This window comes from Nymphaea colorata, chromosome 11, assembly GCF_008831285.2.
Source record: "Nymphaea colorata isolate Beijing-Zhang1983 chromosome 11, ASM883128v2, whole genome shotgun sequence".
NCBI lineage: Eukaryota > Viridiplantae > Streptophyta > Magnoliopsida > Nymphaeales > Nymphaeaceae > Nymphaea > Nymphaea colorata.
The window spans coordinates 5,046,558-5,107,505 of NC_045148.1; the positions used below are offsets into that span (position 1 = coordinate 5,046,558).

A 60,948-nucleotide genomic window follows, 5' to 3' on the forward strand; every position below is an offset into this window, starting at 1 on the left:
AATTCATTGTTTTAATTTCACTGCTGCATTAAGCATGCAGATTTCCCTTTCAATATATTATCTTATCATTAGTTATGCATTGTACAATTTTTAAATATGCACTATAATTCACGTGTCACCTAGCACAGCTTGTATAGAAACTGAGTTGGGTAGGCCCAGTATCATGCCTTGAGGCAGTAGCCTTATCATGTGAAAATTCCAACCAAGCTCAGTCGCTACACAAACTCACTTTATGAATCACAGTTTTATTTATGAATTTTGAAAAATAAATATTTTCTAAGATCAACTTACCAAAACCCTAGACACATGCAGAGTGAGGATTTAAACCTAGGCTCAATCTGCATACGCCTTCCAAGACCTAACTCAGACCAGCCATGGAACGCTCAACTTAGCCCCTAAAACCCATATAACTAGGTCCTTTTGATAACTCCTTATTCAATGTCAAATAAGACTAGACATTAAGCCTACTATAGTGAATCCAGCCAGGAATACCCTTGAAGAGTTTATTCTAGGTCGGATTTGGGTAATGGAATTGATGGCTTTGAATATTGGATCTGAGATTCAATAGGGTTGAATATTGACGACAGATAATGGACCTCAGATATAAGCAGGAACTTCAAAGCTAGGCATAATGAACTATGTTTGGATCGTATGAATTGGATCTTAAATCAAAGAATTCGAACTTGGATTGCCCTCAACCTCAACTACTGATCTCGAATTTGGTCATTGCACTCAGATCTCAAATTTGGTCATTGCACTCAGTTCTCAAATATAGAGCCTAACAATGTTGGATTTTGATGTTGGATTTCAAATTTTTTAATTTGGATCTAAACCCCAGGTGACTCCAAGACCCTAGGCTCTAGCCTTTGATTTGGATCATGATCTTTGAAATTGGATTTTAATTTGAACTAGAATTGGATCAATGGATCTTTGCATTGGGGGTGAGACTGGAATCAGATCTGAACTTGAATTGCATTAGATATTAATTGTATAGGTCAACGAATTTAAACAAAGATCATGGACTTGGATCTGAATTTTGACTCTTAGTATCACGTCCCAATGCTAAACTTTCGTAACCAAATCCTGACTATGTAGAGTCTAGTTGCATGCATCATTATAGATTAGGCTCATTTCTGCATGGACATGTGATGAATCAGGGTATGAATTGCACCTCTATTTGAGCTCTCTAGTTCATGAACCCTCTTTGTAATGGTCCACTTAGACTTTAAACTTGCATCTTTTCTAAAATTACAACATGTTTTCTTCTATTAGGATCAGGATGACATCTATTCTTATATCTATGACCATAAAGTCTTGTTCTTTGTTTGATTACTCCTAGCAAAAGCACTAGGAATAGTGAGACCTTGTACCCATAGGTTGGGTCTCATTACTCATGGATTCTTGTTTGATCTAACGGAGGAAGGTTCAGGTAAAGTACGTCCCATTAACGGTGTACATAACTAGATTGAAAATACGTAAACTTATGTTAATGAAGGAATTTGAAGCCTAAATCATAGGACATTGAGTTTGGTCCTGAATGGATCCTATCTTAAGCTTGAAGTTGTGGAAGATTAGCATTATTTGGGAAGGAGTCCAAGAGGGCAACACTAACCTACAAAATTATAAATCAAGGGTTGTGAATTTAAATATAATTTTGGTAGGAATGTTGGAAGCAATTCAGAAATAAAAAAAAATCTAATGTAGTCCTTAGAGGAAATTAAACCAACTAGAGTTTTAGGGTTAAAGAAGCACGAAATATAGATGGTTTACATCTCATAATAAAATAGGAAGAACGATCAAAAGGTTTAAGAGTTAAATAGATGTAATAAATAATAAGCCATGGCATGACCTAAAGTTTGGATGTTTGTAAGTCGTTTCAGAAAATCCTAAGTCAAGTCCTTAAGCTTTGGAAAACCATGTGTATTTCTTGAAGCCAACAGCTTGATTCATGAAAGTTTCTACTAAAATAGCACCAGTCTGTAATTAGCAGAAGGTGCAAAATTGGTTTCCTTTTGGATAATTTTTCTACTTTCGAACGGTTTAGTTTCTAATTTTGTGGACAACCAATTTCCTTGACTTGAGCCTTCCCAAGATTATTGGTCACCATGCTCTTATCCTTCAAATGTAGGATTCGAGAGGATCTTTCTAGATCATGTGTATCTCTTTTATCAACACACAACCACAAGCCAAACCTCATGGTATTGAACATGTCATGAAGGCTCAGTGAATATGTGCTTTCATGAAAAATTTGGGTTCCTTATTGTTGTGGAGGAAACATGACATGAGTTAAAATACCATTCAACCAAGCTGCGAATGTGGACAATAATGTCATAGTAAAAGAAAATGTGACAAGAAGTGGCATCATATTTAACTATCAGGAAATACAGATAGCCATTTTAGCAAGAGGTAATCCAAGAGGTGCTTTTGTTTCAGGTGGCATTCATGCCACAACAAATCCAATAGACATGGGCAGTTATTTTGTTCCTTTTAAGTTGAATATGAAAGTGCATAATATTGGGGCAATAATGCATAATACAAACAACATAGACATTCAAGGCAATGGTAGTCAAAGTGTTGCTGGTACATCAATGCAGAGGCTGCTAGTTGATCATATCACAGCCGATATAGAAGAGATGAAGTGCGAGATGCAGGCCTTACCAAACAAAACCAATAAGAAAAATACTTGTGTTAGGGCAAATATCTTGGAATGTATCAAAGAATATGACAACATAGAAGAACTTCCAAAGAAATTCAATAAGTTTGATGGTAAGACTGATTCAAAGGTGCACTAATTGGCTTACTTCTTCAATAAGTGTTAGAGATTTATAAACAATGTCAAAACATTCTTCCATTGCTTTCCAAGGGTATTGTTGCTCACTGGTATATAGAAAATAGCAAACCCTTTGAAATAAAGGACTTAGATTGAGTAGTCAACCTCTTTGTTGAGAGATTTGAGAATGTGAAAAGGTACGTACAATCAATTGCTTGACTAGTCTACATTAGAAGCAAGGAGAAAATGGGTGAAACCACATTCAGTGCTGGAGGATTGCATATAGTAAACTAAAGGCCCCACGTTAGAGGACAATGCTCTAGCTATGATCTTGTCAACCTTCAATCAGATGGTTAATAACCTAGTCACCCACCTACTACTTTGCTGATTGTTAGAAAAGTTTGAGTACATTGAAGCTGAGTAAGAAAAGGACACTTATGATAATGTATTCACTCAAAATGTAGAGGAAGAACCCAAAAAATCTGGCCAGTTATAGGTTAGCACTTTATTTATAGCCAAATTATCTGGTTGGCAGGGTGATGGTAGCCAAGGTAACCGTGTCTTTTAAGCCAGTGCAGGCAGCAGTAAGAATCAGGAAGCCTAATATAATGTTGGGGCTTCTTAAGGCATGTCTGATAATGATAAGCATCTAAGTGTTCTTATCATAAGAAGTTCAATCAATTTGAGCAGATCCATGAAAGTCAAAGCTGCCCAAGTCAGGCCAGCTAGAGACCTCAAAAGTGGCAAAAGAGAGAGGAAGTGTCAAGCCCCATGTAGTTGCTTTAATCACATCAATCATTGATTTGGTGAACTCATCTCCAAAGAAAAAAAGTCAATGCCAATCCAAATGCTCAACTAGAAGCCACATTACAAATTGTGAATTCTATAATGGTTATTGTGCTCCTCATGTTCTTTGGTGATAATTTGTCATGCCCCACAATATCTATTATAAAGTTTACACATTGTGGCTAAAGCCAAGGTAATGATCATTCCCCATGAACTAACAGACAGTAGAAGCAATTTGATCATGCAGAAACAAACAATGAAGGTGCTCAGGATCAATGCAAAAAGTATCTTCTTGACAAATGATCTAAGAGTTTGATAATCATATCCAAACTGCTAAAGAGGGAGTCATGCTTGCTTGTTTTATCAACTACTGAGCTCATTCAACTCTGTTCTATGTCATTAATGTAACCCATTATGTAATCTCTTGTTGAGGTGTCATTTGATTCATGCTGAGAACATCATGCAGTCATCCCCACATCAATGTGTGAAATGGAAAAAAGGAGGAGTAATCACAACCGTGTTCACTAAGGATCCAAAAGAATAGCTCCTGCATCCTATTATATCAAAGCCATCATATATAGTCAAAATTCCTAGGATCAAGCACCATAGTGAAGTTTATCATAGTGGAAGCCTTTAGAACTTCAAGTTTCAGGAAGCAATGAAACCAAAAGAGGTAAATCTTATTGATAGCCTGCAGATATTAAACCTATCAAATTCAAAGGCATTCGTAAACTTCATTGTTGACTACAAAGGTTCAATAGTCTTCAAGTTTAGTAGTCGTGTCAATGACATGGCCTTTAGTGGCCACCCTTATAAGTTTAATTAATGGAGATCTAGAAAGTGTACTACCCTCTCTTGAAGCAAATATACCAACCCTTTAAAGGTCTTATCATTAAAGAGGATGGATTTGTTGAGCTACTAGCATTGTCAAGACAGTTTGATAAAGCTTCCTCGGTCTTTAGGAAGCACATGAAGAACAAATGTATGAGAAAAATACTATACTCATGTTGGTGACAATAGCTTCCTTGGGATATCTTATCAAAACTTAGGAATAATTACGCCGAGTTCCTATCAAGAGTTTAGGTTCTAGTTGAGAAAATTTTGTTCAGTTGTTTTCCTAGTAAGATAAGCATGATGTGGTCCACTTCCCTTTTCAATGATTGATAAAATGTCATTTTCCGATGTCCAATTTGTGCCCATCTTCCATACCAATTCTTTGTGCATGTTATATTACTTGTATTTCTTTTTGTTTGTATTTATTGAGGAAAATGAATTTACTATCACTCAAAAGTTTCACAATGACATCCCATAAAGCTCCTGGAAAGCTAGTGGTGAATCATAAGAAGATGAGATTGTACAAATAAACCATTCATGTTAAGCTAGAAGCAAAGGCTGCCAATCGATGGTCAAGATATACCATAGACAAAATCGATCACCTAGTAAGGTAAGGCAACTCTCGAAGATCTTAAGTTGTCATCACAGGAGTTCAGGCTGCCAATCGATGGTCAAGACATACCATAGACAAAATTGATCACCTAGCAAGGTAAGGCAACTCTTGAAGATCTTAAGTTGCCATCATGGGAGTTCCTTGAATTGACACGAGTCCAAAAAGAAGATCTGCTATTTGCATTAGTCAATGATCCTATAGAGTATGTAAACATTAGAATTGAAGAAGATCCTAAAATCCTCCAAATTTGTACCAATTTGAGTGCTCCTAAGAATTAACAATATTTTATACAATTCTTAAGATATCATAAAAAAACCTTCTGCATGGATATATGAAGATATGATAGGATTAAATCTTAAATTAGTTGAACATTAGCTTATAATCAATCCTGGTTGCAAACCTATTAACTGGAAGTTGACTATCTAGAGTGGTTTGCTAACATAGTTGTGTTTCAAGGAAAAATGATAAGAGTGTGTATATTCATTGATTTTGGAGATATCAGAAACCATTCCCGAGGATGACTATCCTTTTCCAAATATTGATCTTTTGATAGATAACACTACAAGACATGCCATATTTTCTATAATGAACAGATATTCTTGCTGCAACCAGATTAAGTTGGCAAATAAGTATCACCTAAAACTTCCTTCACTACCTCATGGGGAAGTTTAAGTTATACAGTCATGCTATTTAGTTTAAAGAATTTAGGTGCACCTATCAACATGCAATCGACACTCTCTTCAACAAATTTATGGATGTCTATACTGACGATATCCTGATCAAGTATAGAAGCTGGAGAAGGTCACATCAATGTAGTTTCTAGAGTTTTAAAATGTCTAGTTCTACAAACTTTGTCTTAAACTGTAAAAATGTGTTTTTTGAACAGAATCTTTTAAGTTGCTTGGAATTATGGTTATCAAGAAAGGAATACAAGTGGATCCTACGAAGGCAAATAAAATCATTGACGTGTTTGGTCCTACCAATCGCAAAGGAGTTTGTTGAATCAATATGGATGAATTCAGCCCACCCATAGATCTATCTCCAATATGGCCATGAAATGTCGGTCCTTTAATAAGTCGTGTTGAAAGGATGCCAAACTTAAATGGGGCCAGAATACCATGAATCTTTCAAATGGATAAAGGTGTGTCTACTTAAATCATTTAGTCTTGAAACTACCAGTTTGGTGATAACCTTTGCTTTTGTATATTTCAATCAATGAGTCTGCTTGTAGAGGCACTTTTACTCAATAAGGAAAGAGATATGAAATAGAACATGCAATATCCTATGTAAGCAAGACATTCACGCTATATGAAAAAGAGTATTTCATGATGGGAAAGACATATCACATACACAGATGAATATATGGACTCCAGTGTGAAACTAGTTATGTAGAAAAGAGTTGTTTTACCTAAACATGGAATATATGTACTCAAGTGTATGTGTGTGCCGTGAAAACTTTTTCCATCTTGGCAGTTAAAGTATTGGTAGTCATGTTATAAGTAAAGTTCTACCTAGCCTAAGACTAGATGCAAGTTTAACTGGGCTTAGTTATGTTGGTTTTGTGTGGGTTCAATTTTAGGTCAAGCTTAGAGTAGGCCCTGGCAGGGTTTAAGCTTATTGGATTTAACTTCAGCTCGCACATAATCATAACATAACCATGTAAATCCTAACTTAGGTTTATGAAAGAATAATGCCTATACTGAAAAATGATGATTTTGCCCTTGACATAGAAACAAGGCTTTGTAAGTTGTGTGGGAAGACTGACCACACTCAGTCATTAGCTTGAAAAAGATCTATGGGCATGGAAAATTTCATGTCAAAATTCCCTCATTTACCCCTTCAAATCATATTTTTTTAAGATCAAGGGTATTGAACCCTTTTAGAGTGATTTCCAAGGGTAAAATCAGAAAACATGATCTAGGGATGCCACCCAAATTGAGCTTAGGGATGCCAGACCAGCTCTAAGGAAGAATTTTTTATCACAATTATGTGAAGAAATTTATAATCTAACTCTTGGATTGATAAAAAATGAGCGAAGATGAGTTACTCATTCAATTAAGTATCCGCCACTAGACAAGCCTTAGTAAATTTGTGAAAATGGAAATGAATTTAATCTGGGAAGAATACATGGATCCATGAATGATGAACATCATCCCAACTCTATGTAGGTTGACTTATTCTGGTTATGAAGATTGAACTCAAAGCATACCAAATAAGTGGAAGAGTGACATTGTTAGGACAACTGCAAGGGCTTTGCTGGATTGTAGAACTGAACGTAATTTTGAAATAGTCAAGTTACACTGACCTCTACATACTCAGGTCTCCTCATTTACAATAATTCAATCCCTAGGGCCGACCTCTGGATCTTTCAAATCTTGACCCACTTGTGAGTGTTAGTTCAGATTTCATCAAATTCAAGCCTAGAAGATATTGCATCCATACCAATTCCCAAATTTTCTCAATTCTTATTTTTAAACTATACTATGTTTCAAACTTAGGTAAAATCATCTTTAAAAACCTTATTTCAAACTTCCTTTTTATATCTTCATCTTTCAAAATCATGCATCATGTATATCTAGGTTGCATATATGCATGGACTTTATAATGAATGTTTTTCTAAAGATACTTCATGTATTTCTAGACCTTTTGGGTCCTATTAGAGTTTTCTAAGCTATGCATTTTCCAAAACTTCATCTATACAACTTATTTTCTAAAAAAGCCTATTTTCAAATCAAGTCATGCATTCGCGCAAGCTTGTTAGGTTTACATCAAAATTAATGCCTAGAGAGAAGGAGAGGATGCATCAGCAATGTCTGATATTGTTCCTCAATAGATAGAAAGAGAGGGGGAGAGGGAGAGAGATTTAGAACAAAAAATGGTTTTGAAAAACATGGCCAATACAAAGAAAATGGCATGCATAGGCCACAACTGATGCAATGCCTTCTTTGGAAAGAGAAATGAAGAGGATTGAGAAAAAAAAAGCGCATCTGTGATAGGCACAATCTATGCAAAGAAAAAGGTTGCATTTGATAATGGCCAACAATTCAATTTCATCAAGAGAGGAGGGAGGGAGACATAACCAGATTCATGGCACTACTAGTACGAAACTAGCATTTTACAATGACATTGGAGTGGGGAAACAGGAGATACGGGGCAAGCTATAGTTTTTCGGTTCTATGGATGGAGGGTTTAAGGTTGTTATGGTTTGATTCTACTGTTAAACTTTTATTAGCTAGTGTTACACTGAGCTTCTTCATGCATCATCATTAATCAAGCACCCACTGGTTGTAGTACCCTGCCACCTTCTATGATTAGGCTCTCTGCAAGCCTGATACTAAGCCTGAACCTATTATCTCGAATAGGGCCGTGGTGCTTGACACTGCCCTACCCAATATCTTATGGAGCCATGCCATTTCTGACAAATCTGGCCTATGAGTAAAATTGCATATATGAGCCATTTCATTACAAGGCTCAATGAGACTGAAGCACACCTTCAATTCTAGTTCGTTTGACTCTAAAAAAAAATTTGCCAGACAAAATGAGTTGTAACACCATATTTGTAAGATTAAAAAATTTAACCAACTCACAGTAGAAAAATCAAATTCATTTCATCAATAGGCAACAATGATAAATAGAGAAATGGAAGCATCTCCACCTCTGTGCCACTTATTGACTTTCTTCAAATGCATATTTTTTTACACAAATTATGGAAATAAATTAATTTATAAAAGGTAATTATTCTATCAAAAAGTTAAGTTATACAAAGTTTCAGCTTTTCATACCCATAGTTGCTTCATTTGAACGATTTCACTTGATTGCTTTGAATCTATAATTACCATATGAAGTTAGTCTTTTGGCTATAAAGTACAAGCCTCAAGTTCCTCTTTATTCAGTACAACGATCTCTTCTTTTTTTTAATCTATATATTTTTAAGTTTGATACTTTGTCTAAAGAGTTTTGTAGGTAAAATTTCTTTTGCCTTTTCAATAGAGGCCAAATCCTTTTCCTGCATCAGAAAAATTTTCTAAACTATATTTCATGCATATATTGAAACAATATGTGGTTGATTACAATATATTTTTATTTGAGAAACATCTATTCTATCTAAATGGACCCACTGGCAGATAGGTTAATGACAAAAATAAGCCACTCTACTGATAATGTTTACCAAAAGGCATTTACTAGAATCTATTTTAGTGTGTACCAAAATCATTAATAACAACTGTACTATGTAAAAGACATGATATGTTAGGTTACTTGCTCCCTCACATACCTATGAAATAACATGATATGTCAAGAAACTTGAACTTTCTAAGGTGTATCATTTATTCTAACAATGTGAGAGGTTTTCCGCATATTCCCATTAACCTATCTGCAAGTATTGATCAGCAGGGCAATGCCGTTTAAAGAAAGTTTCAATATTGCTGTAGATATTAATGTCATTTTTTTATTGTTATTGTTTTTAATGTTACTCTTGATACGACATGCTTGTCTAAACCACACTTGAAGTTGAAATCTCATTGTTGTCATTGCCCTAACATGTGGAACACTTCCAACATTGTTGACCTGACCTCAGTGAGGGGAAAAAACTGTAGGTTAGTCTAAGTGGCATGAGGGGTGGAGGAGACCAAGATCTTAATCTTCTTAAGGAAGTTCTAGTCATGGCTGGAGGCAACATTGCACCAGCAATCATTGCAAACATTGATGATGATGGTGGCAGGTCAGACAAATCCATCATCATATCCTTATCTTTCTTTTTCTTGTCAACCTTTTTCTCCTAGGTGCAGCATTCACCTAAAAGGATGCAACAATAATAGGAAGATTGGGCACGAAGGACAGAGGAGTCCAAGATCGTGATGGGAACGAGAAAGCTCTTTCAATGGCTAGGGCCTGGCCGGACATGCGGCCGCTGCAAACACCAATGATGATAGTCCACCCTAGGTGGGTATCGGAGTCAATGATGTTAAACTCAAGGGGCTCATTCCATGTGAAGTTGAGGGACCGATCCTAGGCTGCTTTGTCCTTCTCATTGGGGTCGGTCCCTCAACCCCATGTGGTACGAGTGCCTCGAGTTTAACATCACTGACTCCGACACCCTCCCAAGGTAGACTATCATCATCAATGTTTGTAATGACCACATGTCCAGCCTGGCCTTCGGCCATCAAAAGGACTTCATCAGTCACGTCAAGATCTTTTGACTCTTTCATCCCTATTGCCCAAGCCTCCTACTACAATTGTTTCCTTTCAGTTGTCTGTTGCACTAGAGGAATAAGACCAAAAGGCTGACAAGAAGAAGAAAGATATGGAGATGATGAAGGAGTTATCTGACCTCGCACTGTGAACATCTGAGACCAAGCAGACCTCCAAATTTGTGCATAAAAAGCCTGAGTAGCACTTGTTGATCATATTTTTTAATGGTGCCTCCCCATCCAATGACACTCTGCTAAGTGCACTGCACGAAAGTGGAGTTTGGGCTTCTGTAGATGTTGTCGCTGGTCTACATGGTGGTGTATTAAATGTGGTAAAGCTTGATGACCTATCTGCCATGGATGTCAGTGGGAGATGCGAGCCCTAAGTGGAGGTGAAGCTCAACAACTATCTGGGTACTCCCAAGCACCATGGGAAGTCCCTGAATCTAATATGGAACCACGTGTTTGCCTTCCCTAGAGAGCAACTGCAGTTTAGTGTACTTGAGATCATAGTGAAGTATGCATGTGAGGAGTGGGACCATCCCTTAACATGAAAAAACATGGCAAACGAGTGTGATGTGCCTCATTGGTCATGTACACTTGCAATATGTAACTTTCATAGTTATGTAATAAAGGTTGGTATATATAGACATGCTTCAAACCCTTGAGAGGACATCTTGGAAGTGCAATTGTGAAAGCTCTAGCCACTTGCAATAGCTAATAGATAGAGTAAAGTTGGAAGTATCCCACATAAGAATAACTAGTCTCTGGAACTTGCCTGCCTTAGAAGTGTGAAGGCTGCTAAGGACTTGTGACACTAGCTTTTTATCAACTTATACTAGCTTTTTTGTTTACAGATAGTGTTTAAGTAAGATTAGGAGGACTAGGAGGATTAGGGAGTCCAAATAATTGGAAATCAACGTGAATGAGGTAAAGCACACTGATGGATAGAACCATCAATGTCTAAAGTCCTTTATGGTTGTGGGTGATTTTGATGTGTTTCCTTGACAAGTTACCATTTGAAACACTTTTAAATGTCACAATTGTTAGGAAGGATAAAATCTAAGAGTTCAGTGAAATATGAATTGAATATACTAGAAAAAGTATAAATTTTTTCATTTTTTCAATGCCATTAAATCTTGATCTCATACAATTTTTGAACTATTTTTTGGTAATTTTAATTGTTTTTATGAAGAAGTGTAAATTCAAATTTAATCCAAACGTGGGATTAAAAAACTCATTTCAGTAATGCCTTGTAAATTTTAAGAATTCCCTTCAAAGGATGGTGCCTAGATTTATTGTGAAATATGAAGTGGCTTTCAAGGGTTTTTGAATATTTACTAATTGTAAGTCTCAGAGTTAAATTTAGGATGAGTTGAGGACATATAAAACACTTGGAAAGCAGCCATGTTGTCTTGGGAAGGTGTTCTTGTATCTTCTCTATATAGGTTCTTGAACTCCTTTCATCATGCCTTCCTACTTGGATGTTACTACTTGAGAAAAAATTATCCATTTATATCTCCACAACATTTTCCCTTATTTTTCTTATACTTTATTGCACTATTATTCTTCTCAGATTTCTGATTTGTGTTGTGATAATATTAGGGCATTATACACGATGATTAACCCTATGTTTTACAACAGGTCCAATCAAATACACATGGACTATCACTATTTCAGAGAAAAGGTGGTGGAAGGAACTTTTATCACAAAATTTGTTCCATCAAAGCAGCAGGTCGCTGATATACTCACCAAGCCATTAACAAAAATGCAATTTCATGGCTCACGAAACAAACAGGGCATGTGCTCTCTGCCAAGTTTGACGAAAAGTAATATGTAAATCAAGAAATTTTGGGCCGTATGGACAATTGTCCAGACATGCTCTTACGTGGCTCTGTCACAGCTTATCAACTTAACAATTAAGGCCACAACTTTGACTACTAGCATAACAAGGAAGGCCCTCCTCCAAAAATAGATAAGTGAAAACAGTAGACCCGTCAAATTTTCTCTCAACAGTATACGCATCCTTGACTTGACCCAAAGCAGGGACCGACGTAGAGCAGATTGCTCCTTACAGTGACCGTTACTATGCAACGATCTATTAAAATCGAGAACTTAATGTGAGGAGAAAGTAATTAATACGTAAGTTTGATCAACTCAAACCAGATCAATCATTCTTTTTAAATGTTTATTTAAAGAAAACCATCTTAGGCATAAAATCCCCAAAGCCATATCATGTCAGTCCTGAAATTTGGGTGGACTTGCGGTACATTTTCTAACTCTTGCAATACAATGGAGTAATACAATAGTGTTCCTAGGACCAAAGAATTCGAACCTCGAACCCATAAGTATAAGCTCTTGCTGCCCAGTTGCATTATACCCTATACTTAATTTCACATTTAAAAATTTATTTGAAAATTAGATACCTAAAATGGATTTTTCCATAAATTTTAGAGGCAAAAAGAAATTAAGACTAATAGGCGACTTTAAAGCTTTGACAAATGTATCTCTCTCTCTCTCTCTCTCTCTCTCTCTCTATATATATATATATATATATATATATATATATATATATATAAAGCTATGTGATGAAAGCAAGCTTGGCTGTTTCAGTTTGAGTAAATTGACCGCAAACAACCAAGTCAAGTCAAGAAAGTACAAAATTGGGGCAACTAATATTCAATAGGATTTCTGTGGATAAGTTTGTTCAGTAAGAAGCCGGCCTAAGATCCAAGGCTGCTAAGCGCTAGCAGCCGCGCGCGCTCGAAATTCCGTAAACAGAACTCTTGATCCAACTATAAATACAACCCCTTAATCCTCCTCTCCCTCCATCCCCAAAAATGTCGCAGATCACTATCCCCCTGTTTCCCCTCCTCACCATCGCCCTGATCTCACTCCTCCCTCTTTCCCGTTCAGCCAACTTTGAGATAAGGAACCAGTGCTCCTACACCGTATGGGCCGCTGCCGTCCCTGGCGGTGGCCAGCAGCTCAACCCCGGCCAGTCCTGGAACCTCTTTGTCAACCCCGGCACCAAGATGGCACGCGTATGGGCCCGCACCGGCTGCAACTTCGACGCCAGCGGCCGCGGCGGCTGCCAAACCGGCGACTGTGGTGGCGTTTTGGCCTGCCAGGCCTTCGGGCGGCCGCCCAACACCCTGGCCGAGTATGCGCTGAACCAGTTCAACAACCTCGACTTCTTTGACATCTCGCTGATAGACGGGTTCAACGTCCCCATGGCGTTCAACCCCGTCAGCGGCAGCTGCCGAGGGATCACCTGCAACGCCGACATCCTCGGGCAGTGCCCCAACGAGCTCCGGGTGCCCGGCGGCTGCAACAACGCCTGCACCACCTTCAAGCAAGACCAGTACTGCTGCACCGGATCGGCGGCCAACAACTGCGGCCCGACCAACTACTCAAAGTTCTTCAAGGACAGATGCCCTACCTCTTACAGCTACCCCAAGGACGATGCAACCAGCACTTTCACCTGCTCTAACACTGACTACCGAGTCATCTTTTGCCCTTAAAATAAACGGATCATGGTAAATAAAAGCTGCATGGCAGCTCCACTGTGACCTTGGTTTGGAAGCCAGTGTACAATTATCTATTTCAATAAGAAGAGCGCGCTGCTTTACTTTTATGTACTTGTAATTGATTTCATAGACTGCTTAAAAATCTGTGCTAGCTTGGATTCCTAGAACAAAGCATGTAGCAAGCAGCATGGGCTTGCTAGTTAATGACCGTTTGAATAAAGGATCAGCTTCTTTGTCTCGTGTGGTGCCTTTTTTCTTCTTCCGAATACGATCTTTTTTCTTCTTCCGAATACGATCTCTTACTAAAGATGTCGGTGGATCATATTTGGATTGGATATATCTTTAATCATATCTTTTTTTTCAGATATTTACATATTCGAATAATAATTCAAATTCAAACTCAAATAAAGAAAACTCATACCGAATCCAAATCTAAAATCCGATTTATGATCCGAATCAAGAATTCAAATTCAAATTCAAATAAAGAAAAATCAAACCCAAATCCAAATCTAAAATCCAATTTTACAATTCGAATTCGATCCAAAACTGATTTTTATATTTACATCTAAATCCGAATCCGAATTTTGAATTGGATTTTACCAATTTTCAAAATTTAATATCATTAGATATAAGAGATTTGTCTAAAAATGAATCCAATCCAAATTCGCATTTGAATCTGATTAGATATTTATGTATATTTGAAACCGATCGAATGTCATTTATTAAATTTGAATATGAATCCGATTTGGTTTCTCAATCAGATATTAGCTTTTTTTACATATCCGACTTTTTCGTATTGGTTCGGGTGAATGTCCTATTCAAATCGGATATATTGACATCCCTAAATACCACGTCCTGAATATACTCTTATGTATGTGGGAAAGAATTGATCTACAAACAGCGCTAAGTACTAATCCATGGGCTTTTAACATATCTTTGATAAGATAGATAAAAGTGACCTCAAATCTGTTCACTCCATCACATGTCCTTTTCTTACCCTTTTGCTGGTGGGACAGTTATGTCTTTCAACTTGTGGTCAGAACTAGCCGGCTGCTGGTATGCTTAATAACTAAAATGCTCTTGGTGAATAGAAAAAGAGAACTTTTTGCAAAAACAAAAAAAATAACCTTATGAAAATTAAGAGACTAAAAAGGATATTTATTTTTAAACAATTTTCAAAACACCCCAACTCCTACCTGTTTTTTTGTCTTGCATGCACCAAGTGGTGCATGCAACTCACTCTCAACTTTTTGTATAACCAGCTTAGATTTCTGTAACTACAATATAATAGAAGAATAAAGAATGCAAGCCCGAAAGGGCGTATGAATCCTGTTTGCGCTGAGAAAAAGGAAAGGAGAAATGAACATAAACGTAAAGGGTTGAAACCAGCTATAGGAGAAAAGGAGAATATGCGCTGAACGATCCACAATCGGCATAATCACACTACATGAAGACCGTGGAGTAGGCAGAGCTTCCAATGATCTTCAAACTGTGGCTATAAATCAACTTGGATTTTGACCTTATCTTAACTCCAATCCTCAAGGTCCAAACTGGTAAGCAGTGTGGGTACCCTTTTTTTATTTTTCGTTATGTGGATCTTAGATAAACCATAATCCACCTAAATTGAAACAAGGTGCAAAAATCTAATTATTATGTATGTTCTATAGATAAAAACGTAAACATCTGATGCCACGTAAAGTTGCTAGTTAAGCACCTCTTCTATGTTTAAGAGAAGGAAACTCCAATCACTCAACGCAGGTATACTAAGCAACCATCGATCTTTTACGGACTTCAATGCTGGAAGAGCATCCATGGCCTTGATGCTGCTTTAAAAATATAATATTTGCCTCTGAGGATGATCTGTGGTATCGTTAGAGTAGGACTATAAGAGAACAACTTTATTTGGCGGCCTTCTTGATTTTGGTAGTTGTTAATTATCCTTCAATACTTTGATTGAGGAGTCTTCACGCCAAATGTCCACACGCCAACACCCTGAGTCAACCATCCAAAATATCCATGCCTTGGAAACTGATTATAGCCATCAAACTTGACCTCAAAGACATTTAAATATTTCCTCAAGGTTGGCACAGGGTCGGGCTGTCGGTGGGTACCCCGTACCTGGCCCGACTCGGGCCCAAGCTTGGCCCCTCTAAAAAAAAGGGCATTAGGCCAGCCGAATAAATTTATCGGGCCAGCCCGTTTTGACCAGATAAGTCCGGGTGGGTCTGATAATTTTTTTAATATTTATTTTATTAATTTATATATATATATAATATTTTATTATGATTAATTATATGTATTATTTTATATTAAAAATATATTTTTTAATTTAATCGGATAAAGCCGAGCCGGCTCGGGTTTTAGGTCGGACCAAGCCTGGGCTGAAGTTTGGGGTGTCAGGCGAGCTGAGCCCAGCTCCTTATCCGGCCAGGCTTAAAAGGCGGTCCAAAGCAAATCGTGAACTCGCGAGAGGGCTAGAAAAGCTCGTCAGATTGATGCTCAAATTGTATTCTTGTCTGCTTGACATTGACATTAAGCATAATACACAGTCTGTGGGGAGACATACAGTGTTAAGGTTCCCTCTATACGTAGAACTAAGAAGAGATGAACAATCTTCTTGATGCTGGTGAGGCCTACATTTATTTGGGAAAACATACCAAATTTAAGACCTGTGAAGTTATGGTAAATGGGGGTTAAATTTCTTCAAATGGTTGTGCTTCATGCCAACTGGGAAAGTTCCTCTAATTTATTCCTTCACAATTAAGTCAAATTTTGGATAGAGTTGTGAGGTTACGGTTTGAATGGGTTATGAAAATTTGATATTTCTCACATAACCCATTAGTTAAAATATTAGGGTGCTTGAACTGCGATTTCTTACACCTCTGCTGCTTTTTTTTAGTTATCATCTACAATTAGGCTGCGCATCAGGTCGAGCCAAGTCGAGAGTGAGTTGCATCTGATGCTCGGTGCACACAACACATGCACGCCAAAAAAAATAGAGTTGGGATATTTTAGAAATTATTTAAAAAAAATGTTATTGCTAGTCTTTTTAACTCTTTTGGTTTCTTTTTTATCTTTACAAAAAGTTTTTTTTTTTAATTTATCAAGAGTGTTTTTGTCATTAACCATATTTGCAACTAAAATTTTGTACACCAATAAAGCATACATAAAAGTCGACCCATTCGTTGACCCATGAGGGCCCGACAAGTCTTATAGGTCTTGGACACAGCCTGATACTCAACTGTTTAATCTCAGCCGTAGGCAAGCCCAATATCAAACAGTATCATGTTGGACCTAACCACCCGAATTATTGTGAATAAAATTATTTTGGTAGTTTTATAATAAAAGATTTTAATACTGTCATGTGGTCACATGGGCCTTATATCAAATATTAAATTAACAACAATATACAATACACCCCACCCATAGCATACAAAGTTATGCTCCAAAATGAGCCATATTCTCGTCCCTTTTTGCAACTACGATACATAATTCCCTAATATTTCTACTACTTTGCTTCTTGCTCTTCTTCTACTTCATCTGCTCCTTCATTGTCACTTTTTTTTTTTTCACCACTCATGTGTACAAGTGGAAACAATCAATATTTTTTTTCTCACGACATCCATCATCAGAGCTTTTTCAGCAAGTTCTTTTTCCTCTCTTGATAGCTACAATTTCTTCACATATTTGATTTTTTTTTTTTAAATCATAGAAATATGATATTTTATCATTAGCATGATTATAAGGGCAGAGTACTTTAGAATGATTTAGCTTTGATCTCAAAATTAACTTGGACCTAGAATTAAGTAATATTATCAAATCAGTAGATGGGATCCAAATCAATATTGTCATGTGGCTGAAAGAGTCCCCTCGAGTGGATCAACCAATGATGCCTCAACTGGTTCGGATGCATTGTCTGATCATATAAGTTCTGATCCCATAAACCCTTTCTTCCTACATCATAGTGATAATCCCGGTGCAATTCTTGCATGTATCCAAGTCTTTAACAAAAAAGAACTAAGGCAGCAACAGTGTCTAGAACATTATGCCGACAAAAATTCTCCTCCTTTCATGTGTTTACTTGCTACTACTGTCAAGAAGAAGCCTCTGTGAACATGTCCACCGGAGGTAGAACCGCGTCTGGGAAAAAATTAAATTTAGGGTGTTAACAGGGCTCCCTTTGAGCTCCTCATCATCAAGGCGGGAGTTACATCTTCTTGAGGCACCGTCATCACCAGCTGCTCATCCTCCACGTGTCATCCATCCATGGCCCAAGGCCACCTCATCTTCAACGCACCCTAAGCACTAACTTCCCTCGCATCACCCACGCGCCATCATTGAGCAGTTAAGGTACGTATTAAACTCCTCTAGTTAGGACTTCATCTTCACACCTCTTGCCCTCCTTTTCCTCCAAATTCATCCACGCGAGCCTTAATCCCCCATCGCACCTCGTTACTCATTCATTAGCTTTTAACACTCCACTCGTCTCACATTAATCCAATAGCTCCTAGCCTTAACTCTCAACCACCCTAGCGAGTCTCTTGGGCTGTCTCCTTACCCAAAACTGCCAGCCCCACCATTTACCTCGCATTGACATCCCATCACCAATTTAATCCCTTCGGCATCCACAGTCACCTTCGCCTTACCCAAGTTGTAACCGTCGACCAACCTTGAACCAAGTCAACCGAACCCACTAGGTCCGACCAACTCAAACCTAGCTTAGCTCTTGGCCCTTCTGGATGTATTAGCTAATCGAGAATAAGAAGGCCAGGGAAAGACCTGAACCTTTCTAATCATAGACCAAGCCCACCAAACCCATACCGAGCTCACTCCCTTCTTCCGAGCTCGACCTATCCTCTTGGAGTCCAGTAGTTAGGATCATCTCCAATGCAGCTCGTGACATCCTCGGTATTCAGTGGGCGCCATCCAACTAATGGTATTCCTCTCGTTGCCGCAACTCGAGTCGACCACCGACAACGTCCCTCGTAGGCGTGTTAGATGACCTCGGCCAGGCGGGCCGAGCCCTACCGCATCCAGCGCGCACACGTTTTCACCTATAGCTGCACACGGCCGACCGAGGCCAACCACAGGCGCAATCCCGCGGCCATCCGAGGCTGACAGCAGGCGCGATACCTTCGGTGTCCTCAGTCAACAGCGACCAGCGCTGTTGTCCAGCAACGCCGAGACCTATCGGCCAGCTCCAGCAGACTTCCAGGCGTCATCGGCCGACACCCAATCGGCCAGATATCCGAGACGTGGCTTTGCCACTAGTCTTCTCTCGGATCACTTTTGCTGTTAAGGTCGACACCCGATCGGCCAGGTAAACTCTTAATCTCCCTATAGAACGCGGAACACGGGTGTATTTTGCTTTTACCCAGGCTCTAGCCTATAGCCACTGTCGACAGTCCTTTCGAGGCACTTCGCCAAGGACACGACTGTGGGTTAGCAAGACCACTTAACGGAAACTCCATGGTTTGGCCTTTCTTAGGCATGGATGTTGTGGTTTGCATGTGAATGTGAGTGAGTTGCGATAGAATACATTTGTATCGCTCACGGCTGTAAAAGCTTGATCCTTCTAGTCTTGTAGTAGGTTTTAGCCATTGGGTTTGAGAAACCGCACTTGTGTCGTTGTCCGAGGGTACTTTTAAGTTGAGGTTGCTGTTCGGTAGAAAATATTTTGTAAATATAATTTGCTTTAAGTTGGTTTTTATACTACCGCGAGCGAACCTGGAGTTGGGATCTACACTCAGGCTTAGAAATTTGTAGGCCGGGTCTAGGTTCCCACTTGGAACCATATCATGGGACTTCTCTTCCATGACGTTTGATAAGGAGGGTGGCCGGGGCAAGATCACACTAACGGATGAGAACATTGGTGTGAAACCGGAAGGACGATATTGGCAGCACATGGAGGCAAGAACGAACAAAGTGAGGCTAACATTGGTAGCCTCTGTGGGGAGTTGGACTGAGGCCTCAAATATTTAAGTGAGGTTACACGGTTGATTGAAGCTTTGACCGAACCCGGCGTTCAGTCAAAGGAGAGACGGCGAGTTAGAGCGGTCAACACCCAAACAGTAGAAGAGGCTAGTGGAAGGAGACTGGGTAAGGGAAAGTCAAAGTCAGACGGAACGATGTGGACAAGCCCAGCACCAACAAAGGCGACAAGGTTCAGACTAGGCCCAAACAACTCAGCAGGACCGAGTGAGGCGGACCAGTTTTGAGGAGCGCATTCAGGCGCTAATGCTGAACAGCAGCCGAGTCTAACTCGATCGACCCGGTTAGTATTTGCTTTTGTTCCTGTTTTCAGTTTCTTGTCTCGGCTCCGACCGAGACGAGTGAGACCCGATACGCTCAACAGTATATAACTTGAGCTTTGCATCTAATAAGCCTATCCCTAGATGGAATTGAAGAAGTGTCTCTTCTCCCGCGGGGAGTTTCTCTTCTTCTCCTCTTCCTGGCGGTTATCTTGACGCCAAAGACATCTCTCTCTGCTGGTCTTCTTCACCAAGAGAGCATACCGCCTGAAAATTCCAGAGAGGCGGCTGCCGGATCCCGCCCCCGGAAGTTGCACACATCTTCATTCCCAACCCAACGGCCGGTGGTAGAGCAGGGTGCAATCTCCTCGGCCACGGGGGAGATTAAAGGCCGCGTTCCTGTCTGCAATTGCAGAGGAGGAAGACGACGTTCGAGCATCGGGCAACAGACTCCAAGCCTGTGCATCGACCACCGGCGGAACTCCTAAGGCAGATAGGTATCTTACTCTCCCGTGATACTTTCTGTTCGAGTTTCTGTTCTTTCCCGATTGGAATGAGATCTACGTTGCTGACGTTCAGGCGATTCCGATGATCGGTCTAACGCCTGGATATATCGGATGTAATCATTAATGATCGGAGGTTGAATCCGATTGAGCTATTAAGACGATAATCAGGCGCATTCCGTCGCCATGTTGGTGACCGTCTAACGCCTATTCTCTGTCCGGACGGTCTCGGATTTGATCTAGCTTCCTTGGTCGCAATCTTTAGTTGAATGTGGATTGTCTGTTGTTTGCATCGAGGAATCGGAGGAGAAGATGGAGGAATCCAGTAGTAGATGATTGGGTTTCCTTTGGGTGCTCTCGATTCCTGCTACATACCGCGCCTGTAATCCCGGATACAACGTTAACTTTTCTATTATCATCGCCCAAATCTGAGGACCATTCTGACGAAAGTTGGGGCCTAACGGAATAGAATCGAGTGAGATGTTGATGCCAGCCGGAGTCTGGCGTAGACAGGCGGTGAACAGAACCGGGATCAGCCGATAGGCACCCGCTTCCCCAATCTTCATCTGAAATTGGGATTTCGCCCTCCTTGTTGATTCATTTCTACGATTTCCCCTTGTTTTCATTTAGTTGTTTAATCTGTTATGATTGATTTGGGGATTTCGGTGTAATCTATCGAATCTGTCCAAGGTTGACGCTAACGCAGACTGTTATCAGGTTCTATCGGAAACCAGCGGCGAAGAAATCATCTCCGGTGCTATCTACGGTGGCATCTAGCTGTCGAGCAGGATATGGTCGCCTTCCTGAATGTGTTGAGGATCGCTGGACGCGATTACAGCGCAATCGGAGCTGCTGTTGAGTTAACGCCAAGATTCCAAAGCTCCGCCTGAACCTGAAAAGACGTTGGAACAGGGGAATCACGTCCTGCCGGCGACAGACGTCAGTTCGATCGGCCGGCGTTGATTATCCCGGCCAAATCAGAGGTATAGCATGGAACGAATGGAATCCTAGGAGTCTAGAGATTGTTCATGCACAGTTTCGGAATTTTTGGAGATCTGATGATGCATCTGTGAATTTCCGAAGCGCCGCTGTTTTCTGAAGCTGTCGAAGAAGACAGAAACAGGGAACGACTGAAGACTGCCAGATTCAGGCGACCAGAAATCTGGCGCGCTATTCCTCCCTGGAGCTGATTTGGGGCTGATACTTGGGCGTCCATTCCTCATTCCATGGGAGGCAGAATTCCACTTGAGTTAGCCGAGTTGAGCAGCATCATTGCAACCATGGGACGCAAAGGGAAATCTATTCAGCAAGGCATATTAGAACCCGAGGGTGATTATGAGGCTGAGGCAGAAATGGGCCGTGGTGATGACCGGGTAACACGACTTGATCAAGACATGGGTGAGGTTAGAGCCCAATCCCATAAGTTAGACGCCTTGGATGAGATAGGAGGGATGTTGTCGAGTCTCATGGTCTCTCTTCAGGAAATTAAAGCCTCAAATGAACAGCTTAATCAACGCATGGAGCGACTTGAGAAAATGACACAAGGTGTTACTAACCACCAAGATAAGGGAAAGGGAATCCTTTGTTCACTGAGCACATGTTATAAAAAGGGCAAAGAAGATTTTAGGCCACCCGCCATCCGAGTCCAATTTCCTAAGTTTGAGGGCAAGGAACCCCATCATTGGATATTTAAAGTGGAGCGATACTTCACTTACCAAAATGTGCCGGTTGAAGATTGGGTCATCCTCTCAGGACTACACTTTGAAGGGGAGGCTATGCAATGGTACCGGAGGCTCGAGCACACCCACCCGGTGATAGAGTGGAACTTTTTCAAAAGTGCACTTCTAGTACGTTTCGGCGAGTCACCATTTACGTACTACTACGACGTTGAATTAAAGAACCTTAAACAAACGTCTACAGTGGAAGAGTACCAAAGACGGTTCGAATACTTGGCTGGTATAGCACAAGGATGGTCAACTAGGGCTCAAATTGGTGTATTTATCTATGTCAAGGCCCCATTGAGTTACTGGAATGTTATCCCAAGGCCAGAAGTATAGAAGAAAAGATTAGGCGGCTGAACATGTTACGCAAGGAAGGCGACAACGAAGAAGGCTACGACGAATTTGAGACCTAGGCCCAAACAACTCAGCAGGACGAGTCAATGGAACCAGTTTTGAGGAGCGCATTCAGGCGTTAATGCTGTACAGCGGCCGAGTCTAACTCGACCGACCCGGTTAGTATTTGCTTTTGTTTCTGTTTCAGTTTCTTGTATCGGCACAGACCGAGATAGTTGAGACCCGACACTAAGTTGAGCTGTAATAACCCTATCCCCAAAATGAATGAATTGATGAAGTTTTGAATCGTGTGTTCTTGTTTATATTATATTTCCATTTTATCGGCTCTTCTCCCTAGTCATTGTAGTAGGCTAAGACCTTTGGGCTGGGTGAGCCATCTTGTATCTTCTATCTAAGGGAGTTTGCGCCCTGGTTGCTGTCTGGCAAGGTTGTAAGGCTTATTAATTTAGCCGACTTAACGTACCTGTCCAAGAGATCTTGGGAAGGGTCAGCCTTTGGCAGCACTTTTGGGTGTCGCAAGGCAGCACCCTATCAAAGATGTGTCTAACTTGCAAACTAATGAGAAAATAAAGTAGATGAAATTCATAGATCAAAGTTCATATATGAAATACATTAATTAATAATAAACCAGCATCGGTTAATGACTAATAAGCATGGGCAAGTAAACACGGACATACTAATTTTATAATCAGAGGCTAAATGAAATAAAAGGTTGGTATCTTTGAGGGGGAGAGATAAAGAGTGAAAGGGAGATATATACATATAAGAGAAAGATAGAGAAAAAGCAAAGAAACAAAGAAAGAGGTGGAGATTGAGAAAAAGGGTGAAAAGAAAGAAATAAAGAGAGAGAGAGAGAGAGAGGGGGGGGATGAAGAGGGAAAATAAAAAGAGAGATAGAAACCAAGAACAAGAAAGGGAAAAGAGAAGGAGGAAGATAATAAAGAGAGAGAGAGAGAGAGAGGGGGGGGGGGGGAATGAAGAGGGAAAATAAAAAGAGAGATAGAAACCAAGAACAACAAAGGGAAAAGAGAAGGAGGAAGATAGTAAATGGAGAGAGATGGGTAAAGAGGAGAGATAAAGAAAACTAGAGAGAACAACAGAGAGGGGAAAAAAAGAAAATAGAAAAAGAAAAAAAAAACTAGAGATAGAGAGAGAAAGAAAAGAAAGTAGAGAGGGAGAAAAGTAAAACTAAATAGATTGATAGAGAGAGAGAAAAGAATATACTGGAAGAGAAAGAAAGCTAGAGATAGAAAGAAAAAGTTGAGAAGACAAGGGAATGATAGGGAAAAAGATACGGATAAAGCAAAGGGGCATACATAACTCTAAATTAACATGCAAAATTTAACAAATTAGTATAGTTATTTGAAATTTTAAGGAATGGTTATTTTCTTCTCTTAAATCAAGATTATTACTAAGGGTGGGCGCTGGGCCCACCTGGACTGGGTACCCGGTCAGGTAAGGCTCCTGTTCAGGCTGACAAAACGGGGCCCGGGCCCCGTGGGCTGGCCTCGGTTGGCCCATTCATATTAAAAATAATTAAAAAATATTTTATTTTAAAATTTAACAATATATATTTTATTATTTAAAATGGGCCTCGGTTGGCCCATTCATATTAAAGCACATTAGTTAAGTCACCACTTTATCCATGAAGTTGTTGGTGATTGAACAATAATAATGAAATATTGCTCCATAAATGATGGAGTTGCAAACAGATTTATAAGACACTTGACCATTCTAATTTAGAAAATTCAGGTCATCTCTTGGAGTATCAGTTCAGCATCAAAGGGAATTATCAAAATATGATGCAAACAATTCTAGTAAATGTGTAGAATAAATATTGAAGTTTTTGTTTTAATGTCATAGAGTTATGACATAGCAAATTAAATGTTTAATGTCAAGAGTTATCAAACCTTTTTTTTTATTTTTTAATGTCTTTTAATATCATGGTTGTAATGATCATTACTGTGGAGGTTTATGAGTCAAAGGTTGAGTCTCTTGACGTAACCTATAAATAGGTGCATTGGTTCGTATTATTTGTATCAAGTGTAAAGTGCGCCAAGGTGGCCTTGTAGGAGTCGTAAGTTGTATGAGTGCTTTCTTCCTCTAATTCAAAAGCGGTTTTGCAAAGTTTATTGTGTGCACCATAAGCTATGGTTTTCTATTGTTGTTTATTTCCAATAAAGGCAAACATAGATGTTTTTAATATCAAATGATAAGATCAATAAAAAATCTTGCATCAAGTCTTGCACATGACATAACATGCATTAGACTTCCAACAAAGCAAAGGTTATATTTTCTTTTATCGTTTTTCACAAAAGACAATTGCTTAACTCTTTTAACAATAGTACATAATCACATGACAATGATACAAACAGGCTCACAATTTTCAAATGTTCAAGTCATCTACCTAATTGGCAATATGCTTGATCTTTATTATGACTATTTAAAAGAAGGAACAATTATATTAGAGACTATCATACAATGATTTTTTATCTTGTACAGTCTTCATTAATATGCCTTTAATGGAAAGCATTTCTTTTAACTCACCATTCATAAAGCAATTTTCATGACCAAATATCTAGGTCTTAACATGCAAACAAATCACTTACTGATATACCAGATTTATCAAGCACCTCATTAAGGTCAACCCATAGCCACACCAATGAATGCATAGAACAATAATTCAAGTATCAAAGGAGCTTTAGACCTTTATGACTTAATTATCAATTTTTGAAGCATAGATGAATTATACTCAGTTCATTATTTTCTTAATTGTTCTATAAATCAATTCACAAGATGATGATTGAATTCACTAATAAGCTTTAGTTGGTTCATTGCTAAATTGATCATCATTATGTTCATTTCTCACTGCTTATTGAAATATCAAATAGATCAAAATTGATCATCAATAGGAACACTATAGTTATATTCAGAATAATTCCATCTTATGCATACAAATACAAACATCATAGACCTTTTTTTTTATAAAAATCTTTGGGTACCCATACATATACATTGGCAAAAATGTTCTCCACTTTCTAAATCCACATTTTGACACACATTGTAGATCCTCAAAATTATTGATATAGATATAGTTAGTGTAGATCTCATTATCTTCAAGAGTGTTACCCTACACCTCATAGAAAACAATGAAATCAGATTCATTCTCGAAGAAAACTTGCTGAGTAGCATGCTATCGTAATTGGATCCAAGGGTAAACAAATATCATAATATATTTGGATCTGATAACAATATGATATGGATGTTTAATCATATATCCAAACATATTGAAATTTGATTTTAAGCCATATAAGTTAGACCTCAAAAAATAAGTAGATCTAATCTCAAATGCTATATGAGTGTAAAGATTCAAATTATATTAGCATTAATCCACACAACAATATCCACAATAGACGAATATGAATTTAAAACACCTAATGATCCATATTGAAATATTATATAAGATGATTCAACAACCATGTATGAATTCAAATAAGCAAGACAAAAGATTTTCTTTTTCCTTTACCTTCGAGATGATGTAGATTTGGGCCATACTAATCCATCTTTTTTAGGAGCAAATAAAGCTTTCATCGGCTAGAATTTTGTTGATACAAGTCTCCAAATAAAAGCATTCATTGTAATATGGGTTTCCGTTTAAGAGTATTACATACACCTCTTGAGCATATATTAAAGAAAATACGTTCTCATAGAAGGAGTGAATAAAACCTTCTTCAATAGCACCCTAAAATGATTTTGATCCAGAAAGACAACAGATTTCACAATATTATTGGATTAAAAAAGCGAACTTTATAACATATATTGGAACTAATGTAAACATGATATAGATTTTTTACCAATATCCAAATAAATTATAGATCTGAATGTATCTTGAACCAAGCCTTATTACAGGTTGAATCTCACCATGTTTAAGAATGTTGCTTTACACCTATTAGCATAACCAACATACAATGATATAACCATTCCTTTTAAGTAGGATGAACATAGTATAGTCTTCTTTAGTATTTGTTCAGATAATATTCTTTCATAAAGAGCAAAAGAAATTCATTCATTGGCACTCTACTGCTACTCGCATTGAATGTGTACAACTCAATTTTTTAAAACCTGATAAAATCATTGGATCAAAAAATCAATACATATCTTAATATGTTTATGTCTAATATATGCATGATATAGATCTTAAAAAAAAAATCTAAACAAGTTAAATAAGATCGTGCTTCAAAAGATTGCAACCTTTGTTGTGAGATCCAAATTCAATAGCCAAATGGATATGAAAAATTTAGGTCATGTCTAGTGTTAGTATAGACAAAAAAGACAACAAATCTGCAAAAAGCAAACATGGTAACATATATTTGAACTAATATAAACAAGATATGGATTTTTAACCAATATCCGGACAGATTCAGATCTGTATATTCATGAACCAAACTGAATGCAAATGTGGAATTTAAGTAATGATTAGATCCAATGCAAAATTTCAAATGGTTATGTGGATTCAAATCATATCAATATGGATCCACACACAACAATGGCAAAACATAACCAATTCATGTCCCAAATGATAGCCCAGTTCTCTTATGTCAACATGAAAGTTTTCATTTTCTTTCAAAAAAAATGTAGATCTGCATCCGTGCCAGTTTGTCTCTTATAAAAGCAAAAAAGTTTCAAGCGCGGAGCTCCAATTAAGCCTCTATATATAGGTCGCATTAAATCTCAGAATATTGGCCCGTAATGGCCAATGTTTCACATGCAACAATGGTGTATGAGCAAGCACAAATTTAAATGCGCATGTCGCGTTTGTATTGGAAGGATCAACCTAGTCAAGTATACATGGTAGCAATTTATCAAGGTCAAACTATGAACTGCGTTGTTTTCATTTTCTGATCAGACCGTGATAACTGAACAGACTAAAAAAGTAAACTCATGCTGCACGTTTGCATGGTGGTTGTCTTACAAGGCATTTCTTAATATCCTGCTCCTAACTATTTTTTTATTTTATCTTTTTTCTTGCGACAGAAAAACGGCATGGTTCAGTATACCCTTTCTATCTTATGTCATTCTCTTTGTCCCGGGAGCCACGATGTTGGCAATTTATATTGCCATGCCTTTAGAGATACTGAAGCTAGGCAGAAGCCGAAACTGAAAGTTTATTAATTAAGGGTGCAGTCATCTTTTGTGGAAATTTCAGGTAGTTGTTAGTATATATTTGTTTTTTTCTTTTCTTTTTTTTTTGTAAATTAATTTGGAAGGCTTAGGGATGTGAATAGATCTAATTTGGATAGGATATCTGATCGAACCATTTTGAAAAAATTGGATATAGAAAAAAAATATTTAATTAAGAAATCAGATCAGATTCAGATGTCAGAAATGACATTTGAGTGGATTTAGATTCAGATATACATAAATATCTGAATGGATTCAGTTCAGGTTTAGTTTTAAATAAATATTCTTTGTTCAATACTCTTAAATTTTGAAAATCGGTTAGGTTTGGTTCAAAATTTGAATTCAGGTTTGGATATGAATATACAAATTGGATTCTGGATTCAGGTTCAGATGTGACTTGATTTTGTTAGCATTTAAATCTGAATATGTGAATATCCAAGAAAAGTGGATATGTTTTAGGGTATATCCGATTTGAATCAGATTCATCCCAACCCAGCTCCCTGCCCAAAATAAACAAGAAGTTTAAGTTTTTGAACTTCACCTTGGAGATTCTTTTTGTAAGTTTTTCAGATTAGTTTCATTAGTAAAAGCACGTCAATAATGATGAGAATAAAAAAGCCTGGTCTCGGATTACTTCTATTTACATGAGTTTATATTGTCCGCTACTTATCAGAGAAACCGCAACCCATATAATCTTCAATCCCTAAAAAGTTTTATTCAAGTAAACTTCGGCTGGTGTTGATCTGGTGTACATGGTCAGCGTACACTGCATCACGTATTGTTTAAATCAAGGAGTTACAGAAATTTTTTTTTATCTCAGTGGTGTGATCTAGTGAGGAATCTTGTGATGCATGTTCAGACTCGAAAGGTTCTTAGTGGCATATAGCTGGGTTCCGCCACTAAATGTGGTTTCAACGTTTAACTAAAACAAATTAAAATATGCATGGAGAATTCAATAATTTGACACTCAATCTAATGCATCCAAATGTTATTCATGCTGAATTGATTTTCGTTTGCATATATTCAAGAACTGTCCCCTTCTTTTTTGTCCTTGGTCAGTTAGATGAAAAAAAAGGTTCAGGAGTTCAAATGGGAGTTGGGTTCATTAGTGTCTGGCGGCAAGATAACTAAAACACACTTGCTCATGCATTCATGCAAGTCTGCCTTGGACCAAACTTGGTAGCTAGATTGATTATATGGAACGCATAATTTATTTCTACTTGTGAAACTTGTGCTAACTAATCAGTTTTATCTATTCTACTGCCCACAATTTCATTTAATTAAAATCTGCGCAATGTTTGTCATATGAGCTTTCTCATGATGAAATCTCATGAGCCTACTTAGTTTGGATTGGGGTTATTCATGATCAAGATTCTCAAAAGATGGATTGCCAACTTGAACTGTTTCAGTTGCTCCTCATTGAAACAATATTAATTAATGTTTTGCAATAAATTTCGATTAATATCAACGGGCAATGATATTGCCTTCTAGATCTACATCTAATTTAGCTTGTTCCCTCGATTTGGTCAGGCCTCAATGCCGCAATCGACTGACGAATGACATATATAAGCGAGTATCTGGCGTGTCTCCACCCGAGGAAACGGTGGTTATCGTTCGAGTTGTCATCACAAGAAAGAACGATGAGAAAGCTGCTGAAGAATGGGCTCATCCACAAATTACTAGTCACATCCAACCATCGCAAGAGAAAAAGGATTTTTGTTAATTGAATGAGGTCGAACCCTCTACTGGACGATTGATCGCCAGGCGGGAGAATCAGATCACGTCGCCAAGTTCCTTATTTGAATACACCAAACAGTGGAAAGCATGGTTAGGGGCCTGGCGCACAACTATTTTGCAGGGGAGGCCAATAATAGAGCTGTACCAACTATTTTGCAAGGGGGGCAATAATAGAGCTGTACACGTACACGAGCCAAGTCAAGCTCGAGCTTGATCTACTCATATTTTGCTGGGCTCGAGCTTGAATTGAACAAGGTCGGTTGGACTTGACTCGGTGGGCCGAGTCGCGGTAGGAGCTCAACGCATTTAGGCTCGTTTACCAACTCCCCATTTAACCTGACCTCTTTCCTTTGTTTATTTTTTAAGTTCGAAAATGTTCAAAAAGAGAAAGATAACACATGAATTCACCAAACTTACTCGACTTTAACTCGAGTTGAGTTCTTATATCTCGATCTCGACTTGTTTATAATCTTGCGCTTTTAGTTAAACTGAAGCTTGACTTGTTTAACGAACGAGTCAAACTTAACAAAGGGAGTTGAGTTGGCTCGACTAGTGGTATAGCCCTAGCCAAGAACCACCATCAAAATTTGAAACAGAGCATTTCGTCCTTTGAATTTTTTTAAAAAGTCAAGGCCTACACCTGCCACCCATCATTTGATGTTTTAATAACTACAACGCTTCCTTGTCCCAACTCTTCAAAATTTTCATAAGATAGATATTTAACGGGTGTCACTTGAATAATTTTCTTGTTTTGCGCTGATAATGGTCTTCTACACGTAATCAGCTTTAAATAGTACTTAACAATATTAAGAAGGTTCTCACCAAAATTTTAGACTTCATGAACGTTTCTTATGGGCCTCAAACTTCCAACATCAAGACAATGATGCAAGAGCTTGATCAATTGAATCACCAGACACCAATAGTACGTAAAAGGTGCGAAGAATGTACTTGAGATTTAGAATGCCAATGTCAACTGGCTGTCCTTAAAAACTTGTTCAAATGGGAAATTAACTAGTACTTGAGATTGTCGCACTTGAGATTCAATAGTACATGAACCAAGAATCGACAGGCAAGAAAATCATATCATGTTGTACATGAGTGAACCGAGCTCGATTTCTATCAAGTCGTATCTTGCTCGGCTTGAGCTGGAGTCACTGTACAAAGACTGCTCAAGCTCGACTCGTTTAAGTTTATTTAGCAACTCCCCATTTCTTTTTAAGTTTGAAAATTACAAAAAGAGTAAACGAGCTTACTCGAGTTTAATTGAGTGGACTTATTTAGAAGCTTGAGTTTTTAGTTAAGCTCCAGCTTAACTCCTTTAAAAACATGCTGAATTCGAGTCAAGCTAACCTGATGAGATCGAATCGAGCTGGAATTCGCTCAACTCAAATTCGCTTAACAGCCCTAGTTCCTGGCCCCAACTCTTCTAAATTTTCATTTGATATATGTTTGACCAGTGCCACTTTAATTTTCTGTTTCGCCTCTTCAATAATGGACTTCTACACGTAACCAGCTTTAAATAGTACTTAATAATATTACGAAGGTTCTCAACAAGTTTTTAGACTTCACGAACGTTTCTTATGGGTGTCTACCTTCCAACATCTACACAATGATGCAAGAACTTGATCAATTGAATCACCAACAACACGTAAAAGGTCCGAAGAATGTACCAAGAACCATGAAAAATTAGAATGCCAAAGTCAACTGGCTATCCTTAAAAACTTGTTCAAATGGGAAATTAACCAGGCGAGCCGGAAGAAGGCGATACTTGGGCGCCTTGTCTTAATTGAAAAAAAAAAAAAACGGTCATATTAGTTATCATTTACAAAATTAATCCCTCTTCTCCACATCTTGCTTAATCAATCAAAGGCTCCCCCATTCTAGTAACTAAGCTTGCAGATACAAGAGAGTTGACAAGGACTGAATTGCGCTAATGGCAAACGAAACATGAGATTTTTTGAAAATCTAAACAAGGCAGGGGCGTCTTTGAAAATATTCCATCTGGGCGTCAAAGACCGGACTAAAATTAAAAATAAGATTTGTCCCTACTTCTCTTGCACACATTCTCTTAATTGCTGAGGTCGATTGCTTCCACACGCAAGAACGCTCACTGTGGTCCGCCAACGTGCATGACATCAAAATCTCCGTTCTTCGAACCAAGCGACCTAAATTACTTGCACCAAGTTAGCTCCACGCCTTGCGAGCGATCGTAAGTTTAAGATATTTTTCTGCATTCATCCTCAGTTTTGGGCAATTTGACAAAACCATCCCTCTCTTGTTGAACCATTTGCAGTTTTAAGCAAGTTCAACATTTAATTATGTTATTTTAATTATTATTATCAACGGCTTACAATAGTTACGTGTTCAATAATTTTGGTCTGACGTGTATAAAAAAGGACATTATATACGTGCCATTCGATCCATGAGCTCATATATGACGTATAAGCAAATCGGTTTAATTTAATTTACAGGTTTGTGCTAAAAGGTGTGGCTGCATTTTGTAAATAGTGATAAAGTTATATCGATGGTTATACCAATAGCCTGCATATTATGGTGAGGATCAAAAATGAAGAAAAACATGACATATACTTTACTAGCTAGCTTATGAAAATTCATAACATGGCCGATGATGCTTTTATTATCGGTTGCTTTAGGGCATGTGCATTGGCTAGGCATGCGTCACCGCATACAGGCTGAGTTGCGCAGTTTTTCAATTTTGTTTTATTTTTACATTAAAATCGTTTAATATTTACTTTGTTATACATATAAGTGCCCTTTTAAGTATGAATTTGTTATACATATAAGTGCCCTTTTAAGTATGAAAAACCTGTGAATCAATGCCCCTCTAAAAAATTTGTCTAGACTCAACCATGGTACGTCACCCACTTGCATCTTCATGCATGAACGAGCCTAAGCTAGCCCAGGGTATTACTGACCCGGCCAACAATGTTTTGAACCACAGTGGACTCAGTAGGATCCATCCAACCTTCGTGATAATTAATATGTGAAGCTGATAAACTTTTCGTTGACCGTATTTTGCGATTCCCTACGATCCTGGTGAGATGCATGTGTCCGCGTTCTATGTTAAATTTGTCAACATAAAGTATATATGACGAAATAGAACCAAATAAATTAACCAAGCAAGCGATCGTAAGTATTCTTTGTGACCACGTTAGATCTTGCCAGAACCAACAAGGAATCCCATTATGAATCCGACACTTCCCAATCTTTGGTCATCATCAATGTTGTCAAGGACGTAATTCAATATGTCTGACTTTCAAAAATTCACAATCCATCTTAATTTCATGCATGCACATGTAAATATTTTATTTTTTCATTTATGGGCCAATATTTTGACATTAACTATCTCGGAAAAGGATCCTGATATGACCTGATTACCATTGCTAACAAACGGCCTACCTCATTTCTGTGCCATAAATGTAGCGAATTGTATTAGAATATTGAAAAAAACTTTCCTTCCGTGTAAAAGTAAAACCTATCAATATTAAGGGCTTTGCATATTCTTTACGGGCTAAAGTGTCATTGTTGAGGGTGGGAAGCTCATGCATGAGACCCTTGTTTAGCAGTTTCTGACCAAATGGATGCCGTTTTTGGGAAAATTAGAAATATGAGGCCCTCTCTTTTGGATTATGTGCAAGAGGTAGACCTCCACACCGAAATTTTTCATGTATATATAGCCATTATTGTTGAACCATCCAACGAAAAGAGCCGAAATCCTCACACTTCCCCAAGGTATTTATATATAGCTAGCCATTAGTGGTGTAGCCTTGCCATCTTACAAATTTTACCACGTTGATTTGAGTTGCATATGCCAAGAAGAGTTACTTTGGTCCTTGACATGGCAAACTCAAACAACTTACTGGTCATGAGGCTTATAATCATTCTTGTGGCCCTTGTGCACTCCCTAAGTGCCAAAACGCTCAACGTGGTGAGCGATTACGGAGCCAAAGCAGACGGAGTGAGCGACAACAGCGCCGCATTTCTGAAGGCATGGAAAGATGCCTGCAGCACAGCAGGGGAAACAACAATATACGTGCCCTCTGGCCAGTACCTGGTGCATCCCACTCTCTTCTCAGGCCCCTGTGTCAGTACCAAGATCACGGTTCAGGTTGATGGGAAATTGATTCCCAGGACCGACTCTGAGGGGTATGGCTCTTCACGCTACTGGCTTCAGTTTGAAAAAGTGAAAGGGATGACATTCAATGGAGGAAACCTCGATGGCAAGGGCTCAGCATTGTGGTCATGTAAGGCCGGTAAAGGGAAGTGCCCCGATGGAACAAGGGTAAGCCACCACATGACTAAAGGTTTAAGGATTATGTTCATCTTTCTTTCTTTGTGATTGCCGACTTTTCTCTTACAACTACTTTTCAGGTCGTCAGAATGACGGTCGATTGATGATATATTTAAGTGCAAGCTTTAAGAACAGAAAGAGATCTATCTTGAATGTCTTGGATAAGTATTTTTCAAGTAACAAACTCATTTTGGCCACTGATTATACATGATATTTGGCTGCAAACTACCATTCTTAAAGTAAGAAAAAGACGATTTTTTCTTAAAAAAGTAGGCAGAAATGGATTTTTTTTTATTGTGTTAAAGAATGGATTTGAAACCATCAGCCCTCATCTTAAGTAGCTCGATCCAGCATATGTATTTTATACAAGTATTATTCTGGAAAGACCTCGAAATTTTTGTACTGCAGAGACGTTGCTCATTCAATTTGCTGATTGATTTTATGTGAAGGCTTATTTTGGTTGATCTCATTTTCGTAATCGCGCATGTGAAAGACATGCAAGGAATGAAGGTCATAAACCAGCAAGCAAGTTGTGAGAATCACCAAGCTTACAAAAGGCTGAACATTTTAGATATCTAACTGATCATGTTTAGAATTGTGCGTTCTCTCGACTCTCAGTTATTTGAGGGAGCTCAAAGGTTTCTCCAATTCCAAGTTTGAAAACATGATTATTGGAGAGTGGATACAGTCACTTTTAGAAGTTTTATTTTCGATATATCCCCCTTATTTAACTTATAGTAACAGTATACCCGGGTCCCTTATTAATTTATAGAAACAACAAGAAAAATAGATATGCCCCACAGTATTGTAGACTTAAATATCCTTAGAAAGACACTCCTCATTCCCTTTTCGTTCCCTTTAATATTCGTTGATAACCCTCCTAGTATCAATATAGAAACTGGCACTTCAGCTTCCCTTTGTTGAAGAGAATGTTTCTTGTCATATTGCTGCTAATGGTGGCGGCAGATCATTAGCATCAGCTGATTATTGGGCTGCTCATTCCTCCCAATGAAAAAATTAACCATGGATGAGCGACGTCGTTAACGGAACAAGTGACCATTGGGTTGCTGTTGTCAAATGGCCACAGAGGTCTTTTCATCAAACTTTGGTAACTCCTTTTCCTTTTTTTTTTTTTTAATTTTATTTCCAAAATTCCAGACAATGGTTTTCCACAAAGTGAGTGACGTGCTGGTAACAGGCATCACCTCCATCAATAGCCAGCTCTTTCACATCGTCATTGATGGCTGCCAAAATGTGCGGGTGGATAGAATTGAGATTGTGGCGCCTGATGAAAGCCCCAACACGGATGGAATACATGTTGAAGAATCAACGGGAGTTACAATCACCAATTCCAACATTGGCACCGGAGATGACTGCATTTCAATTGGCAAGGGAACTCAAAACCTCTGGATTGAGGGCATCAAGTGTGGACCTGGACATGGCATAAGGTAACTAAATTAAACCCTAGTTGTTATGAAATATTAGATTTCTTTTTTTTTTTTATATAATGTACGTTTCACAAGTTTTATTCCTTCAGTATAACTGACCATTTTAAAATGGATTCGCTGTTTACGGAAGATATTCGATTTTTTTTATTGGTCTATGCATAGTTTTTTCATTCTTTGGAATAGTTTATTGGAGCTGAATGTTTTCCAATAAATAGCTAAAAATATGTAATTACATATTTCTAAGTTTGTCATGGCGAGTTAATTAACAGTTATTTATAACTGCTTTTATGAGGCGCTCTACATTTGCAAGTGTTGTTGTGTACACCAGAGCCATAGCCATTGGTTGCGAGGGCGCCGGGCTAGGTTGTCGGCAGGTATTTTGGTTGTCGGCTCGAAAAACGCGCCTTGGGCTTGATGGGTTGGCCAGTATTGACCCAAAAGGGTATTGTCCGGCTGGATAACTTTTAAAAAATATTTATTATTATTAATAATGTATAATTTATTATTAAAAATATATATTATATTAAAAATTTATTTTTTATTTCAAAAAAATATTTTTTTTATTATAACCGTACTGGCCTGAACCCGGGTTTTAGGTATCAAAACTAAATCAAGTTTCGAACACGAGAGCCCAATGTCCACCCCTAATTAAAAAGACACCACATTGAAAAAAAAAAAAAGAAAAAAAAGGCATGGCCTTCAAATAAAATACTCAGACAGCAGCGAGTTGCGTACTTGAACTAAAATATTGGTTTATGGATACGCACACGGAGAAAAACATTTCGTTTCCGTTTTTCTTTTTTCCTTTCTTCATGGTTTAATGAAGCATATTTAATTGTTTTTCCTTGCTTTGACTTTTTGTGGAGGACTTCTTTCTGGAGTTTCTATAAACTATAAGGTTTCTCTCAACTTAGTGACATTCGTAAAGTGGCTTCTTCTACTAAATATGTGGAAATGGATCCACATATGGAAGAAATCTATGCATCCATCCGTCTCTCAAAATGTTGTATAAATCCAAAGCATGATTTAGCTAACATATCATACACATTTCCTTACATGTCAACGAAAGTAATATTACATACTTCCAAACTAAAGATAAACATGCCAATGTGGAGGTAAAATAGCACGATTGTTTCATTAACTACACAGGTTTACGCACATTAAGGAGGCCATGTTAACACATCCACGATGACAGTGTTATTTAGAGTGATATTACTAAAAGGATGCCACACACACACACACACACACACACACACATATATATATATATATATATATATATATATATATATATATATATCTATATATATATATATATATATATATATATATATATATATATATATATATATCCATTCTTTTACTCAAACTGCTACCCCCTTCTTCTTTGTTCTTGTGGTAACAGCATTGGAAGTTTGGGTAAAGAAGCCACAGAACCGGGAGTGCAAAACGTCACGGTGAAAAATGTCGTCTTGACTGGAACACAGAATGGGTTGCGGATAAAATCATGGGCAAGGAAAAGCACTGGGTTCGTCAAATCAATAATGTTTGATGGAGCGACCATGAACAATGTCAAGTATCCTATCATAATTGATCAAGATTATTGCCCTGACCGCAAAAACTGCCCTGGTCAGGTACCGATATATTCATTTCATTTATGCACTTGGGATTTCACAGTTGGGTAGCATAATCATGTTCACTATCTGGACCATCAGCTACATTAGAATAAGTGGACTTTTGATGTGAACTAGTTAAAAGGAAGAAAATTATGAGCTATAGCTAATTAAGTTAAACGTTCAATTGGTTTTGTATGCAGACTTCCGGTGTGAAAATATCACAAGTTACATATAGCAATGTGCGCGGAACGTCGGCAACTCAAGTGGCAGTGCTGTTCAAGTGCAGTCCGAGCAGTTGGTGCCAAGGGATAAGGATGGCTAATGTGCAGCTCTCGTACAGAGGCCAGCCTTCTACGTCCTCATGCCAGAATGCAATTGGGACTGCTGGCGGGTTAATGGTACCACAAAGTTGTCTAAAGCTTTCTTCTACCTGAAACCTACAATTATTTCAGAGGTTTAGGTAGTCTCAACAATTGCACTGTGAACCAGCAATACACAACCGATCTGGTGTTTTCAGTAGTCAAGTGTGTGTTCAAAAACATCGAAGCGTTATATTTATCTTTTCCCCCTTCTGTAGGCTAGCTTTGGTTAGGCAAAACCATGATAGATTATGCATAACCTTTTATCATATAATAAACATGAATATTCCAATGTTAGCTAACATCCCCTCGTTCTGTCATGCTGAAATGAAGATTAATCCTGCGGATGCTTTCCCTGAAAGTTCCTTACATGGAATGAACTTAGAGAGACAGAGATCCTCTAGCTGTTCAATATTATTCCATCTGATTTATTGTTCTGATCTTGGTTTGTTGTATCTTGATTGTGGGCAAAAGTTTTTCCACATAGAAATTTAAAAGAAAAATATTTGATATACTTCTTTGATTTGATATAGTTCTTGGTTTTTACGACCGCTCCTCTTAACTACGAAGGGCATGCATCATGTTTCTTCAAGAAGAAGAGCATTACCCGTCTCAAAAGTCGGCAAATATCACGCTAATCTTTTACATTGTGGTTTGCAGCCTCTATTTTACATGTTAATGGGAGCTTATTAACCTAACCTCCGCCTCACATTGTCAAACAAATGATTGAATAAAATTGCAAGCTTCGGTTCTTAAGGGACAAATGAATGGTACACTATAACCAGTGCATTTCTATGCTACGATATTGAAAATAGGTAATCACTGCATCTTAAGTATCACGTGGATATATATATATATATATATATATATATATATATATATATAGAGAGAGAGAGAGAGAGAGAGAGAGAGAAAGGGAGGAGAGGCCAACTAACAAGAAGTTTAGATGGCATGAGAAGTAGCAGAAGCTATAATTCCAGACACCCACATTGTCCTCTTCATATGTAATCATCCCTTGCATAACACTGCCCAAAAAGAGGTGTATAACCAGATTCGCCACAACATCCATCACCCTTTTCCAGCAAACAGCTGCCGGAGGTATTATTGACAAAAAAAACAATGTACACAAAGACACAATGGGAACCCTTCTAGGGCTCTAAACCCACAAAACAATATACAAAATAAGGGATGTCAAATCCCTTTTAGAGATGCATGGTAAAGCACACTTTCTGAAGTGTTGAGTAATATAACCTTATTACCACTGATGCTGGAAATTCACTTTTAAAATCACCTGTTTTGATTGCAGCCAATCTGAAATGGAATTAGCATGTAGGTTAGTTATTCTCTGAGTTAGACATTCCTAGTGTCACCTCCCTTTATGGTTGTTACATTGGAATATGATGCACTTGGCCTAAGCTGGCATAGCATCCATATTCTTCATACACTTGCCTGGAATCCAGAGATGAACTTTGAAGTTATGGTTGCCTTCCCATTGCCCAACACCATACAAAATCTTGCTTGAAGATGCTCTAATCATACCTGTTTCCCATTGCATAACTTGCCTTTTGCACATGACAATATGCAGTCCAATCTGATCATTATCCATCTAGCGTATCAAATCTGAGGCAGGGCAGACAACATAAAGCTGAAGAAAAAGGAAAGAGAATTGAGGAAAAGGAAATAACCACCAACCGATAATATCCCATGATTACAACAAGAGAGAAGAAACTATCGACCCAACTAAGAAAATCAAGTCCCAGTGCATGGATAAACCATTGTAAACAAAAGGAAAGATACTCTTCTAAAATTAGGTTGATGTAACACTTCCCTTATAAATAATGGAACCTCACCTAGAGTGAGGGAGAGGGTTAGGCCTGGGCATCGGGCCGGGCCGGGCCGGCCCGACCCGTTTAGTCAACATCGTTAAGGGCCCGGATTTGGATCGCCTCGGTCCGCTACCCGGCCCAACTATTATAGGGCCGGGCCGGGTCCGGAACCGGGCCTGGTCAACAACGTCCGAAGCCCGACCCGGCCCGTTTGTTAACTACCGGGCTGGGCCGGGCAGGGTCTATCCCAAGAAGATGCCGGTGGCAAGGTTTATCTCAAGAAGACGCCGGTCGACCTTCCAGATGTCATGGCGATCCCCTGCGCTGCACACTCCTGCGTTCTTGACCATGATGTCGAGGAGGCCAAAGCGGGTGAGGGCAAGGTCGACAGTGGGAGTAGAGGAAACTGTGGATGGTGGAAGAGCTCCGCGGTGGTCTGCCCAATCCCTCTCGAGTCTTGCTTCTTCCGTCATGATTGCCGCTTTCCCTTCCAACCTGCAAACGCATCATCCCCAGGACCCCAACATCATCAACTGTACAATGTAGAGAGTGATGCTGCGATGGTGAGTCGATCAACAACAAAGAAATGATTTGTAATGAACCGTCGTTTTGAAGCAGTGGATGGCATTTGGGGCTGATATTACCTGCTGCGATGGGAGGTGAAGAGTGCCCCCAACCTTGTTAGTCCAGTGCCGGTGGTGGACTGGAGGTCGACGGCGCCGGTGGCAGACCGACGGTGTGATGATGGTGGCGGCACCATGGCCTACCCAACAAACAGCAAAACCCTAAATCCCCACCCAACGCACAGCAAAACCCTAAATCCCTAAATGCATTTTGTTAAAATTTTAAATCAATGAATCCACTATCGACCTAATGGGCCTAGCGGGTCCCAACGGGCCCGTAAGCTTAACCCGGACCCAGCCCATTATGATGTCGGGCCAGGCCGGGCACAGCGGGCTATAACCCGATATTTAAAGTAAAACAAGTACCCAGACCCGGGCCCGAACCGGGCCGGGTACCGGGTACCCGGCGGCAGCCCGGCCCGGTGCCCAGGCCTAGAGAGGGTGAGGATCATTGTGGAATTTTGTTTCTTGTGTGAACTGTGTCCTCTACTACGGTTTGTTTTTCATAGTATCAGAGCTTTTACTTTGTTTCTTTAGCTGGCGTCTTTGGTTGGTGCTTTAGTTCACCTGCTTGGTTCTTCATGGCATCAAACGAAACATTATGTCAGGCATCACTGCAAGGTACTATTACTCAAACATTATTGCTTGCACCAACTACTCTACAACATTTTTCGAACATCAAGTTGACTGCCCTTGCGCAAGTTGTTGGGCTCAAGACTTCATATTAGGTATGGACTGTTTTTAAAAAATCCTATGCTACCCATTCTCAGCTCAAGAGTCATGCAACTCAAGGAACAGCTGCAAGGACTTAGGACAGAAAATTTAACCATGGATGATTACTTTTATAAAGCCAAGATGTTGGCTCAGCAACTAGCAGTTGCATCAAAGCCAATAGAAGAGGAGGACTTAATTATGCACATTCTGAGAGGGATTCCTCAAGAATACTTAGCTTTTAAAACTTCTTTGACCGCCCGAGTAGATTCCATATATTTCAATGATTTGCATGGCCTATTGCTCACACAAGAGACATAACTTAAAGATCAAGATTCTGAACATGAAACGTTTACCCCTGCTGCCCTTTATGGCCAACCATATTCAGTAAATAGGGGAAATTTTAATAGAAGATAATCCTCAATGTTTCAAAGGGGCCATGGTCGAGGATGTGGCAACTCTGATTTCGGTGGAAAAAAATCATATTGTCTATAAGTTTTGTGAAAAAGCAGGCCATAGTGCCAAGACTTGCTTTAAAATAACAAAGAAAGGTCACACCAAAGCGGCTACTACCAACACAAACTTGTCATCATCTATGCTCAGGTATACCACTCTACTCCACATATGCTAGATATTTAAATTGTATCCCTGACACAAGAGGAAGCCATCACATTGCCAATTTTCTTGGGTTCATGACTATTCATGAACCTTATGAAGGCAATGACACCGTAAGGTTGGGGATGAAATAGGTGTGTACATTAAAAATATTGGGTCAACTTTCTTTCGCTTTCCTAAGTCTACTGTTGCTTTGCATGATATTCTTCGTGCCCGTAAAATGGTTCATAAGTTGTTATTTGAGAATAAATGCTGCAAAGATAATTAGGTTATTTTTGAATTTTCTGCTGATCATTGTGTGGCAAAGGACCAGAGTATAGGGTTGATGCTACTACACAGAAAGAGTGAAAACGGCCTCTATTGTCTTCAACTCCCACAACCAATAATAAATAAGCGTCAAATTGAAAAGGTGGCATTGTATGGAAAACAAATGCGAGTCAGTAGATGGCACATCAGACTTGGACATCCTTCCTTGAATACTGTTAAATTTATTTTGAGACATTTTAAACTTCATTTTGATTATGATGTTAAAATCAATAATTTTTGTGATGCTTGTCAATGTGGGAAATCTCATGCACTTCCTTTTACTTAATCTGATCACAAGGTCACTAAACCTCTCAAAATTGTTCACTCAGATGTCTAGAGGGCATGCGCTCGTGGGCTGTGATTAGCAAAGACATATATAGACACTACATCTCCTTTATAGATGAATACTCTAAGTATACATGGATTTATTTTCTTACATATATGTCTGATGTTGTATATGTTTCATGTTGCAAAGACATTTAAAGCATTCAAGGCAAAAGTTGAAAATATATGTGACACCAAAATTGAATTCTTCCAATCTGACGGTGGTGGTGAATATGCAGCTCTCAACAAATTCTTTCAATATCATGGTATTGAAAGAAAAATTTTGTGTCTGCATATACATGAGCAGAGGAAACATCACACACTTGTTGAAACTGATCTCTCTCTCCTTAAACATGGAGGCGTTCTAGTGTGATCACCCCAAATTTTTTCAAAAGACTACGTTATTTTACCAAAACACAAAACCTGAATTTAGAGCAAGGTTCAAATCCAAAATCAAACTCTCAAATAAAAAATCCAACTCTCAAATCCAAAACCCAAGTTTATTTTTTATCCGACCATTTGAAACTCAAAATCCAAAATCGATCTCAAAACAACAAAGTCTGGTGCTATAGGCATCGCACGCGCGTGCACAGATTGCTCCCTTGTTTTACGCTTCGTCCTCGCACCAAAATATGTTTTTGAAATTTAAAACAAAGCCGACCACTCTTTTGATACGAAAAACCCTTATTTTGTAAAAAATAAAAAAAAAGAAGTTTGTGCGTCCCACGACGCATAGTCGCGTGTTGTGCAATGCACAAGTGATCACTACAATGACTGCATTACGCATTCCCTGTAGCGTGCAAGGTATGCCACACGCGTTTTTCCAGCACCGGGCACTGTTGCACCTGGCATGTAACAGCGCCAGAGTAGAGGCCTGCACATAGGTGGGCATTAGCCTTGCCCACACCCCGAAAGGGTGTTTGCAGGGCTAATGGACAATCCCACTTAGTCAAAACCTTTTCTTTTTTTAAGTTGAAAATAATTCAAAATTATTTGAAATTTGCATGAAAATGTGGTGAAATAAAAAAAAAAAATCAAATTTTGAGTTTTGGCTCCAAAACTCTATATAAATACCCCCATAATCCCCTCTCTTAGGCATGATCTAACCTTTAGAGAAACTCTAGTGCATTCTAACTTGAGGAGTTAGAGTTTTTAGTTCTCTTCTTCCATTTCTGTCTTCCTCTTTCCTTCTCATTCATCACCTTCTCCAACTTGAAGCAAGTTTCATCAAGCTACAACTCTCTTGGAAGACATCTTCTTCATCATCTTGGAACTTCACTCAATGGAATCTCAGATCATTCCAAGATAAAGTGTTCATTTTCTCTAAAGTTATTCTCATTAGAAGTATGTAATCAACATCTCTTTTCAATTTTTTTGCTTTCTCTCTTCTTCATCTCCCCATGGCCACATGAGATAACTCTCAAATCTCTATCCTAAAGTCAAGAAGCTATGTTCGAGTGTACCGGGAGCATAAGAAGATGAGATGATATTTCATTTTATGATTAAACCATGCTCTTTCTTTTCTTGAATATAGTCTTGTTATTGTAATCTTATTTTCACTCATCTTCATCTCTTCATGACCATACAAGATAGCCTTCAAATCTTTATTTTAGAGTAAAGAGAATATTCTTGAGTGCACCAGAAGTATGAAAAGATGAGATGATATTTCATTTTATGATTAAATTATGCTCTTTCTTTTCTTGAATATAGTCTTGTTGTTGTTACCTATTTCTTCTCCTCTTCATCTCCCCATGGCCATATAAAATAGCCTTCAAATCTCCATTTTAGAGTCAAGAGATCATTCTTGAGTGCATTGGGAGCATGATAAGATGAGATGATATTTCGTGTTATGATTGAATCATGATTTCTCTTTTCTTGAATGTTGCATTGTTTTAAGATATTATCTAGCATAGTTGTTTGATTTTTCATTTGTATGTAAATGCACTGTGAGAATGAGAGTGTGGTTTGAGGCTCTTTGTTCTTTTGTTAATTTTTTTGAGATTGGGGCTTGTCCAAACCGGAAAAAACCCTCACGAACGTGTAAATGTTAATATGCATTTTCATGTCTTTTTCTGTTAGTTTCCTTTTAATCATATGATTAGGAACCCTAATGAGTGCCTTATCATATGGTTTGGCTTTTTTATATACCCAATGGTGGAAGAAATGTATTCCCTTTTAACAAATAAAATAACTATGTTTTATGTTTATATATTAAAATATTTGAAATCATGCTTTCCAAAATATTTTCAAAAGAAACCGTTTCAATTGGCTTTGGAGACTTAACTTACGATCTTTTACGAGTCCAAGCTCCCCTTCGTCCTACATCAAACTTGAAGTCGGATGTTTTAAGTTAATTTTAATCTCATGAAGACACATATGTATATACATATTATATACATATATGTATACATAATGATTTCCTTCATTCTTCTCTCTCCAGGTTTCCATATTCTATTTTATAAATTTTCACATATACATGAATGCATGTATACATGTGTTTTATTTTCTCTTTCTAGAATATTTTATTTATCTCTTCAAGTTAAATGTTTTCTCCTAAAAATTTCTTATATATATATATATATATATATATATATATATATATATATACATATTCCTCTATTTTTCTACCTTTAAAATCTTTCTTTTTCTTCTAATCAATACCCTCTTTTATAAATTTTCATATATGTGTATATGTGATAATATGTACACATATGTTCATCTCTTTCTTTCTCTCTCATTCATTTACCGACTTCACCAAGATTAAACTCAAATAATGATCCAATATTGGATTCATGCTTGAAGGTCTACAACCCCAATCCATTTTAAAAAAAAAATCCTACTTATATAAGATAGTTAACAAAACAAAAATCTTAGATGTACGTTATGGTATAAATGTTTTTAGATGAATGCTATGGTAGAAATCTTTTTAGATAAATGTTGGGGTGTAAATGAATTATTTTCTTCTAATCACATAAGATCAATACATTCATGCATTCCCACTCACTTAATATCACTTGTGATCACAAACATCACTTCAAAGAAGAGGAGATGGAGCCCTAATTAAGTGGTAACCGAATTATAGCAAAATCTCAAACTACTTAAAGTCTTAAGAGAACACTAAAGTGACTTCAAAAGGAGATTTTCAATGTTTTGCAAATATTTATAAAGAATTTCTCAAAATCAAAATGTTTTACACTCTTAAAAGATTCTTCAAAACTTTCTCAAAATCTTGAAACATAAAATCTTCAACATTTTCTCAAACACTACACTGCATATAGAGTGAATAGATGTTTAAGCTAAAATGAAATGCCTCAATAATAGACATAACCGTTAGATTGATTACCCCTAGTAAAGACATCGAGAAAGGTTGATCCTCGTACCTACGGGCGAGTCCCTTTCTCTCTCATTTTCAAAATAAAACTTATCTTTTCTGGAGTGCTCGAAAACCAACCAAAATTTTAGGGATGCAAACATCTAGTAAAATTTTGGACATACACATTCCACACAACAACATATTTACTGAACTGTGTTCCTACTAAAGGACTCAAATTATACCTTTCTCCAAGTGTCTGGCTATGCCGCTTACCAAGACCTACAATCTTACCATGATCACACCCTTTAGCCCAAGTCATCGAAACACATCTTTCTTAAATATTCTAATGTCTACAAGGGATACCTATGTAACAACCTAGAAAGTTCCAAAATGATTGTCAGCCGACATGTTGTGTTCAATGAGTCAAATTTCTCATTTCTAGAGCCATCAACTTGATGTTGTCTATCCTACCATCACACCAATACCCATTATTTTACCTATGTTACCATCATTAACCAACTCTACCTATTGTAAGCCACCATCAAATCAAACCAATCCTACACTTGAACCAAATGTCACTCAATCTGCACCACTTATGGCCACCGAGTCATCCTTACCAGCATCTACAGAAATTCAAATGCCAACTCTTAACCCATGGTATGATAAGTCGCTCACAAGACGGAATGAGGAGACCCAAACTCCCTTTTCTATGGCCTACCCACGAAACCAAGAACATATGTCCAAGCACTCAAGTCAGCCCGTTGACAAGAGGTAATGGCCAAGGAGATGCAAGCCCTTCATCAAAATGTAACATGGACTCTCGTCCCACCAGACTGGACATTTACCATTATAGGGTGTAAATGGATATTCAAGGTTAAACGTAAATCTGATGGAACTTTGGAGCGTTACAAAGCTCGATTGGTTGCCAAAGGTTAAGATCAAATTAAAGGCATTGTCTACTTTGAAACATTCAACCTAGTTGTAAAGCCAGCAACCATGCATGTCGTTTTATCTCTTGCTACTTTTCTCTGATGGCCTATAAGACAACTTGATGTTAATAATCTATTTCTTCACAAGGATCGAACTGAAGCTGTATATATGGCTCAACCTCCAAGTTTTGAGGATTGAAGTCACTCAGGTTATGTGTGCAAACTTCATAAAATAATCTATGGACTTAAGCAAGCTCCAAGAGCTTGGTACCATCGTCTAAGTCAGGCACTTTTCTGCATGAGCTTTTAAATGTCTTAGACCGACATTTCATTGTTCACCTTGACTACAAGTCAAGTTCGTCTCTTTATCACCGTTTATGTTGATGATATACTAATCACAGATAACTCTATAGTATAGGTGACTATGTTGATTCATCGTCTCAATACAACCTTCTCTCTCAAAGATCTTTGACTGTTATATTCTTTCTTTGGTATTCAGTATATTCCAGTGTTAGATTGCACCTGTCACAACAAAAATATATCATCGACATTTTAACTTGAACAGAAATGATTGGTGTCAAGCCTATCCCTATGCCTCTATCGACAAATTCCTCACTCACAAAGTTGGAACTCCCGATCTATCCTATGCAGTCAATAAGGTGCCACTATTCATCATGGACTTCTCCTCAAGCACAACCCATCTACTCACCTACACGCCTCCTCTGATGCAGACTGGGCTGGATGACCAGACAACTGCAAGTCCACTGGGGCTTATGCTCTCTTCTTTGGGCAGAATTTGATCTCTTGGAGTTCGAAGAAATAGTGCACTATGGCCCGACCTTCCATTGAAGCTGAGTACCGAGCAATCACCAACACTATTGCAGATATCCTTTGGCTTAAACATTTATGATAAGGTATGCACATCTATCATTTTGGACCACCAATCCTTTGGTGTGACAACATTAGTACCATCTATATGACAGTGAATCGAGTCCTTCACCAAAAAAATAAACTTATTGAATTAGATGTACACTTCGTTCGAGATATTGTCGCTCAAAGGCAACTGTCTGTAAGGCATATTCCCTCATCTCATCAATTGGTGACCCTCTCACCAAAGATCCAAACATGGAAGCATTTGTTCAAAGGCACATCAAACTCAATGTTTGCTCCAGACCACTGAGTTTGAGGGGGATCTTAGCGTATTCCAGATCTAGATCTGATCTTGAAGATGCACCACAAAGGTAAGGCAGACAACTTAGAGCTGAAGCAAAAGGAAAGAGAATTGAGGAAAAAGGAAATCAACACCAACCGATAATATCTCATGATTACACCAACAAGCAAGAATAAACTGTCATGCCAATTAAATAAATCATATCTCAATGTATGGATAAACCAAATTGTAAGCAAACGGAAAGATACTCTTCCAAAATTGTATTGATCTAATGCTTCCCTTATAAATAATGGAACATCTCCTAAAGTGAGGGAGAGGGTGAGGATCATTGTGGATATAGGAGAACAATTCTGAACAACTTTAAATCTTGTTTCTTGTGTGAACTGTGATTTGCTTCCTCTACTATGGTTTGACCGTTTGCCCCAGGGAATCCTTAGTTCTGCCCAAACAAGTACCATTTCTGTTACATCATCTGCCCACTTCCAAGCCATTCCAAGCCAAAATATGCTCCTTGCAGTGCTTCAAAACAGTTTCAGCAATTTGATTGCTGTCCTTATCATATTTATTGTTTTGTAGACACCACATAAACCATACACCTATAAAAAAAACCCTTCCAGCACTTACTAAGCTCCTTGTTTCTGATTCTTCTTTGATACGACCATTTTAGACCTCTGATCGAACAAGGTGGGGGCACTGAATGTGTGCCAAACTGCCATGTGATTTTTTGCCATAGAGATTTTGAGATTTTGCATTGGAAAAAAAGTGACGCTCCTCTTCCACACTAGCTTTCCAGATGCTAGATGAAAACCCTGTCTTTGCGTGCGACTTTCAATAGACAATCAGCCTTCACAGTCCACGTAGGCAGTCACATTTGCTCTGGGCTGACCACCACTAGACCAGATGTAGTTAAACAATTTCTCGTTAGTTCCCTTGAGCCGGATATGGTTCCAAATAGTTCTTCTGCTGATAGACACTGTGGAGTTATCAGTCCAGATCAGCCTGTCAGGTTTATCATCTTCTATAGTTGGCCATTCAAAACTGCCTAATGAAATACACCATAAAGGATGTATCCCTTGTGTTTAGGTCATAAATTGTAAAGTTAATAAGAGGCCACACAATATAAGCAGTCTCACATGAAATTTGATGAAGTATGATATGCTTTAGCCACCTATCTACCCAAAGTTTGACTTGGCGACCACTATGCACTTGCCAGTTGACGTCATTCCTAATGTGTTTCCATGCATGGGAAATGTTATTCCACATAGTAGAACTTCTTGGGTATGAGTCTGCAATCCACAAACTTTTCTTCTTCACATATTTATCATTAATGGCTTTGGTCCATTCAGTGTTGGATTCTATAGCTCGACCAGCAAGATACCCTAGCACTATGACCTTGGTTTCAACAATCTTTCTAATTCCTATTTGCCCTTCTACATTCGGAAGACAAAGTCTGGTCCATCTAATAAGGTGGCTGTGCTAGACCTCATTGGTGTCACCCCATAAGAATTTAGCACACAGTCTTTCAATCATCCTGATTGTAGCATTAGGGATCTTCATACCATGCCCCAGTAAAATGGGATAGTCATGAGAACATGATGAATCAGGCACACTTTGAAAGCACAAGAAACCATCTTATGTTTCCACATGCTTAGCCTTTTATTCACCTTTTGGATGAGAGAGAGGCATTGACTATCCATGAGCTCCCCCATTTGTAATGGGAGACCAAGACAAATAGTTGGAAAGGATCTTTCTTTCCAAGAGAGTTCCAAATTTATGCATGACCTACATTCAATAGTTAGACTAAATTCATAATTTGAACTCTTTTCAGAATTCATCATAAGTCCCTCATTCGTAGTAAATTGATGAATGAAACTTCTTAACTTCCGTGGACTTGCCCTAGAGAAAAGAAAAATGATGTTGGCATAGAAAATAGGTGCAATACCTACAGTAGCTCTAGCAATATTGGGAACAATAGTCTTCCTTTCCACCCCAAATTATGCTAAGCTATGCATGAAAAACTCCATAATTGCAATGAAGAGGTAAGGTGAGAGAAGGTCTCCTTGCCTAAGCTCTCATTAAGCTGGAACCACTCTTCTTCCTTACCATTTATAAGCATAGCATATGACACTCAAGTTACTATCAATTTGATTCGACAAATCTAGTGATCACAAAAAATAAGGTGTTTCAGAGTGTAGAAGAGAAATCCCAAATGATTCTGTCATAGGCTTTACTTGAATCAATTTTTGTACAAATTGCCTTGTTTCTGCATTGATTGATCCCGTGAATGACCTCATTGCCAAGCAGGAAACTCTCTTCAATAGACTGCTTTGGAAGAAAAGCATTTTGATTATGAAAAATAATCCTACTCACAATGGATCTCATCCTCTTAACCATAATTCTAGTAATGAATTAGGAACACTATTACAAAGTGAGATGGGCCTAAATTTGATAATTTGCAGGCACTAGACACTTTACGGGTCAATGCAATGTGTGTTGTATTCACACGCTTGACAAGGTTGCTACTTTTGAAAAAAGTTTGGATGGCAGATGAAAAATCTTCCTCTATTAAATCCGAATGATCATGGTAAGATTTGTTTCCAAGTCCATTTGGACCTAGTGTCAAGTTACTATTATTACCCATAACTGCATCTCTAACTTCTTCTATTGTTACAGGCTGCATAAACATATTACTCTCCTCGTTGGAGACAACAAGACCTTATCCAACATTCTGATAAAGACATCCACAAGTCTGCTCCTCTTGAAAGAAGTTTTCAAAGTGATCCTAAAATTATTCATGATTTCCAATGGGCCATTGTTCCTTCTTCTACTTTTAACCGATTCATGAAAAAATATAGTATTAAGGTCACCTTCTTGAAGCCACTTAAGGCAAGATTTCTGTGCCCAATAAGCCTCTTCTACAAGGAGCAAGAGACCAAGCTCATCCTTAATGGCCTTCTTAAGTACCAATGCTTGACAAGTACCTCCCTTTACTTCTGCCTATGGTTGAAAAGTACATCCCTTCACTCAGGGAATTTTTTCTTATGTATATACTCTACTTGACGAGGTCTTTTTCAATTTTGTCTTTTCACCAAGTACATAAACACATGGGGGAAAATCAATCATATTCATAACTTACTTTAATATAACAATAATAATGTTAGCATGCATGTGTGAAGTATGTGTTGTCATGTTCATAACTTACTTTAGATATGGTATCACAATGGTGAGATTATATAGTACGTAGTTACGAACTTGAAAGATAGTTGTGTTGTCTAAACTAGTAATTTCTGCTCCTCCAAGTACATAAACACTTGGGGGAAAATCAATCATATTCTGTATCTAGAACATTATGCATATAGGTTTTAGTCTCCACATTTTGCATATATCTAGAACAAAATTGAAAACATTCATTTGCAATAACCATCAGTGGTAGACCCATCCACTTGGCTTCGATTACGCACATAACCTTTTAGTCAAGATAAGTACTTGTTACATAATACAATATAAGATGTACAATGAATACTTAATGCAACATACTTTTCAATTAGGTACATCTAGCAATACTGAACTGGTCCTCGCAATCTCTCCTCCTCAACAAGATGAATAGTTAAATGTACCATTATGTCAAAGAAAGACGGTGAGAAGATCATTTTCATGTGACACAATATGTTTGTCACACGTTCTTCTAACTGGTTTAAATCATTTTCAATTGTTGTCTTTGAACATATTTTTCTAAAAAACATGCATAAGTCAATTTTTTGTTTTCCCTTTTGTATCTAACAGTGTATGGATAATGTTGTTACACACATTTTTCTTTGTGTTCATTACATCCAAATTGTGACACAACACATTATGGCTCTTAACAAGGGACAATGTGTTATATTATTTTCCATACCCAAGGAAGATTGTTGCCTTCAAGTCTTAAGTTCAACATGCTTAAATATAGTCATGATGGTTAGATTTGCATACCAAAACATGACTATTTGGTTCTTCATAAAAAAGAAACATTAAAAGAACAACATGATCTTAAAAATCAAAAAACATAACATAAACATCTTTCAGAATAGATGTAAAAGCATATCAACTACAAAAGTTATCCAGCCAAAGGCCAAGGAGTCATGAAGACGTGATACGAATTTTGGTCCATAGGCCAATTAAAATCCTACAAGTGAAATGCAGAATAGCCCTAAAGCACGTGGCTGTGGCTGCTGAAGTTTAGGGCACTATAATTCCTATACAAGTCGTAATACAAAGCAAAATCTCAAATTTGTAAAACTGTAAGAACCACAAGCAAGCCACACTTACCAAGTAGGAACTGTTTAATGAGATGCAAGGAAAATAGAAAATACAGAAGAATATCCATGAATGATTTGTACAAAGCAAACCCTTGTTACTCATAAAGAGAAAAATACATTTGAAAATTTAAGTGAAGGAGAATTCAGCCAATCAAGCTGAGAGGGGAACTCTGGCACACTGTTGTCTCTATGGGGATTGCAAACACCAACGATTAGACACAATTTGCTCAAAAACATCTTCTTAACAAAATGAAATTTCACAACTACCTGACTTCTAAATCAGATATATATTTGATAAGTTGCTTTGTCCTAGGTTCAGGCTCTCCTGTCAAGCGATGCAACAGTTAGATGATGACTAATGGAAGCAGCTAAATCTGATTTCATGCTGCATCACAGTTTCTAGTATACATGTTGCATGTACTGAGCTCACATTACCACTGTATGCATGTTAAGTTTGGGGAAAGTTTGAAGCCAATCCAAGAACAAAATGAATAGTATATACAAAATTACAAATTAATAAACAAACAAAATCTATTATTTCAAAATACTACATTTTGTGAAGAAGTGTAAATCTTGAGACTTGGAAGTTAAAATAGCTTAGAATGAACTGAAAAGGGAATTGGATGTGAGGAATTCAACTTTAACTTAAAGCCATGACAGTAGCTAACAGCAATCAAAAGCTGCAGCAAATTAATAAACTTTCACATACAACATACTAATGCAGGAATACTATGCATAAGTTTGAGCTTGTGAACTCTATTGATAAGGTTATGACATCCTTATCCATATCATAATCTGTTGCAGAGCTACAAAGCACTTTTGAGATTTGGTCCTTGAACAAGAAGTTAATTTTGATTTAACTCGGTGTTGTAAAAAACCAGAAACAGAATCAAATCGGCCAGCTAGGATGCCAAATTTGTTGAAATAGCCGTGCAAAAAATATCACATATTCAAAGTAAAAAGAAGTGAAAAAATGAAACTAATTGAAGGATAGAAAAAACACTATCAGAATGAGGTCAGTTTCCATAAAAATGTGTCATTTGGACTCATACAATGCTTAGATAACGACTTCATAACTAATCTCCCTTTGAGTTTCTAAAGATGCCAATAGGCATGAATTAATTTCAACCATTCCAAATTGAAGAAAATGTGAAGAAACTGCCATTTCCACTGTGCATGGATGCTAGAAAGCCATAGCCCTAGCAAAGGAGAAAGAGCTACAACTGCTAAGTGTAAGCAGCAGGAACTAGGAAGAAGCTTAACCAGCTTAAAAGTTAAAACAGATTTCTGCAATTATAAGTGTCCTAATTGCTTATTTCCCTGGGTGTTCGGCCATCAACTATTAATACTGTGTTGACCACCCGTCCAGTTTAGTATAGATTTCACCATGCATGTGAGTATAGAGACATATAGAATTTAATGTTCATGGAAAGTGGGTAAGCTTAATCACCACACGGGGATGATAACAGTGAAGGCCTTATCAATTGAAGCCATCGGGGACCGAATCAGAGTCAGAAGAGAGCCAGAATCATGGAGATGCAATATTGGACCAATGAGGGGCATCGTAGGGCTGCTTGAATCTCTTACCTTCCGTGCAACAACAGGCTAGCCACAGAATCAAAAGTTCAGAGAGTCGGTAATAATTTTGTCTCTAGATATCTGTTTTGCAGGAGTAACCGTAAAAGACTGTGATTGAGCATGTCCTAGCCTTAGAACAAGAGACCTGCACAAGAGGAATTCTCAATCGATGCCTACGGCAATGAATAACAGAGCATAACCTACTAATCTGACAACCCTTGGTCGAGGGCAGCATAAAACGAAATCAAAAGTAAAAACATTAAAACCATGCATTAACCCAAAGCAAAACAAAGGGATAGACGGGCGCCGGGCCGGGTCGAGGCTGACGGCGACCGTCTGGCTGGAGCAGAAGAAGGCCGGGTCAAGAAGAGAGCAAGAGAGAGAGTCTCAAGGGAAGAGAACTGGTAGCAGCGTAGACCCGAAGTCTTCAATGACGCAAAAAGGAGGAACGCCATAGATTTGTGATCTACAATCGCGCTTGACACTCTGCGCTATAGATAATGCAAAAATAGCGTAGCAGATGTCCAGTTTTCTTGTAGTGGTTTTATCAAATCTGATGTATAATCAGTTCAGCATTGAGCTATTCTTGCAAATCAAGGCAAGATTTTACTGTGCTACATGGATTCTTTTAATTTTCTTCTATTGCATTCTTTTTCTTATTGGTCTTTTTCTTTTCATTATGTTAAATTAGTGACCAGAAAAGAACAAAGTGAACATGATTGCCACCTTTTCATGGCGCTCTCTTCTTCAGTTCCACCGTCCGTCTAGGTGTTCTCACCTACAATTGCTTGGTTGCTCGCTTACGATCAGACTCAGCATATATGTTCAGCTAGCATAGTATCTATAAATGGCAGATAGAAACGGTAAATTCAGTTCGTACGATATTTTTTGGAACTTTGTTGCACAGTAATGTTTTTAATTTGAATGAAATATAAAAACTTTCTTTCTCTCTCTCTCTCTCTATCTATCTATATATGTACACACACACACACACACACACACACATGATTGCAAGCAGTATTAGGAATGGCCAGGGAAACTGTTCCTATTACTAAAAGTAATTGTGTTAGATATGAGGAATGTGATTACAATTTTTATTTTTAAAAGTCATGGCATGAGGCATTAGGAATGACTTGGGTGACCGTTTCTAAAGACTCCACTAGGGACGGCCATGGTTGTTTGTAAAAGTAACTAAGAGTACCACTTTATACAACACTTCAAAAATGGCCCTTCAACCATGTTAATGAGGTGCACAATCATCTTTTACACGCTTTTATGTATGAATGTACATTAGGCAGATATCTTGTGTTAATTTCCTAAATTCATCCACAAATGACTAGTCACCTCCAACCATCAAAAATTAAAAAAATAGGATTTTGTTCATTTGTTGAATAAGGTCGAAAGTTTTTATAGGATAATTCATTGTCACACTTCCGATTGAATAGCACATGAAAGAAAAATCGCAGGCCAAATTAGAAACCATATCAGGCTGCCCAAGTTCCTTATTATTTGAACCCACCCCACAATACATTAAAAATAATTGGTAGGGGCTGAGCATGCAGAACCATGACACTAAGGCAGCCAAGAATCATCACTTTCAAATTTCGAAACACAGCATTTGGTCCATAAAGCTTCTGAAAGAGGCCAAAGGCTAGCCACCATTCGTAGTTTTCAAAATATTAATGTCTGATTGTCTCAATCTTTCAAAATTTTTGTTCATTTAACAAGTGTGCGACTTGAATAAAGTTTTCTGGTTCCGCCGCTGATCATGGCCATCCTCTATTCAATAACAAGAACATCGGAGATGTCAGCAGCCTTAAATCGTTAATAATTAATTAATTAATAGTAAGACGTAAAGGTTTAATACCCACAAAAATAGAATTAGAGACTTGCTTCTTCACATGACCAAACCAGAACATTTATTTAAGATAGGACCTGCCTCTTGAGGTATTTAATTGTGACACATCAGATTGAATGTTTTTTAATATTTGAATCCACCCAACAATATATTGAAAATCATTGGCAGGGGCTGGGCATGCAGAACCACGACGCCAAGGCAGCGAAGAATCATCTCCTTCAAATTTCGAAACACAACATTTGGTCCATAAAACTTTTGAAAGAGGGCAAAGGCCAGCCATTCCTGTGCCAGCCGCCAATCGTAGTATTCAAAAATACATTAATCCTGGTTTGTCCCAACTCTTCAAAATTTTCATTTCATTTAACAGGCGCACTGCCGCTTAAAATAACTTTTCTGGTTTTTCCATTGATCATGACTTTCTACGATTGGTAACGAGAACACCACACATATCACCTACCTTAAATAGTTAATAAGTAATTCATTAATCTTAATGAGCTGGTCCCTAACAAGTGCATAATTTAAGCTTCCAATTTTGAAGATTATGATGCAACGAACTTGCTCAATTCATTCACCAATAATATGTAAAAGGTCCGATCAAATTTGAATGTAGCAAAATTTTGTATTCCAAAGTCAACTGCTTACTTAATTAACCTTAAAAGCTTGTGTAAATGGGAAGTCACCGCATGAAAGCATTTTGGGCACCTTGCACGTCTTACAAAAGACGTCCTCCTAGTTGTAACTAATTGACAAAAGAATGCTCACTTCATCACATTTTGCTTAACGGATCAAAAACATCCCCATGTCCTTAAGAACATCTCCGTTTTGCCTCAATTTGTTATGGTAAATTGGGCTGTACATAATAGTCACCAAAAAGTTTTTAGTGTAACAGATATTCAATGGAGAAACGTATTCGCACTAATGGCAAACGTAGTAGGAGTGTTTTCGTAAATCTAAAACAAGTCAGGGACGTCTTCGAAAGTCTTCCACAAGGGCATCGACCGTTTATCGCATAGAATAATACTATTTCGGGTCTAATTGCCCCACTCATTCGCTTTCTTAGGTAGGCTGATTGCTTTCACACGCATACAATTAATATTGGTGGACTAGTGCTTCCAGCAACGTGCATGACATCAAAGTCACCAAGCCTTCTCACATCCAACCGAAATTGTTGGCTCAAAGTTAGCTCCACTCGCGCCTGGAGATGGATCATGACTAAATCATCCTCAATTTTAAGCAGTTGACCAACCAAGTTTAATTAATTTCCTACCGATCATAAAGCCGGTTCTGCTTGATTTGTGAAACTGATACGGGTAGGAAATAATTTCGCAGTAGGTCCTGGTCCACTTAACCATGTTAATTTCATCTTTTAGAAGGAAAAATGATACTGATTTGGCTGCTTATGTACCATTAAATTTGCTACCGTTGCATGTGAAGTCCTTCATGATTCGATTTGACCTTGTGTATGTCCTATCCCAAAATGTGAGTGAAACTGCACATTACATGCATATGGTTGATTTGTGCAGATTCAGTTAATTTGTGCAGATCATCTAGTTAGAAACATGCATATGGTTGCACCAAGGCTCTCAATCTAAACTATGATGAAATAGAACCAAATAAACCACGCATGCATTAATCGTTACTATTCTTTGTGACCACGTTAGATCTTGCCAAAACTAACAAGGCACCCCAATCCTTGGTCTTCATCAATCTTGTCATCAGCTTCTCGGAGTCACAACATTCAATGTGTCTGACGTTCAAATATTCACAATGAATCTTAAAAGTAAATAGAACAAGTCTTTCTTTTCATGTGTGGGCCGTCCTTTTGACGTTAATTATCTCGGAAAAGGTTGAATGTTTCTGATTTTCTCAATATGAACCTCAGCTTTTCTGCATTTGCCATAACCCTAGTTAAGTAATCAGTGAAATTAATTTATCAGAATAATAAAATCGTTCTTTTACGTAAAACAACGATACATATTCATTCAACTTGAGAATACGTAACTATATAAAGTCAAATTGACGTGTTTCAAGTTCATTATTATTCATACTACGTTTTATGAGACCACTGTTTGGCAATTTCCAACTAATAATAAGCCAGTTCTGGGAATTCTTATATATATGAGGCCTCTCTCTTGGAATATGCACAAGAGACGAACCACCAGAAAGAAATCTCCCGTTTATATATAGCCATTACTTGTGTTGGCCACAAATATCACCAACTTCATTTGAGTTGCCTGTGCCAAGAAGAGTTAATTTGTTTCCTTGACATGGGGAACTCAAGCAACTTACTGATCATGAGGCTTATAATCATTCTTGTGGCCCTTGTGCAGTCTCTGAGTGCCAAAACGCTCAACGTGGTGGCTGATTACGGAGCCAAAGCAGATGGAGTGAGCGACAACAGTGCCTCATTTCTCAAGGCATGGAAGGATGCCTGCAGCACAGCAGGGGAAGCAACAGTATATGTGCCCTCTGGCCAGTACCTGCTGCGCCCCACTCTCTTCTCAGGCCCCTGTGTCTGTACCAACATCACTGTTCAGGTTGATGGGAAATTGATTCCCAGGACCGACTCTGAGGGGTATGGCACTTCATCCTACTGGCTTCAGTTTCAAGGAGTGAAAGGGATGACATTCAAGGGAGGATACCTTGATGGCAAGGGCTCGGCATTGTGGTCCTGTAAGGCTGGTAAAGGGATGTGCCCCGATGGAGCAAGGGTAAGTCACCATATAACTAAAGATTTAAGGAAATTTTGTTCATCTTTCCTTTTTTGTCATTCATTGCAGAGTTTTCTCTTACAACTATTTTAAGGTTTTAAAAATGACTGTTGATTAATGGTATAAGTGCCCTCAAGAGCACAACAAATTCATTTTGTTACTGACTGATTATATATGATCTTTAACTGGAAACTACTGTGCTTAAAGTAACAGAAAAGCAGAAATAAGTGAGTAGAAATGGATTTTTTTTTAATTGTCTTCAGTAAGGATGAATTTGAAGCCATTAACCCTCACATTAAGTTGATCGATCCAGTATATGTATTATCCACAAGTATTACTTTGGAACGTCTATGAAATCTTTCTACTTCTTCAGAGTTGCTCATTTTTGTTGACCTCATTTTGGTAATCATGCATCTCATGAAAGCTTATTTTTGTTAATCTCATTTATGTTATATATCACATAACTTATATTGGGGATTGCCACGAATAAGTGAATTAACTAATTGAGGCACACCGAAAAACCTCCAGGAGATGAATGGCTAACTTTCAGTAGGCCATGCTTTCCCTGAAGCCTCTGATATTCTTCTATGATAATTCATTAACTACTCTTTCTTCTGTCCATTTATTTCCCAATTCCAGACGTTGGTGTTCCAAAAAGTGAGGGACGTGCTGGTAACGGGCACCACCTCCATTAACAGCCAGCTCTTTCACATCGTCATTGATGGCTCCCAAAATGTGCGGGTGGATCGAGTTGACATTGTGGCGCCTAATGCAAGCCCCAACACCGATGGTATACATGTGGAAGACTCGACGGGAGTGACACTCACCAATTCCAACATTGGCACCGGAGATGATTGCATTTCAATTGGCCAGGGAACTCAAAACTTGTGGATTGAGGGCATCAAGTGTGGTCCGGGACATGGCATAAGGTAATTAAACTAGACCGGTTTAACTCTGAGGGTCGCGGCATCTCTCGGGCTGGGTTCGAGCCCTAAAATATATATTTTTTCTTTTTAATCAGGCCAGGCTGGACCAGGCTCAGGCTGCAGTCACGGGTAATCAGGCCGGGCTGGACCAGGCTCAGGCTGCAGTCACGGGCTGCAGCCCAACACAAGCCCGACTCCTTATCAGGCCCAACCTTAACCTTAGTTATGAAATGTTATATTATCTATTTGATAATATGTATCACAAGTTTTGTTTCTGGGGTATAACCATTTAAAAATGTATCGATGTATATATATGGAGGATATTTGATTTTTTTTTTATTGCTTTACACGTATTTTTTTCATTCTTTAGAAGAATTTATTTGAGCTGAATATTTTCCGAAAGATACCTAAACATATGCAAATGTCTTTAATTTTGGCATGGTATGTTAATTAAAGGTTTTTTTTTCCTTTAAACTTTAATTGCTTTTACGAGGAGCTTCATACGTACGTGAGAACCTTGCCTACGCGAGAGCCATTGCCTAAGAAGCTACGGCATGCATTAAAAAAAAAAAAAAAACATGGGCTTCAAATAAGATATTAAGGCATGCAGTGACTTACGTACTTAAACTGAAATTCCGATTTGCATTTTCCCTTTCCTCATATTTTAAAGAAGTGTGTATTTAGTTGTTTTTCCTTGCTTTGACTTTTTGGGGAGGAGTTCTTTCATGGAGATTTTAAATCATTAGATTTCTCAACTTAATGATTAGAAGAAATCTACGCATCAATCTCTCAATATGTTACCTAAATCCGCAGAATTGTTTTAATTAAACTAAACATGCTTATGTAAAAATTAAATTGCACGATTGTTTTATTAATTACTGAGAATCATTCACACTAAGAAGGCCATGCCAACATTCCATATTGGCAAATGTTACTGAAAGGATGTGATACATATACTATATAATGCAAATGTTCATCACTTTTTTTTATTTCTTTTTCTTTTAACCCTTCATCATGATTAGTAGCCTTAGTTAGATCGTTAGATGACTTTGACTCTAAAATGTGGATCAACATTCAATTTTCAACTTATACGTATATATATAAGGGTTCCATTCTTTCACTCAAGCTGCAATCTTTTTTTTTTCTTATGGTGACAGCATTGGAAGTTTGGGAAAACAAGCCGTAGAACCAGGGGTCCAAAATGTTACAGTGAAAAACGTTATAATGACGGGAACACAGAACGGGTTGCGGATAAAATCATGGGCGAGGAAAAGCACTGGGTTCGTCAAATCAGTACTGTTTGATGGAGCCACCATGAACAATGTCGACTATCCCATCATAATCGATCAATATTATTGCCCCGACCGCATAAACTGCCCTGGTCAGGTACCAACATATTCATTTCACTTATGCACTTGGGATTTCATAATTGGGTAGCATAATCATGTTCACTATCTGGATCATCAGCTACATTAGGACAAGTAAACTTTTGATGTGAACTAATTAATGGAAGAAAATTAAGAGCTATAGCTAATTAACTGAAACGTTCAATTGGCTGTGTATGCAGAATTCCGGCGTGAAAATATCGCAAGTTATATACAGCAATGTGCGCGGAACGTCGGCAACTCAAGTGGCAGTGCTGTTCAAGTGCAGTCCGAGCAGTTGGTGCCAAGGGATAAGGATGAGTAATGTGCAGCTCTCATACAGAGGCCAGCCTTCTACGGCCTCATGCCAGAATGCAATTGGGACTGCCAGCGGGTTAATGGTACCACAAAGTTGTCTACAGCTCTCCTCTACCTGAGCCAGCACAACACACAACCGATGTGTTGTTTCAGAATTAGTCAAAATGTGTGTTCAGCAACATAGAAGCATTACATTCACCTTTTCTTCTTCTGTTGGCTTGCTGGGGGTTAGGCAAAACCATGATAGATTAGACATAACCTGTTACAATACTGAACATAAATACTCCAATGGTAGCTGCCTTCCCCTCGTTAATCTGTCATGCTAAGTTCCTTACAAGGGATGAACTGAGAGATTGTCAACGTCTAACTGTTCAATATTATTCCATCTAACTTATAGTTCTGTACTTTTATGCTGTATCTTGATTGTGGGAAATAGGTTTTCCACATAGAAATTAACAGAAAAATATTTGATATGCTTCATGATGTGAGTTTGCAACCAGAAAACCAAAATCTTGCGACTTGCTTCCGACCGAAAGTAATCAAGTAATATGACATCATATTGATTCCATATTAACGAGTTGCAAAATCATCTTTTCACACTTTTCTGAATATGCATGGGCGGATATATGGTCTTTCGTAGATTCTTCCGCAAACTGAATGACTAGTCACATCCAACCATTGAAATAGAAAAAATTTAGGTTTTTTGTTTACTTCTTGAATTGGGTCCATAATCAACCGTCATACTTCAGGTTCAAGGGCACATGAATGAAGCGCTAGGCCAAATGCAGAATGATATGACGTTGCCATTATATGAATACATATAATCATGGGCCGTGGCCGAGCAGAATCGTCATGCTGAGGCGGTCAAGAATCACG

General features: G+C 38.2%; 4 protein-coding genes across 4 annotated transcripts; all 4 read left to right on the forward strand.

Annotated features, from left to right (window-relative positions):
* The first annotated feature begins 13,001 nt into the window (after window positions 1-13,001).
* LOC116264070 (protein P21-like) lies at window positions 13,002-13,962 on the forward strand. Its single transcript, XM_031644011.2, has one exon. The coding sequence runs from the start codon at window positions 13,033-13,035 to the stop codon at window positions 13,714-13,716; it is 684 nt and encodes a 227-aa protein (XP_031499871.1). The 5' UTR covers window positions 13,002-13,032; the 3' UTR covers window positions 13,717-13,962.
* Window positions 13,963-20,098: 6,136 nt separating this feature from the next.
* On the forward strand, window positions 20,099-22,853 carry LOC116263503 (uncharacterized). The gene is made up of 2 exons (XM_031643232.2): window positions 20,099-20,470; window positions 21,194-22,853. Exon 2 carries the CDS (start codon window positions 21,703-21,705, stop codon window positions 22,531-22,533), a length of 831 nt encoding a protein of 276 aa, XP_031499092.1. The 5' UTR covers window positions 20,099-20,470; window positions 21,194-21,702; the 3' UTR covers window positions 22,534-22,853.
* A 10,354-nt stretch (window positions 22,854-33,207) lies between these two features.
* Window positions 33,208-37,680, forward strand: LOC116264714 (polygalacturonase-like). The gene is made up of 4 exons (XM_031645072.1): window positions 33,208-33,772; window positions 34,940-35,229; window positions 36,635-36,863; window positions 37,046-37,680. Exons 1-4 carry the CDS (start codon window positions 33,299-33,301, stop codon window positions 37,277-37,279), a joined length of 1,227 nt encoding a protein of 408 aa, XP_031500932.1. The 5' UTR covers window positions 33,208-33,298; the 3' UTR covers window positions 37,280-37,680.
* Window positions 37,681-56,982: 19,302 nt separating this feature from the next.
* LOC116264621 (polygalacturonase-like) lies at window positions 56,983-60,481 on the forward strand. Its single transcript, XM_031644948.1, has 4 exons — window positions 56,983-57,464; window positions 58,104-58,393; window positions 59,548-59,776; window positions 59,958-60,481. Exons 1-4 carry the CDS (start codon window positions 57,021-57,023, stop codon window positions 60,189-60,191), a joined length of 1,197 nt encoding a protein of 398 aa, XP_031500808.1. The 5' UTR covers window positions 56,983-57,020; the 3' UTR covers window positions 60,192-60,481.
* The last annotated feature ends 467 nt before the right edge of the window (window positions 60,482-60,948 follow it).

Bases quoted from the DNA above. Each gene is read 5' to 3' on its own strand.
- LOC116264070 (XM_031644011.2), top strand. From the start codon at position 13,033: ATGTCGCAGATCACTATCCCCCTGTTTCCCCTCCTCACCATCGCCCTG.
- LOC116263503 (XM_031643232.2), top strand. From the start codon at position 21,703: ATGGGAGGCAGAATTCCACTTGAGTTAGCCGAGTTGAGCAGCATCATT.
- LOC116264714 (XM_031645072.1), top strand. From the start codon at position 33,299: ATGCCAAGAAGAGTTACTTTGGTCCTTGACATGGCAAACTCAAACAAC. The intron at 33,773-34,939 runs GTAAGCCACCAC...CCAAAATTCCAG, and splicing joins AGTGCCCCGATGGAACAAGG to ACAATGGTTTTCCACAAAGT. The intron at 36,864-37,045 runs GTACCGATATAT...TTTTGTATGCAG, and splicing joins GCAAAAACTGCCCTGGTCAG to ACTTCCGGTGTGAAAATATC.
- LOC116264621 (XM_031644948.1), top strand. From the start codon at position 57,021: ATGGGGAACTCAAGCAACTTACTGATCATGAGGCTTATAATCATTCTT. The intron at 58,394-59,547 runs GTAATTAAACTA...TTATGGTGACAG, and splicing joins GGTCCGGGACATGGCATAAG to CATTGGAAGTTTGGGAAAAC. The intron at 59,777-59,957 runs GTACCAACATAT...CTGTGTATGCAG, and splicing joins GCATAAACTGCCCTGGTCAG to AATTCCGGCGTGAAAATATC.